Raw genomic sequence first — 72,089 nt, 5'->3', positions numbered from 1 at the left:
AACCCTGCCTGGAACAGTTCCGTCCTCCGTCACAGCGGGACCCACCTCCTCTTCCTCAAAATCACCCTCTCCAAACCTTCCAGGAATTTCTGACTTCCAGCCTTGCATCTCAATCCTTCTTAAAAAACCTTAATCCTACTCCCAACATCACCACTGCTGAAGCCCAGGCTATCCGTGATCTGAAGGCTGACCGATCCATCGTCATTCTTCCGGCGGACAAGGGTTCCACAACCGTGGTACTTGATCATCGGGAGTATGTGGCTGAGGGACTGCGTCACCTTTCAGACAACACCACATACAAAGTTTGCCGAGGTAACCCCATTCCCGATGTCCAGGCGGAGCTTCAAGGAATCCTCAGAACCTTAGGCCCCTGCAAAACCTTTCACCTGACTCCATCAATCTCCTGACCCCACCGACACCCCGCACCCCTACCTTCTACCTTCTTCCTAAAATCCACAAACCCAATCATCCCGGCCGCCACATTGTAGCTGGTTACCAAGCCCCCACAGAATGTATCTCTGCCTACGTAGATCAACACCTTCAACCCATTACATGCAGTCTCCCATCCTTTATCAAAGACACCAACCACTTTCTCAAACGCCTGGAATCCTTATCCAATCTGTTACCCCCGGAAACCATCCTTGTAACCATTGATGCCACTTCCTTATACACAAATATTCCACATGTCCAGGGCCTCGCTGCGATGGAGCACTTCCTTTCACGCTGATCACCTGCCACCCTACCTAAAACCTCTTTCCTCATCACCTTAGCCAGCTTCATCCTGACCCACAACTTCTTCACTTTTGAAGGCCAGACATACCAACAATTAAAGGGAACAGCCATGGGTACCAGGATGGCCCCCTCGTACGCCAACCTATTCATGGGTCGCTTAGAGGAAGCCTTCTTGGTTACCCAGGCCTGCCAACCCAAAGTTTGGTACAGATTTATTGATGACATCCTCATGATCTGGACTCACAGTGAAGAAGAACTTCAGAATTTCCTCTCCAACCTCAACTCCTTTGGTTCCATCAGATTCACCTGGTCCTATTCCAAATCCCATGCCACTTTCCTTGACGTTGACCTCCACCTGTCCAATGGCCAGCTTCACACGTCCGTCCACATCAAACCCACCAACAAGCAACAGTACCTCCATTATGACAGCTGCCACCCATTCCACATCAAACGGTCCCTTCCCTACAGCCTAGGTCTTTGTGGCAAACGAATCTGCTCCAGTCCGGAATCCCTGAACCATTACACCAACAACCTGACAACAGCTTTCGCATCTCGCAACTACCCTCCCGACCTGGTACAGAAGCAAATAACCAGAGCCACTTCCTCATCCCCTCGAACCCAGAATCCCCCACAGAAGAACCACAAAAGTGCCCCACTTGTGACAGGATACTTTCCGGGACTGGACCAGACCCTGAATGTGGCTCTCCAGCAGGGATACGACTTCCTCAAATCCTGCCCTGAAATGAGATCCATCCTTCATGAAATCCTCCCCACTCCACCAAGAGTGTCTTTCCGCCATCCACCTAACCTTCGTAACCTGTTAGTTCATCCCTATGAAATCCCCAAACCACCTTCCCTACCCTCTGGCCCCTATCCTTGTAACCACCCCCCGGTGTAAAACCTGTCCCATGCACCCTCCCACCACCACCTACTCCAGTCCTGTAACCAGGAAGGTGTACACGATCAAAGGCAGAGCCACGTGTGAGAGCACCCACGTGATCTACCAACTGACCTGCCTACACTGTGACGCAACAGGGAAAGGAAAATAGGGAGGGTAGCAAGGATGGAGGCATGGTTCTCAGAGCTCTGACAACCATGCCTCCATCCTTGCTACCCTCCCTATTTTCCTTTCCCTGTTGCTTCATAACCTGGGTTGTGAGTAACTGAATCTCCTTTCCCTTCTTCCCTTTCTTTCCCCTCTCTCCTCCCCAATGAAGGAACATTTGTTCTGAAAGCTAGGAACGTAAATTTTCGGTTCTGTTTTATGTGTTTTATGTGTATCTATCGGCTGTACTGAGCTGAGGTAAGTACTGGCCAGCCCCTCTATCTCTTTGTTAGTATTTGTTTCACATCTCATATGAGATTTTCCATTAATCATCTAACTTCATTTATATACATACGTACAATCAGCAGGTATGTTAATGATTACAATTGCAATTCTCTGTGAAAGGTTGAATGGCTACCTGAGTGCATTAGTATTGTTTATGTTTAGTGTTGGTATTAAGCCTGGTAGAGGATGTAAGAGGAATGAATAGTGTCACATGGGTGCTCCCTATGAAAAACTCATTGCTGCTGCATACTTGTGTCAGACAGCGTGATTGGTACGTGATGGAGTTTGAAAGGAGCAGTGTTGTGGGACTCAATTTGGGTGGCTTGTTAAATTGTCCAGTATCCCAATTTGTGAGGCATTCAGATGTGACAGTGGCCCAATTTATTTATTTATTTATTGTTCCATGGGACCACATTAAAGAGAAGTCTCCATGGTCATGGAACGAGTCAATAGATGAAATTATAACACGATTGTAGAAACAGATAAAATGAAATATAAGAAACATATTCAGTTGTAGATTGTAGAAACAGATAAAATGAAATATAAGAAACATATTCAGGTGACACGTCGTTAGTTTAAATAAAGAAAATCAAGAATGTAACACTGGAATTTGCTTAATTTTTTAGCTCTTCCAGGAGCTCCTCGACAGAATAGAAGGAGTGAGCCATGAGGAAACTCTTCAGTTTAGACTTAAAAGCGTTTGGGCTACTGCTAAGATTTTTGAGTTCTTGTGGTAGCTTTATTGAAAATGGATGCAGCAGAATACTGCACTCCTTTCTGCACAAGAGTCAAGGAAGTGCATTCCACATGCAGATTTGATTTCTGCCTAGTATTAACTGAGTGAAAGCTGCTAACTCTTGGGAATAAGCTAATATTGCTAACAACAAAAGACATTAAAGAAAATATATACTGTGAGGGCAATGTCAAAATTCCCAGACTATTGAATAGGGGTCGACAAGAGGTTTTCGAACTTACACCACACATAGCTCGAACAGCCCGTTTTTGAGCCAAAAATACCCTTTTTGAATCAGAAGAATTACCCCAAAAAATAATACCATATGACATAAGCGTATGAAAATATGCGAAGTAGACTACTTTCCGTGTTGAAATCTCACTTATTTCAGATACTGTTCTAATGGTAAATAAAGCGGCATTTAGTTTCTGAACAAGATCCTGAACATGAGCTTTCCACAACAGCTTACTATCTATCCGTACACCTAGGAACTTGAACTGTTCCGTTTCGCTTATAACATGCCCATTCTGTCTGATTAAAATATTAGTTCTTGTTGAATTGTGAGTTAGAAACTGTAAAAACTGAGTCTTATTGTGATTTAGCATCAAATTATTTTCCACAAGCCACGAACTTATTTCATGAACTACATTATTTGATAATGTTTCAATATTACACACAAGATCCTTCACTACCAAGCTGGTGTCATTAGCAAACAGAAATATTTTTTACTCACCTGTAATACTAGAAGGCATATCATTTATATAAATAAGAAACAGCAGTGGCCCCAGCACCGATCCTTGGGGAACACCCCATTTAACAGTGCCCCATTCGGACTGAACATCATTACTACTCTCAATATTGTGGAGAATTAAATTCTGCTTTCTGTTATTAAAGTAAGAGGCGAACCAATTGTAAGCTACTCCCCTTACTCCATAATGTTCCAACTTCTGCAGTAATATTTTGTGGTCAACACAGTCAAAAGGCTTTGTTAAATCAAAGAAAACACCTATCGTTCGCAACCTTTTATTTAACAGGATGTTGGACTGCATGGGAATGTGAAGTCAGGTGTAGTTGTCATCAAGGTTCCGCTCAACCACATCTGACCATGACAATGGAGGATCACCATATTGTAACTCCTTCATGTCTGTGCCTGTCGTTTGAGAATGACTGACTGACTCCCAGAAAGATTTTGTGCCATCCCGCACTATTGATCAAAGACTAGCAGCAGATGGATTAGGGAATTGCCATCCCATGTGTACACCATGGTTAGCACCAGAACAAAAACAGCTGCTTTTGGATTGATTTTATGACTGGGAAGCATGGACTGCTGATGAATGGAGTCACATTGCATTCAGTAATGAACTGTGGTTCTGCACTAGTCTAGATGGGCACCGTCAGTGAATTTGGCAGCAATCTGGGGAGAGGTGGAATTCTTACAATGATTTAGAGAGCCACTCTAGTGTTACTCCTAGCATCATAGTGTGTGGATTCATCAAGTATGACTTATGTGGCACTGATTAAGTTACCTCTCATCCAACATCCTGCATCCTCATGTGTTACCTCTTGAGCAACAATGGAGTTGTGCAAATTTTCAGCAGGATAGCAGGATAACAGTTGTCCACATGACATGTCTCTTTATAAACTGTCTGCATGATGTTGAGGTACTTCTGTAGCCAGCGTGATTCCCAGATGTATCCCCTATAGAAAATTTGTGGGGAAACCTTAGATGTCAACTACATCTCAGTGCCAGTATCTAGGATATCAAGATCAGTTGAACAGTTGCAGGCCAGCTTACCTCAGCAGACAATACAACAGCTTTATGACACCCCTCCCCTATATGGAGTTGGCGCTAGAAACAGCACAACTTAAACCTAAACACTTCTTCTATTACATTGATGACACATTCATTGTGTAGGAACATGGAAGAGAAGCCCTGAATGAATTCCATGAACATTTTAACAGCATTCACAAAAACACACAGTTCACAATGGAGTTAGAATAAGATGGATGTCTTCCATTTTTGGATATTCTTATAAGGAGAAAAGCAGGCGGCATGCTAGGACATGCAGTATACAGAAAGGAGACCCACACGTACCTATATCTCCATGCTTCGAGCTGCCATCCCCCAGCACAGCATCACACCATTCTAATGATGCTGGTTCACATAGCAAGAGCCATCTGTGACAAAGACAGCCTTCCAGGTGAGATGCAGCACTTTAAGGATGTGTTTCATCAGAATGGTTACAGCATAGCACACATTAGATGTGCATTGAGGAAGAAAAAGAGTGACACAGCCATTCACAAAGAAGAGGAAAAGAAACTCGCCTTTATCCCCTACATTGGTGCCCCCGTTAGTCAAAATTGCAAGAATAATGGGGGGAAAACAACATCAAAGCAACGTTTTGACCACCTCCAAAAATGAAAGAGTTACTGGGCTCGGTGAAGGACAAATTGCAGCTACAAGTTCCCGGTATATATAGTATACCATGCGCTTGTGGGCTCCAGTACATTGCTCAAACACAATGCTGCAACTGGCAATGCTGCCAGGAACACATTAGATATGCAAGGCTGGGGCACAAGGGCAAATCGGCCTTGGCAGAACACAGCCTTGATGAGGCACACAGCTTCCAATTTGAAGAAACAAAAATGCATTGCTGAGCCAGTGGCTTCTGGGAGAGTGTCATAAAGGAATCAGTCGAAATAAGATTACATGACAATCTCATCGACAGGGATGAGGGCTACTATTTAAGTTTGCCATGGAACCCTGCAATAGCAGCTATACACTGGGACAGTGCTCAGCTGGAAATGCTCCTTGATTCTAAGCTAGACTAATGCGGCAGGCAGCTGGTGTTGCCCGGCCCTGTGTGGGTGTGCCCCCCCCCCCCCCCCCCCCCCACCGCCACCACCAACACTGGCGGAGCGCTGGTAGGAGTGGTGGGAAGGGACAGCCGCCACATGCCGCTCACCAGTTCAGTTATATATACAGGATGGCTACAGCCCATCGACACTTTGCCAGGTGATGATGAGAATAACACTCATCAAGCCTTGAGCAGCCGCTGGTGAAGTATCAGTGCAGCAGCAGTGCAGTAGCGAGTAGCATATTTAGCTTTCATATTTGTTTTGTAGTTTGATTCTTAATTTCTTTCTGAGTGTTTGTGCACTTGCATTTTTAATTACACAAAAACCTTGTGTATTCTCATGTTTGAGAGGAGTAATAGTGCTTATTGATAGCTATAGAGTATAAATTCGTGGAGTCGTTAGATATTGGCAGTAGGATGGATAGGGTGCGTGTATGCTGTGTGCAGGCGCAGGAGGAACTGGCCACAGTTCACGAGCAGCTGAGCGTGCTGTTGGCCATGGTCAGTTGCATTCAGGCTGCTGCCTCGAGGGTCTGGCGTGTCGCTTGAGACACCCCAGGTGTTGCTTGCTGCGTCCGCTGACTCAGCCACCGAGGCACCTTCTAGTGTACCCAGTGTGTTGGGGCCGCCCTCACCTCAGGGTGAGTAGCGGGCTGCAATGCGCTCACGTCGCTCAAGGCGGAGGGCCAATGTGAAGGCTGGCTGGCTGGCCTCACCTGTCCATCCTGTCAGTGGGCAGGTGGCCGCTCCTTCAGCAGGGCCCAAGCAGGCACACCATGGGGGCAAAGGCTTGCTGGTTATTGGGAGCTCCAACATTAGGCAGGTGATGGAGCCCCTTAGGGAAATAGCGTACAGGGCTGGAAAGAAATCCAATGTGCACTTGGTTTCTCTGCTGGGGGGCCTCATCCAAGATGTGGAGGTGGCCTGGCCTGCAGCTATTGAGCGTAAGGGGTGCAGTCATCGGCAAGTAGTTGCTCACGTTGGCACCAATGATGCCTGTCGCTTGGGTTCTGAGGCGATCCTCAGTTCTTACGGGCGGCTGGCAGATTTGGTGAAGGCCGCTGGCCTCGCAAGCTCTCTATTTGTAGCATCGTTCCCAGAGTGGCTCGGGGTCCTTTGGTTTGGAGCCGAGTGGAGGTTCTCAACCAGAGGCTTCGTCGACTCTGTGACGGTCTTGGTTGCAGATTTCTAGACTTGCGCTGTTGGGTGGCGAATTGTAGGATGCCTCTAGATAGGTCAGGGGTGCACTACACAAAGGAAGCGGCTACTCGGGTAGCAGAGTACTTGTGGGTTTTCTAGGCTAGGCAGTAGTGCGAGGTTGGTTCAAATGGCTCTGAGCACTATGGGACTTAACTTCTGAGGTCATAAGTCCCCTAGAACTTAGAACTACTTAAACCTAACTAACCTAAGGACATCACACACATCCATGCCCGAGGCAGGATTCGAACCCACGACAGGAGCGGTCGCGCGGTTCCAGACTGTAGCGCCTAGAACCGCTCGGCCACCCTGGCCGGCCATAGCGCGAGGTGTCCTGATGAGCACTCACCAGTCGACGTGCAGGCAGGGAAATCAGGACACGCTCAGTGTAAAGACACTTCAGCTATCAAGATATTAGCAGTAAATTTTCAGAGTGCTTGGAATAAACTTCCTGAATTTACTGCCCTCCAGGAAGCATGTGGCATGCAAATTATTCTCGGGACTGAGACCTGGCTGAACCCTGAGATAGGAAGTACTGAAATATTTAGTGAGGGTTGGAACATGTATCAGAAAGACAGATTAGACACCATAGGAGGTGGTGTCTTCATTGCAGTTGACAAAAATATTGTGTCTACTGAGGCCGAAGTAGAGTGTGATTGTGAAGTTATCTGGACACGTTTAACAGGGCTAGGGGAAATAAAGTTAATTGTGGGGTGTTATTATCGACCACCAGGTTCCACCGTGGCAGTTCTAGAATCATTCAAAGGGAGTCTACATTCTGTATTGCAGGAGTACCCGGATCATGCTATATTTGTCGGAGGCAACTTCAACCTACCTAGTATAGACTGGGATGTCTATGGATTCATTACAGATGGTACAGACAAGCTGTCGTCTGAATTACTTTTGAACACATTATCCGAAAACTGTCTTGAGCAGCTAAATCGACAGCCAATGCGTAATGGAAATATTTTAGATCTGGTAGCCACAAACAGACCAGACCTCATCGACGGTGTCCTTGTTGAGACAGCGATTAGTGATAATGATGTTGTCATTACGACTATGGTTACAAAAGTTAAAAAGTTGGTCAAGATGGCTAGGAGAGTATTCTTACTAGAAAGAGCAGATAAGCAGTTGTTAGCATCCCACTTAGTAAACGAATCAACTTCATTTACTTCTGGTACGATGGATGAGGAAGAATTATGGGCAAATTTTAAACACATTGTAAGTCATCCGTTGGACAAGTATGTGCCAAAAAAGTTGGTTACGGACAGAAAACACCCACCATGGTTTAACAGCGCAATTCGGAGAATGCTCAGGAAGAAAAGGCAGTTGCACTTGCGGTGCAAGAAAGATTGGGAGAGTGAGGACAGACAAAAGTTAGTAGAGATTCATGCTACTGTAAAAAGAGTGATGTGCAAAGCATTCAACCACTACCACCATCATACCTTAGCAAAAAATCAGGTCGGATTGAGGGAGGACATAGAAGCAATTCAGAGGCGGGCTGCTAGATTTGTTACTGGTAGGTTCAATCATCATGCGAGTGTTACAGAAATGCTTCAGGAACTCAGGTGGGAGTCTCTAAAGGAAAGGAGGCACTACTGAATCACTACTGAGGAAATTTAGAGAACCAGCATTTGAGGCTGACTGCAGCACAGTTTTACTGCCGCCAACTTACATTTCGCAGACACAAAGACCACAAAGATAAGATAAGAGAGATTAGGGCTTGTACAGAGGCATATAAGCAGTCATTTTTCCCTCGTTCTGTTTGGGAGTGGAACAGGGAGAGAAGATGCTAGTTGTGGTATGAGGTACCCTCCGCCACGCACCGTATGGTGGATTGGGGAGTATGTAGTAGATGTAGATGGATTTTTGACGCAGCTACCCAGATGGAAGCCCGAGAAGATTTCATTACAAGTCTCATTTTGTTTCCTGCTTCCCAATCGTGGTGCTCCACTTTTTTGTCATGCAGTATGTCAGAAGTGAAATATTGGAACCCAACATATCATACTTTGAAACTTTCATAATGACTCGCATATATGGCTGATGAGAAAGTAACACCAGTGTTAAATTACAGTGAAGCAGTGACGCTGGTCAATACTTTCCTTCTTTAGACAAAATTCTAAGGAGTGTCAATACAGAGAGAGGGAAAAGGACTATTTCTAGCTTTCTGAACTTTCATGTCTATTCTTCAGGGAGGAAAGTAGGCTTAGCTACTGAAGGTTGGAAAGGAGTAGCAAGTCATTCTGATTCCAGGATGAGGACACACCACATAACCTAACAGTTATTGCAATCTAATTATGCAGACTAACAGAACTGTATGCTTTCATTGCGATACAATGTTTTGATTATATTGATGGAAGGATTTGCAGTTTATTAACTTAATTCATTGAACCAATTCTAACTTTCAGCAATGCCTATGTGCAAAACAGGAGGTCAATCTGTAGTAAAAAGTTGAAACTACCTTACCCCAGCATAGTAAAACCTTCAAGTTCATTATTAAGAAAAGTGAAACACCTGTACTATGCTCAAATCATAAAGTGCTCCAAGAATAAGACAACAACTATTTGAAGCATCATTAATAAGGACCAAACTAAAAACAGTGTCCCAAATGAAAGTGAGCCCTCAGAAAGTAGCTCTGGCAAAAGTGATACTTAAATCATTGGCCACATAATTCAAGGATTACTTCCTACCAATGGCAGCAAACATTTCACCCCTTATAAACAACCAGATATGGTTGCATTAGTTTTGCTTGTTCAGACAAAACCAAAAGACAACTAATGAGAATACAAAATTCATCAGGTGGTTAAAAAGCTGAAATTCTGCTGACTGTGTGCATGATGACATGATAGGACAACCCCAAACACATTAACAATTATTGTGGCTGAGATAAGTGTACACATTCAAAGGTGCATTATTTAGTCTAACTTTGCAGCTGTAGAATAGGAGTGTGCACAGGCAACAAAGTGTTGGAGAACAGATTTTTTTGGCTGCAGTTTTTTTTCTTGTACACAATTGTTTGTGATATACATTCTTGGAAGTGGTAGCTAATTAATCAACACTGGGACCTTCTGACACTAAAAAGAATAGGAAGAATGAAAAATTTGCTGATGATCAGTTACTGAACATATTGGAAGGTATTGATTGTGTGTTGAGAGATAACTAATTGGAGGAGAATGGCTAGAATCTAAAACACACAGAAACTTGCCTCAGTGATGATAGTGTGGAACAGAACTTCCAAATATTTTCTGTGATGCTGAAGAATCAAAAGATAAGGGTAGTGAGGGTAACAAAAGCAATAGTGATGAAGAATCACATAACATTCAGTATCTTACATTTACAAAACAAGAATGTTCATTATACTAGTAATACACCAATGGATTTACTTAGGTTTAATACTTACAGATGTCATACTTCAGTTTGTAGTTGGTTAAAAGAATGATAATGCTGTGAATATATATTTGACTGAAAATACGAAGGATAGGCCTAGGATTAGTAAGTATGCTTGTGTTTTTGAAAGTTACATTACATACAGATAATATGATATCCATCTGATAACAAGACTATTTATTTATTTATTTATTTATTCATCTGTAGACAACTTGTGTTGTATGGATGTCGTCAACTGTATACATGGAATGAGTGTATACATAATAGTACTTCTGGTAGTACATATTTCAATGGTGCAACTTAATCGTTTGTACACAAAACAAATACACTCCAATCTTAGTTACAAATAAATATAAATTTACAAATGTATTCTTGCATGGATTACACAAAACAAATACACACCAATCTTAATTACAGATAAATATAAATTTACAAAGGTACTCTTGCATGAATTGAGGTGAACACATGTCATTTACAGTATTCTTTGACGGTATAGTAAGATTTATCTGCTAAATAATTTTTTGCAGCTTTCCTAAAGGCATGTATTCCAGTTTCAGCTTTGATTTCCTCTGGAAGTCTATTATACCTTTTTAATCCATTAAATAATAAACTATTTTGGGTTTTTGTTTTGTTTTTTCGTATGAGATGCAAATGGTGGCAGGATCTAGTCCAGTGTTGGTGTATAGATCTGTTTTGTGTGTACTGGTCAATGTGTTTTTTTATATATATCACAGTCTGAAACATGTATTCACATGGTACTGTCAAGATTCCCATGGTTTTGAATAAATCAGTACAGTGAGCTCTCTTGCTGCTTTTTGTTATTATTCGTACTGCCCTCTTTTGCAGCTTGAAAATTGCTTGTATGTTCTGCACATTTGTATCCCAGAAGGTTATGCCATAACTAATTATTGAATGCACATATGCAAAGTATGTAGTCTTAGCACATGAACTATTACATACTGACATAATTATCCGGAGTGCATAGCAAGCAGTAGCAATTTTCTTTTCTAGTGCTGCAATATGGTCGGTCCAGTTAAGCTGTGAGTCAACATGCATTCCTAGGAATTTTGTGTTTGTGACACAACCTATAAGTTCATCTTTAACTTTTAGGCCTATGCTATTATGTTTTTTATTTATGTGGAAATTAATACTGGTTTTTTTTTTTAATATTGAGGGTTAATTTGTTGCTTACTACTCACTTGCATACATGATCAAGAGTTTCTTCAGCTTTGTCTCTCAATTTGTCTGGTGACTCATCACTGATAAGGATGCTGCTATCATCTGCAAATAGTATTGCTTCTCCATATTTGACACTCTGGGGAAAATCATTGATATATATTAGGAAGAGTATTGGCCCTAACACACTTCCCTGAGGGACTCCTATGTTAATATGTTCTGGTTTGGAAATGTGTTTTGTCAATCTGCTGAACTTCGTTTGTGAGATCTCTACACACCGTACCCTATTTTCCAAGTACGATTGAAACCAATTATTTACTGTTCCCCTTATTCCTAGTGCCTCCATTTTGTTTAGTAGTATTTTGTGGTCTACCGTGTCAAATGCTTTGCTAAGGTTGAGGAATATGCCTGTTACATGTTCACCCTCGTCAAGTGCTTCTAAGACAAAATTTGTGAAGTGAGCTACTGCTGAACCTGTGCTTCTTCCTGGCCTGAAACCAAATTGTTCTTTACACAGCAGGTTGTACTTGTTTAGGAAATCCATTAGTCTCTTTTTCATTATATTTTCTATTACCTTGGAAAAGGATGGGAGTAATGAGATGGGCCTATAGTTTTCTATATTTTCTGGATCGCCTTTCTTAAATAGAGGCAGGACTTTCGCACATTTTAACTATTCTGGGAAGCAGCCTGCAGTGAAAGATTCATTTATGATGTGTGCCAAAGGATGTTGTATGCTGTCAATGCAGTCCTTCAGTAAGCACACTAGCACTTCATCTAAACCTGCTGATGTTTTATTCTTTAGATTCTTTACAACCATCCTCACTTCTTCTGTAGAAGTTGGTAACAGTAACATTGAGTTATCCATATAGTTCAATTTTTGTTCAGGCTGCTTTTTGCCAAACTTTTGCTGTAGCTTGGTAGCAACACTGCTGAAGTACTCATTTACAGTATTTACTAGTGCATTTGGGTTATGTATAATAGCACCATTATGTTTAATCTGAATGTTTACTGTTTTTAATTTATTACTTTTTGTTTCCTGTTTGGTAACAGTCCAGGCTGCTTTAATTTTATTTTCTGCCTTTTCTATAATACTGTCATTGTGGGCTTTTTTTGCATCTCGTAATACTCTTCTGTATATTCTTTTGTATGTGTGATAGTAATTTAGGAAACCAGGATCACTATGGTAGTTTTTTAACCTGTTCAGTTGTTTGAGTGTTGCAGAGGATTTCCTTATTCCTTTGGTCACCCAGGTATTTCTTTTGTGTGAGTGTACTGCAGTTTGCACCTTTGGGAATGCTTCATCAAATCTGAGTTTAAATAGTGACATGAATTTAGAAAATTTCTTATTTACACTAGTTTCAGCATACACTTCTTCCCAAGTTATACTGTTTATTTGCTTGGCAAATTCTGATCTGTTTGGTTTGGAGAAAATCCTTCTGTATGTGTATGTTTTAGTTGTATTGTCTATATTTATGTTTAATTTTAGGATTTGACAGGAGTGCTCAGAAAGGCCAAGGTTATCTACAATAATTTCACAACTTTCTTTATCTATGTCTGTGATGATGTGATCAATTGTTGATGATGAGTTTTTGGCTATCCTCGTGGCTCTGTTAACTAATGGTGATAACTTATAACAGCACAATATATTCAAGAATGAGTTACAGAATCTATCTGGGTTTTGTGTGTTTATATTTAAGTCTCCACAAATGAGAACCTTCCCTTTAGGATTCGAAGCCATGTCTAGAATCTGGATTAGTTTTGCAGCGAAAGTATCTATATCACCACTGGGTGAATGGTAAATACATATTATAGTTAACCTTTGTGCCTCATCTGTCTTGCTTATCTCTATGGCTGATATTTCTATGTGTTTTTCCTCACTTACAGAATTAATATCATTTCTAATTTTATAGGCAATTCCTTGCTTAACATATATACATGATCCACCACCTCTAATGGTGGTTCTACTCTAATGACAAGCTAGTATATATGAGCTTAAATTTATTAATGTTATTTCAGTTCCTCTACACCAATGTTCAGTAATGCATGTGACTGAACTGTTTAAAGTTTGTAGTTCCACTTCTAATTGTTGCACTTTGTTTCTGACAGATTGTATATTTTGATGAAAGACTGAGAAACAAGCACAGCTTACCTTGCCTGTATCTTTTGTTTGCATTTTGTTGACAGTGACTGATGCTTTGCGTCGGTTTGTCCCAGTTTTTTTCTCCTCTTGGTGCTGAACCATAAAAAATCCTCCTTTGGAGTGATGTACTTTCTTGTCCTCTGGCTCCTTCTGACAGGGTGTGGTTTAGCTGGTGGCTTCTCCATTGGTACTGTCGTTTCTGGTGCTACTGCTGTTGTTGGCTTTGCTGTTGTCTGTCCCATTGTTGCTGTGTCTCCTGTTCTTATTGTTGGTGGTGGTGGTGAAGGTTCTGCTGATGTCAGTTCTGCTGCTGACGAGATGACTGCCTTTGTTGATTTTTCTTGTACTGTGGAATGTTCTATTACTGATAGTGGTATAACAGTTGTTTTTGTGTTGAAGGTGTTTTGAAGTAGTTTTAATTCCTTCATTATCATGTTTGCCAGATATTCTTTCCCAATACTGTTTAAGTGTAGTCCATGTTGTGTATGGAATCTACGACCTATATTATTTATATTAACACATTTAACATTTTTAAAACTTCCACAAATTTTGGCAAACTGATAGTTGGCTTTTTGTATTTCTGTATTTACACATGATTGGTTATCCAGATCGTGCCGATGTGGTGTATTCACGATTATCACTTTTGTATGCGTGAGGTTCTTCAGACACTGTTTAAGATAACGTGTAGCATTTGCAGTTTCATTTTTATATACATCGTTTGAACCTCCAATGAGTATTACACAGTCTTTATCATGTAGATTTTTAACCTCTCTAGATTCAGTCGTTTTTATTATTTCCGCTAGTGGGGCTCCCGGTTTTACTATGCTACACAAACTTCTATTAGTTTTCTCTTTAATTTTCTTTGCGAGTCCACGGCCATGACTATCTGAAAGGATGAGTATTTTATTATGCGAGTTATCTGTTACAATGTTTTTCGTTTGAGTGTCTGTTTGTATCGGTATTTTGTGACGTACTTCAAGGTCATTTTGTACCAGTATTGTCTCATGAAGTTCATACGACACTTTATCGCTGTTTTGAGATTTTTTGATGTATTTAGACTGTTCACTGGTGGTTTTAGGCCTACTATCTTGAATGTTTTTCTTCCCAAGTGACTCGTAACGGCTCGTTTTACCCTCGCTGTCTACAATTGCGAGAACTTCAAACAAGTTTTCATGCACGAAATTAACGTTGCGGTCATTGTTCACACAATTTAACACTTCTTGTTTGTTGTTTTTAAACGTAGCTTGGTTGTTTTTAAACGTAGCTTTGTTCCAGTTTTTGGAAGCAGGCGAAACGTTTTGCACCGAGTCCCGCGTGTAGTACGTACCTTGTTTTGATCGGAGATCATAATTTTCTTTCTTGAGCCATGAAATTTCTTTACGAAGCACTTCGACAATTTTCTGTAGGCTGATAATACGTTCATTTAATTTTGTTGTAACACCATTATCATTCACATAATGACTGTTTTTCACTACGGAGCTGTAATTTTCGCGCACAGGAATATTACGAACACTTGAATATGTCGCCACTACTGCAAGGAAGATCTCTAGCCTCAAAACAGAGCAGTAGTGTTGAGTGTGTGCAGATATGGCTTTATAATCATGATACACTTATTATACTTTGCTAAAAAATCCACAGCCAAGACACCCAAATAACTGATTTTGCAATACTAAGTAGGACCTATACCAAATTATTTTAACAGCAAATTATGTCAAGTGTATTACTCATGAAGAGATACTGTTAAATGAATTGATGATTCTATTGAGATGGGGATTGCCATTTATATGATACATACCAAATAAAATGTGTAAATATGGTATCAGAATGTACATGTTGAAGAATCTGGATGGTTTTGCAAGTAAGTGATCTGTGTACAAGGGGACGCTTGACAGTATAGTTGGAAAAGTCATGCTGGAAAGCTCATTTCACCTTTTTTTAAGTAGCCATATGTTGGCAATCACACACATTTACATGGATAGGCCTAATTATTAGGAAAGCCATACATTATCTAAAACCATTTTGCTTATAAAAAAAAACACTAAGCTTAAATAGGAGGAGCATCCTTAAAGAAGTATCTGCCAAACTGAGTTAAGGAAATACAATTGTTCTGTACTCGCAAAGTGTAATGATAAAAAATGGGGGATGAGATACTATATTTCCACAGAATTAACACCAGAAAATGACCTCAAAACTTCCACCAACTGTCAAATAAAATGCAAATATGCCTCACATTGATAGGCAGTATCAGATGCTTTCATACTATTCATGTGAATGTAAGGCTATATACCAGCTTAAGATAACTATTCTTTCATATAACAGAAATGCTCCTTTCCATATAGCTGAGATACCGAGTCACAGAAAGGCACAAGAAAAAGACTGTCAGACAATCAGCTTTTGGCCAACAAGGCATTTTTCAGAATTAGGCAAAACATGCGTGTACACACACACACACGCACAAATGACCACAATCTCTGGCAGCTGGAGCCAGACAGCGAGCAGCAGTGCATTATGGAAGAGGCAACCAGATGGTGGTAAGGAGGAGGCTGGCACGGGAAGGGGGAGGGATAGCAGGGTAGTGATGCTGGGAGTGCACAGGGACAAGGTGGAGAGTGGAGCAGCTAGGTGCAGTCAGGAGGTTAGATGGAGGTTGGGGGTAGAGAGAGGGTTAGAGGAAAAGGAGAGAAGTAATAAGACTGGGTACTGGGTGTGTTGGTGGAATAGAGGGCTGTGTACTGCTGGAATGGAAACAGGGAAGGGGCTAGATGGGTAAGGACAACGACTAATAAAGGTTGAGGCCAAAAGGGTTACGGGAATGTAGGATGTATTGGAAGGAGAGTTTCTACCTGTGCAATTCAGAAAAGTTGGTGTTGGTGGGAATGCTCCAAATGGCAAAGGCTGTAAAGCAGTCATTGAAATAAAGGATGTCATGTTGGGCAGCGTGCTCAGCAACAGGTTGGTCCAGTTTTTTCTTAGATTGTTGGTCGCCATTTGTGCAGACAGACAGCTTGTTGGTTGTCATGCAGATGTAGAATGCAGCACAGTGTTTGCAGCTTAGCTTGTAATCACATGACTGGTTTTACAGATAGCCCTTCCTTTGATGGGATAGGAGACAGGGCTGGAGGGATATGAGTGATGAGGCAAGGGGTTAGGAGCGGGGGTTGTGTAGGGATGAACAAGGATATTATGTCAGTTTGATGAGTGGCAGAATACCATTGTGGGAGGAGATGGGAGGATAGTGGGCAGGACATTTCTCAGTGAGACTCTCAGTATATTTAAAGAGAGACCCTTCATCTCTACAGATGCAACAGCCATTGGTGGCTAGGCTGTATGGAAGGAACTTGTTGGTATTGAATGGGTGGCAGCTGTCAAAGTGGAAGTATTGCTGGTGGTTGGTAGGTTTGATATAGACAGAGGTACTGATATAGTCATCTTTGAGGTGGACGTCAACATTGAGAGAATTGGCTTGGTGGGTTGACTAGGGCGAGGGGAAGTGAATGGGGGAGAAAGTGTCGAGTTTCTGGAGGAATGTGGATGGGGTGCCCTTGCCCTCGATCCCGATGATGAAGATGAGGAGTTTGGGATTCTGGGTGTTTAGGAAGGATTCCTCTAGATGGGCCATGAAAAGGTTAGTATAGGATGGTGCCATGTGGGTGCCCATAGACATACTCCAGATTTGTTTGTAGGTAATGCCTTCAAAGGAGAAGTAGTTGTGGGTGAGGATATAGTTGGTCATGACAACTAGGAAGGAGGTGGTTGGTTTGGAATTCATCAGGTGTTGAGAAAGGTATTGTTCAATAGTGGTAAGGCCATGGGCATCAGGGCTGTTAGTATAAAGGGAGGTGAATCAGTAGTGATGGGCAGGGTGCTGTGGTAACAGGACAGGAACTGTAGAGAGTTGGTGTAGGAAATGATTGGTATGTTTCATGCACGAGGATAGGTTGCTGGTAATAGGCTGTAGGTGTTGATGGTAGGGGTCAGAGAGAGATGGACATTGGGGAGAGGTTCTGGGACGGGCCTAAGGATTTGAGTAGAGACTGGAGATCCTGCTGGATTTCTGAAATGAGGTCACTGTGGCAGGTTTGTAGGTGGATGAATCCGACAGCTGGTCGAGTCCATCTGCCAAGTAATCCTTGCTGCTCAAAACAACAGTAGTGGAGCCTTTGTCAGCACGTAGGATTATAAGGTTGGGGTCATCCTGGATTTTCCTTTGTTTGAGAAATGCTACTTTTCAATTCACTTTACCTGTACAAAGAATACTCAGTGAGTAAAATGGAGCTGTATGAATGTAGAATAAAAAATGATATGGGAACTATTTCCCCCAATGAAAATTCGAAGAAATGTGAGAAAGATTGTCCATTAGAAAACATTTATTCTGAAAGAGTGGGAACCAAAATGCCGCCATAATGAAGACAAGCAGAAATTACCCTGGTCAGGTCATGCATAAAGATTCAACAAATGTCCAATAAATCCTAGATTCTGTTTTGAACTGCTGCATGATTAGACATAATTAGAGAATATTTTGTTTGAGACTGGGAATTCTTAATATTAGAAAAGAAGAGCTGTTTCTTCCTGTGCATGATATTTGAATGTTTTAATCACTGTTTTGTAAATGCTAGTTCAAAACAAAATGTTTATTTTTCACCAAATATAAACACTTGTTTATTGTTTGAATAGTATTTTGTTTGCATTGGTATGGATGTACCATTAAGCTTGTCTGAAATAATGCATACAATACTTATGTGTTGATAGCATGAAGGCTTTATCAGACTATTCCACTACAGCTGCCAGTAATGTGGTTTGCACCTAGCACCCTCTCATGTGCAGACATTACTTTAGCTGTCAATATTATGCGAGTATAGAACAAAAACTTCAAGGTCTTGCTTGAGTATGTTTTCAGCTTGTAGCTCATTCACACTCACAAGTTTCTGTATGTTGGTTAGTAGTTCATGCTGCTGCCCATGTCAAAATATGGTAAGAGTTAATATTTCACTGTGGCTCCTACTAGAGTCCTCTCTGCTTTCATCACTGAAGACTACAGCATGTCATGCCATCTTCGAGTGATCCTCAGACAGCACCAGTCAAGCTATGCATGTCGATGCTGTGGCATGAGTCGAAGAAGGACTAGAGGTGTGTGCGCCCATAGTTCCACTGCCACCGGCGGTGGCCGTGTGGTTCTAGGCGCTGCAGTCCGGAACCGCGGGACTGCTATGGTCACAGGTTCAAATCCTGCCTCGGGCATGGATGTGTGTAACGTCCTTAGTTTAGTTAGGTTTAAGTAGTTCTAAGTTCTAGGGGACTGATGACCTGAGATGTTAAGTCCCATAGTGCTCAGAGCCATTTGAACCAAGTTCCACTGCCAATAACCAGTTCACAACAGTTTGTGTCAACATGTCTGGGTTCACAAGCCCTCTTATCTGTGCTGTGATAGCTGTACAATCTGCCATTGCTGCCCTCACAACACAATCATCCTGGTGGGCATCTGTGCTGCATAGGCATCCAAATTATCATCTATGGGTGTGAGAACATTCATGTGCTACTGGTACCAGCATCATTGCACATCTAACACAGCATGTCCGAATTGTGTGGCAATTCTTTGAAAGGACCATCTTATCACTCAGAAGGCCACAGTTTAATCCCTTTCAAACTTGTGCAGTTGGCTGAAGGGAACATGAGTGCATCTCCATGACATGTTTGCCTGATTGCTTCAGACGTGTGCACCACACTGAGTTTTCTGGCTGTGAGCATTCCCTATTAAAGAGTAGACACAGGCTCACTGGTAGCTATGCCACTACACTATCTGTGGGTGGATGATGTTCAAATCATTATCAGTACATCTACTATCCCCCCAGGTAGCATATGCCATAATCAGACCAGAATCAACGTTGCCTTTCTAGGTGTACTAATTTCTTTTTCTGCCTCTGTATGGGGGCTACTCAGAAAGTAAGGTCCGATCGATCACAAAATGGAGGTGGCAGTAAAGATTTGATGATGCTTTGCATAAATGTAGTGGACAGTGCCTCTAGTATGCCTATCAATTGTGCCACATAGGCTTGAAAGTAATGTCAGAATGTGAGAACATAATTCATGAAATGCTGCAAGGATCAGTACTGGTCTCCCTCTTGTTTAATTTACATAAATGATCTTTCAGTGACTCTGAATTGCAGTGCAGAAGCTATAATGTTTGATGATAACACAAGCATAAATCCAAACTCAAACTCAGCAGAAACAGACCAGATACCATCTGAACACCCCTACAAGTTGTTCACAGCTAACAGTTTAAGTCTCACAAAGACTTACGTTACACAATTTAAAATGAACAATAATGATCTGTTGTGCCATAAGTAGACATTAATGGCCACACACTAAATGAAGCACATTTTATCTTTTGTGAATATATATCCTGACTTGTTCTATATCCCTGAAGGTTCTCTTTATGTATGGGATCTATGGAACGGTGTGAGTAAATGACTGAATATCAACCAGAAATGGAAAGTAAACAACCAGCTACTAACTGAATTACGAAGTCAAAGCAAAAACAATTTTAAAAAACTTATTTATTTGTTTGTTAATCATAAAATACAAAAGTAATTGGAAACAAAAAGTGTTATTAGTGACAAGAATACAGGATTTTCTTAGAGGTATATATATGGTCTTTCAAATTCCAAAAAGTAATCTTATGTTGCTGCTATTTAAAATAAAAATAACAAAGGATTATTTATTTTGTGTTCTTTATACACATATTTCTACCAAGAAAAATTGGTAGAAAGTTAAAAACAGAAAAATAGGCTGTGAGAATTTTGTTGTGGAATGAAACTATATATGAGTGGTATGGAGCACCACTAATAAATATGTTAGTGAATGTTGTGTATCATCAAAATAACAGACAGGTATCGGATTTATGTGTTTCTTGTTATTACTGTGTAACACACAACTGCATTAGCAGCACAACAGGAACCCATATGGTTCATCCACACAACCGAGATTCATTATTGATGGATTGGAGTAAGGCAATTATACACCACCTACAACAGAACTTACTCTAGATAGATTGAGGCAGCTAAGGCAGGCCATCACAAATATGTCCAGAATGAATAAATATATTGAGACGCTACATTTTTTTCAAGTTATAGCAGACAATACAGTGAATTTCCCAATATTCACAAGTAATTTTTATTGACATAACATTCATGGGACATGATCAAACAGTATCAAGATAACTAATGACTCTGAGCACTGTGGGACTTAACATCTGAGGTCATCAGTCCCCTAGAACTTTGAACTACTTTAATCTAACTAAGCTAAGGACATCACACACATCCATGCCCGAGGCAGGATTTGAACCTGCGACCATACCAGTCACGCAGTTCTGGACTGAAGTTCCTAGAACCGCACCATGGATGTGTCTCACCATCAGGGGAAGAGGTTCCATGGATATGATCAAACAGTAACAAGATAACAGCACCATGGACCTGTCTCACCATCAGGGGAGGAGGTTCCATGAATGTCTACCATATTACCCCAAATGTAAGCAAGGACAGAACTCAGGGTATGGTTTATATGTGTATTATCATGGCTATCATACCATGTGCTTAAAATGTTTCCTTGAGCATTGCTGCACACTATGAAGTGATTCTGGTGAAACAGCCTGCACATTGAATTTCATCTGGAATCAATGCGTTACAAGGCATTTCATTTCTTTGGGAGTCATCAGTGTTTTGTAATAAACTTCTTGCATTAAATCTCACCACAGGTAAAGGTGTAGATGTGTTAAGTTAGGTGAGTCTGCAGACCATTTCACATTTCCTGAACAACTGTTCCAATGCTCTCCAAATGTCCCCTTAAGAGGGTCTGTCAACATACGTGTGGAATGAGACGGATATCCATCATGTTGGTACCACACTGACTGCCTTATGTTCAGTGGGATGTTTTCCAATAACTGCAGCAGTAGTATATCTTAGGAACTCACATTACTTGATTGTATTTAGAATTCCATCAATAACACAGAGACCAGTGTTGCAGGTTTTAAAAAGCATGCACCAAATATTGAAAGACCAAGAACATTCTTTGAGTCAGCATGGATTTTCAACTGATGATTAGTGGACTTTGTGAAGACTGACTTGCCTACGGTTTGCAAATGATGCTTCTTCCTTAAACAAAATTTTGCTTAGATATGCCGCCTCACTTTGCACTTTTTGTAGATAACATTGAGAGGGCTGTAATCAAATTTGGATAGCCACTGCCATGAAGCTGTAGATGTAGTGAAATTTGAAGAAGACGAAATATGATGGAATGCAGTGTTCGCAGAACGCACATTTGATTGATACCTCTTGTACTTCCGAACTACCAGTTAGTGACATTTGCATTGTGTGTTACCCCTTTAAAATGTTAGTTTAATATCTTTCATCAGTTGCTCTTCTTTTCCCTTGGCATATTTTACTCTCCACACTACAAGTTTCTAGATCTTTATTTATAACGTTTACAAAGAGAGAGCATGACTGCTTGGCACAATCTGGACACTCTTCAATGTACAACTGCACCGCTTCTGTATCAGTTTCACAATGTTCACCATAAACAATGCTCAGTGCACAATGTGAGTGTCTCAATAGTATTACAAGCAAGTTGTCTGATTGCTACAACAGCAGAACACAGACTGGTGGGCTTCATTCACTCAGGTAAACACAAGAACCATACCTGAGTTTTGTGTTTGCTTACATTTAGTATAACAGGGGAGATGTTGATGGAACCTCTTCTACTGGTGGTGGAACAGTGGTTTGCAGTGCTGTTATTCTGATAATATTTGACCAAGTCCCACACATGCTCTGTCATTGAAGTTCTCTTAGAAGCTTCTTTCAAGTGCCACAGAAAAAAAGTATATACTTCCATTAGAACAGAAAAAAGTAAGTGTCATAATTTGGAGACTATAAATGATGAAAATTGCTTGTGAATATCAGGGAACTTGCATTATAGTCCACTATAACTAGGCAAAAACTGCACTCACACAAAAGTTATACCTGCTCTGTTTTACAGCAAGGCATGCTTTGGTAAACATATCAGATAAGGCAGGATCAAAGATATGCAAACATATTTTTTCTCAAAGTGAATGGAATTGTAATTATAGAGGTACCTGTAATAAGTTATTAAGGCAGAAAGTAAGAAAGCCACATTAATAAAAACATTGAGAAAGGTGAGATCAAGTTGTGATGGCAAAGTGAGAAACTTTACTTAATATGTGGAAAACTTTTTAGAGAAATAAAAATAGAAGGTACAGTTAGATGCATTACAATTTAAGAACTGAATGGTAAGGTACAACAACATTTATAAGCTTTTTCCAATCCATGATTGTATAATGCAGCAAACCCTGGTAACAATATCTGTTTTTTCATATTTATAAGCATTGATAGTACAAATCCTTACTTGTTTAGTAAATAATGACAATGAAGATGCAGCTGTTTATAATAATTACTATCCAGCATAAAGAAGAGAATTAACTGGTATTACCAATGAAGATTTCTAATTTAAGACAAGGGCTATAAGAACTTTGATAAGGTACATGAGAGAAAATCTTAGTTCACTTCCTTAGATTATTGCTCAGTATCACATGATCATTCATTCAAAATTTCTCTTCTTACATGAGAAATATGCACATGAAACCGATAACAAGGTCAGCAGAAATGGAGCAACTGCTGAAACTGGATGAATAACGAAGAAAATGATGGGTTATTAGAAGGACAGAGAAACACAGCTAAAAATGAATTGAAGTCAACTCAACACACGTACAACATATTTTGACTGCATCTTTAACTCACTCACTTTTATGTGTGTAAAAGTTATTCACACTTGTAATCTATGCTTTGTACATGAAATTCATAAATAACTAAGAAGGAAAACAGCAATGACTGCTTGCAAAAATAGTTACAGTCAGACTAGATATGTAATTTATCAGTGTTGTCAGTTCATTCTTTTCAACCAATCAGAAGCAAAAGCTCATACAAGTGGATTGGAAGAGCTGTGATGAGGTTTGACAACAGAAGTCTATGATGTATTATATGGAGTTTCAGTCTGATTTCCGTTACTCTGTACATTATTCCTATTACATATAGCTGCTCAATGGCACATATTATTTCTTTAAGGTACAGTAAATTTCTGTTGTTCTTGTTATTTATTTTGATTGGCACAATGTTTGAAAGAACAAATTCCATTGTCTATCTGAACATCAGAAAACCTGTTCATTATCTGCTGAGCCTTCAGGCAGCAGAATTACCACTGATGATTTTTCTTGTTCATTTCCTAGCACCCATGCTGGCATAGTATTGAAGTGTTTTTTTATGGGTCTGTTCCTAAGACGTAACAGTTGTAGCACTTCCGGTCTTACATAAATCTCATCATTTGACACACCTGTAAGATAAGTAAATTTTAATAATGAATTTGAGCTTGTGATGTAGCAGATCAAGCAATTAAACAAGTAGAGAACATTTTAACTTTGTCAGAGAGCATATTAACTAGATTTTATACAAAAAAATTTGGAGTTAATTGCTGCTGTGGCTTGAATGTCAATATCTGTATATCAGACTATACTGGCTATTTGAAACTAGATATTGAAACATAGCAAGGTTGAACTTTTAGCAAAGTATGCTGTTGGGAAAAGTGGTCATGTCTGTTGGGCCATGGGCATGATGTCAAAGTGCACCCAGAGTTTCTGTAAACTATTGTTGATTTGAACATGTTACAGTCAGTGTGTAAAGCATATGAAGACAATTGATAAGTATCAGACAATGAAAATGTAACACCAATGCATGTTACTGGGTAAAGAATTAATATTTAACAAAGCTCCCAATCAGGAAATTAAAAATCAGAGAGACCAAATCACACTAGTTAAATAGCTATGAGAATATTCAGTACCAAACAGTGATTAATATGATAGTATATGATAAATAATAACTATAGCCTGCATGTTTATAATGTAAATCGCTGTTATGGGATTCTGTTCCTGACAAAGTACTAATGGTTTTTGAATTCGATGCATTTTAGCATGATTCTTATAACATCACAAAAAGCTGATTAGAAAATACAGTGGTCTCATATGGCACACTGTTGTTATCTGTTTGATTATTATGTTATTTGATACACTGAATTTATACATGTCATTTGAATGCACATTTTAATAATTAATGGATTTCAGTGAACACTGAAATAATCATCTACTGTCTTTATCATCACCACAGTACACACATACATCACATGATCATAAAGCATCTCTTATAATAGAATTTTTTAAATTTATACCTGTCATGTGAATAATAACATCGGACAGTTTAAGAGGAAGGTGGTCTTAGGTACACAAGAATAGTTGCTAGAAGCCCCATGGATGGTTCTGGCCAGGATATTGGATGTAAGAGAAATGTTGAAGCTATCCCAGATCACCAAATAAATTTCCAGCCAGGAGATATGAACATCCATTCCCTCTTTTCAAATAATATCTTGATAACAACTTAGTGAAATTGCTATAAAGAACTTAGTAATTTATTTTCATTTTCCATTGATCATTTGCGCAATAAATCTTAATAGTATGGACTGAGTCATTTTCATTTACACTGCAAATTAATTTGTAAATATGGAAACATGCTGAACATTTTTAAGTTGTTTTATTTTTATTTATTTATTTTTTTATTTTTTATTGCTTATACATATGTGAGTTACTAATTCTCACCAAACACCTTTTACACATTACAGTAACAGAAATTCTTCTATAGAATAAAAGGAGTTGTCAAGGAGAAACTTCTTCAGTTTGTTTAAATATTTTACTTTGCTGTTTGTCAGACATTTTATATCGCTTGGTAATTTGTCAAAAATTTTAGTTGTGGCAATGTGCATCCCTTTTGTGCTACAAATAACATTAATGTTGAGTATGAAAGTAATTTTTTCTTCTGGTATTGCAGTTATGCACATCATGATTCCTTTTGAACTGCAGTGGATTATTTACAACAAACTTTATGAGGGAATAAACATACTGTGAAGCAATAGTCAGGACACCCTACACCTTAAACAGATTTCTACAAATATGTCAGCTTACTGATTTGCCTCTCCCCAAGATTTTCAATGATTCTGAGTGCAAATATGGCTGAACTATGTTGTTTCAGGAGTTCCAAAAGTGCTTTTTCCAGTTTAAATTCACATCAGTGTGGGCACCTAACAATTTTGAATTTTCCACCCTGACTGTTATTTTCTCACCATGAGTTAAACTTATTGGTGCAGTACCGCTAGATATGCAGAACTGAATAGGTTGTGTTTTTTAAAATGGAGGGTGAGACCAATTGTAGAAAACCAGTGAATGATATGTTTAAGAACCTTGTTTACCATTTCTTCTGTTGCTGCATGTATTCTTGGACTGAGTACAATACTAGAGCCATCTGTAAAAAGAACTAATTCTGATTGTTGTACAATAGATGGAAAATAATTTAAATATATGAGGAACAGTAGTAGATGTAAGGCTGAGCCTTGGGAAACTTAGTTTTCTACATATTTGACTCTTGGTCTGTCTATTTTTTGCCTTCACCCTCCCATATCTATCATAAACAATGCACTTAGCTTTTTGCTCTTATTAACTCATGTATGATGTTCTGGCAGTAATATCTGTCTTGCATATTACCCTAACTTCCACCTTGCAGCTCTCAGGTTTTCAGATCTCGTGCAGTACAGTCCCCAACAATCAGTCTTTCCTTCTCATCCCATCCTGCAAGTCTCCCCTGACCTGGGGTTCTGGGTTACTTTTCCAAACTCTACCCCTTTCCTATACCTCACAAGTCCTCTTCCTTCACTCCTTCTCCTTATCTTTCAACCCTTCTGTCAGAAGAAGGAACCACTGGCTCCGAAAGCTTGCATATCTATACCTTATTTACGTCTGTTGCTGCCACTTGGTGAGTACATTTTTTTTTTTTTTTTTTTTTTTATCTGTACAATTACATTAGATGAGAATATTGTGATTCACACAGTCAAATGCCTTAGATAGGCTGCAGGAAATTCCAAATGGCACTATTTTGTTATTTTATTCTCGCAATATTTGGTGATTGAACATGTAAATGGCATTCTCAGAAGAGCAACTCTTCTGAAATCCCAACTGTGATTTGCGGAGGATATCATAATTGCTCAGGTGAGATGCTATTCTAGAATTCATCACCTTCCCAAAAAATTTGGAAAATGATGTCAGTAGTGAAACCATTCAGTAGTTATTGACATCTGTTCTAACACCTTGCTTAAAGAGGGGTTTAACAAGGGCATATTTCAGTCTCTCTGGAAAGATGCCTTGAGTTAGTGATACATTACAGATTTGAGCTAAGACAAGGCTTATTATATGGGAACAAATCTTTAGTCCTCTACTGGGAACACCATCAAATCCAGATGAGCTTTAATTTTTAGAGGATATATGATTTTCTTAATTCCAGAAGGAGAAGTTTGTGTTATATTCATATGACTGAATTTTGTGAAAGTTGCTTTTTCAACATACTGCTGTGATTTTTCTCTTGTACTGTTTGTCCTTATACTTTCTGCTATATTTAAAAAAATGATTATTAAATATATTTGGTACCTGTGACTCACCATTTATAGCCTTTCCATTCAGCTCAATAGTGATGTTATCCTGTTCTGTTACTGATTGCCCTGTTTCTCATATCACTATATTCTATATAGCCTTTCATCTGTTGTTGAAATAATTGATTTCTGACATTTTACAGATGTTCCTTGATTTTTAATAAGTTTTCTTAGTAATTCTGAGACGTTTTTGTAGTGTGCAACTACTACAGGATCTCTTCTTGTTTTCACCAATAGATATACTTCTCATTTCCTTTCACAAGATACTTTACTCACTCTAATGATCCATGGTGTTGTACATTGTGTAATGTCCTCTCTGATTAGCTTATGCAGGAAGCTAATTTCAAATAATAATATGAATTTATCATGGAGTAGATTTAATTTTATGTTGAAATTTGATTCATTATAAATTTTATTCCAGGTTATCTCTTTAAACTATGTTTGAAAATATTTGTCCTGTAGTAATTAATTATTCTGATTTCCACTGAGGAGTATTTATACTGTAAGGCACTGTCTTATTTATCCTGACTGACTTTGCTTTGTGATCAGCGAGATCATGGGTTAACAATTGTTTTCTTACTTTGAGTGTCACCAAAGGAAATACCATCAGTTAGGGTTCTGCTGTCTTTATTCACCTGTATAGGAAAGTTAATTATTGAGATCAAATTATAGAATCCAAATAAGATTTCCACATCATTTTTCCTATCAAAATTCCTTAGTAAATCTACACCGAAGTCACCACAGACTATTAATGCTTGCTACTACCTAACTGACAGTGTAGCAGGGAATGGAGACTCCTCATAAACAGTTCAAAATTTTCCAGTGAGGAACTATATGCAGTTACAATTAAAAGTGATCTATTTTTCAGTATTAATTCACAAGTGTGATGTTGGCACAAAATTTACTTGTGTCAATGTTTTTGAAGTTGTGTTCTGTATGAATATAAATAACTTTCAATGGAGAAATAACAGTGGCAACTGGTGGCAAATATTTTTTTTAATACATGTACCTAGGTTTTGACACTTCTAAGGATGTCTGCATCAGAATGAAAATTTAAAAGCAATGAAGTAACTTTGCGAGAAGGCAATAATCAAAGTTTAGGGCAGACATGCTCAAGTCAAAAATTAAAAATTAAAAACATTCCAGCTTTGGTATGTACATCTATATTTTATGGAAGTAGCTACTTCTGCAGTCACACAGCATCTACCTGGCTTTCATAGGATTGTTGTTTATGAAACCCATGTTGATGTCTACAGAGGAGATGTTTGATCTATAGAAATGTCATAATATGTGAGCATAAAACATATTCCAAAGTTCTACAATAGATCAATGTCAAAGGTATAGGCCCATAATTCCGTGCATCTGTTCAACATCCCTTCTTGAAAAGGGGAATGACCTGAGCTTTTTCCAATCATTAGCAATGCTTCACACCTCTGGAGACCTATGGTTCACTTCTGTTAGGAGTGTAGGAATGAACTGGTATCCAGTCAGGTCCAGTGGCCTTTCCTCTTCTAAGTGATTTCAACTGCTTTTCTATTCCTTGGTCACTTGGTATGATATGTGTCATTTGCACCTATGCAATGATTTAAAGGAGTAACTACCATGTGATCTTCCTCTGTAAAATAGTTTTGTAGAAAGGCTTTTAGTAGTTCAACCTTTTCTGTGGCATCCCCTGTTTCAATGCCATTATGACTACTAACATGGTTGTCCAAGCATGGGTAGTCTTTTTCAGCCCTCACAGTTTTACTCAGCACGTATCTGTCTAAAGCATGTTGTATTATGCTCTTCAAATCCGTCAACTGATGCAGAACACTCAGTGCTGGAAATGAAATTTTTGTGTTTGCTTGTCAGGCAATCTGGAATTTGTCTCTTGTCACCCTTGTTAAACAGAAAGATCTTCCTACCATTCTTTGTATTCCTGTTTACAGCCATATTCAGTGAAACTGTAATGGACTTATGATCACTGATTCCATGTTCTGTGCTGATTCAAAAAGTTCATGTCTTTTTACCACCAGCAGGTATAAGATTTTTTTTCATGAATTGGTTCTCCAATTAACTGTTCATTATAATTTTTGGGGTAAGGTACTTAGAGAAATTTCAAATGATTCTCTGTGACTACTACTAATCCTAATCACTTGACTCTCCTAGACTATAGCAGATAAGTTAAAATCTCCACATGGTCAGGAATATTACATGAAATGTTTTCCAAGTTTCCCCTCAGGTGTTCCTGCTGAGGCAGGGAGTCTATAAAGGCATCCAGGAGCCAAGTTTGTTCTGTGTTTAACACTTATCTGCACTCAAATTTTTTCACATTCTGAATCAGTATTCATCTAATTAGATATTATTGTATTTTTTATTGCTATAAACATACTTTTACCACCAGCATTCATTCAATTTTTATGATATACATTCCAGTTGGAGTCCATATTTCATTGCTGTTGACATGCAGTTTCATCCAACTATTTGTCCCTAGTATTATGTGGGTATTTTTTACTATCTATAAATGAGACTAGTTCCGGAACCTTCCTATAGATGCTCTTGCTATTAGCTACTACAGTATTAACATTTTGTATCTCCAATCTTCTATGATGAATGCTATTCTGTATGCACTTAGAATGTGTCTTGTCAGGTGTGTAGAGGGATTTCTCTATCCTAAGAAATCCACATGTGCCTGCTGCACATACTCCAGTACCCTGGTAGCTGCTTCCTGCATGTAGTGCACACACCTGACCTAGGGGGCTATACATTTCTCCACACAATAGCAGAGGTCACAAAATCCACATCCACGATGATCAAGGAATTGTCTGAGCCTCTGTTTCAAGCTTCCCTATTACCTCCAAACCAGAGGACCATGGCCATTTGTGGGAGCGACGCTGCATAATGTTAGCTATGTTTTCACTCTGTGAGCATGACCCACTGTCTTCACCAAATCAGCCTGCTGCCTGTAGGAACTAAGGACGGTCTGTGAATCCAGGCAGCAGGCATCAGTCGTACTGACAAGAGCAATGATTTGCAGCCGAGTGCACCCAGTGTGCTCAGTCACTGCCAGCAGAGCCTCCTCCACATCTCAGACTAGACCCTCCAGGCAAGCAGACAGAGTGGACACTAGCCTTTTCCAACCTGCTCTGGCCATAACATTGCCCTTGCCATGGGCCCTTACAGAGCACACAGATCAGAGCAAACTGTCTTTGCTGTGTGCGTACCATGAAGTGTATAACATTTTAGGCCATGTATCGTATACTGATATACTGAATTTGGTAGTGTATTTAATAGTACAGCACTGTTTGCCTCATGCTGTGTACAACAACAAGATCAAATACTGGCAAATAACACCCATAAAAAATCATCACCACAGCAGAACACAGTGTCATTACAGTTTTTTTCAAGATAAGAAAGAAACTGAAAAAGGAAACAAAGGACCAAAAATGCAGCTGCAGGAACAGATATAAGTGTTAACTAGACTTAGTGAAAGTTTAACAATCATGAACAGCACATATCTAAATTTATATTAATGTCTTAGGAAGACATTTGGCAACTGCTTCAGACACAAAATGTTTAAGACATTTGAACTTAATTGTTCAGGTTGTTGATCTGAAAGGAAGAGTATGATACATATCACATACCTTCCCCTGATGAAGTGGAAATAGTGTCCTCTGAATTCTTTTCCCTCCAGCTTAACTCCTGTAAAATACATGTGAATTAAACGAACAGTTAGCAAATGAATGTCCTAAGTGCATTGACACTTGTGAAACTGACAGCACTCAAAATTTATGGGATTATATAAATTATATTATTTACGCAAATTACTCAAGGTGTATAGTTCACCACATTTGTTTTGAGTTCAACTCAAAAAATATTTTACTAGGGAGATCAGCTGTAGTTAAAACTGAGATGATTAGAAAGAGGATACTTTTACATTTGTCCTCCAAAGCTCAGTGTTGTTTCTTGGTGCATGGTGGTCACAATTGATAGGTTAATAGTGGAACAATCAAGTTTTACACACTTTCCTTCAGAGATATACAGAATGAGGGAGGAACAGTGTATACCATCCATAGAATAACTCTTAGGCAATCTTAACCAAAAGGGCTGGGAAACATTGTGCTAACATTCTCAGTACAAAAATAAGGATTCTTTACTCAATTTTGATAATTTATACTAAAATAGGTATCGATCATTACTTATCAGATGGGATTTTCAGGAACTGCAAATCACAAAAAATGGTAATCAGTCCATATGTGTTCCAATGTGTCACAGAGTCTACTTATACATCTGTCCCCACATGCACCAGTATAGTTGGCTCGCAATGTCCTTCCTAGTTCCTGATTGACTTAGGCCAGTAGAAGGTGGCAGACTAGAGGCCATGAAAGTTTTATGCCTGTCTACTGCCAACATTAGTGATCTAAAATACAGTACCTATGTGTACTGTAGCCATTATGAAGTGATTGCCTTGTTGTACTGTGCCAACTCAGTAAGCACACGTGAAGTGCCAGAACTTTGTCAGGAAAGTGCAACTTGTTCTCCCTGTACTACCACAGTCCCTGTAGCTGCCAATGTGTTGGGCTCCAGTAGGTGGAGCTTGCTTCCTCCACTCCTCACACCTTCCTGAAATTTCAGTCAGGACATTGTGAACAAACTATAAGTGTGTAGCAGAGGTACACAACCCTCCTCTCCTACCTATTTAATTTGTATATGGTATATAAGAATAATAACTATCTGTGTACAGCCAACTATCTCTCACTGTGATGTGTGCATAAAAGGAGGTAATATATTTGTTCATTAATCCTGGAATACATACTTTCATAATTTTAAGAGTGGACTTGTGTCCTTCACCTGGGGAACATTGGCAACATTTTGAGACTTATTACATAAGTTTATTAATTAAATGTAACCTAGTTTATGACTTGTCACAAATGAAAGTTGAGAGCATTGACTTTGGACCTAGAGTTCTGTCAAAAAACCCCATAAACATGTATACATTCCCATGCACCAAAAGCCGGCCGGTGTGGCGGAGCGGTTCTAAGCGCTACAGTCTGGAACTGTGCGTCTGCTACGGTCGCCGGTTCGAGTCCTGCCTCGGGCATGGATATGTGTGATATTCTTAGGTTAGTTAGGTTTAAGTAGTTCTAAGTTCTAGGGGACTGATGACCTTAGAAGTTAAAGTCCCATAGTGCTCAGAGCCATTTGAACCATTTTTGAACCATGCACCTAAGGCCTAACAAAATTTCCTTGATCCTCATTTTTCATATCAAACTTTGAGTCTCTATGGAAGCTTCACTTCAGGCATTGGAATGATGAAAGACATACATTATTTTTGTACCTCCTCCATAATGTTGCCATTCACTGACATATCATCTGTATTATTTATTAATAATGATTATGTGATTCATCTTCCTGCCAATGCCTGGAGGAATATTGCTGTGGAACTTTATTTTATTTCTCTCTACAGTCATTTGAGATTGGTAACCATGTGCCTCCTTCTTTTACTAAATCCTGAAATGGAAACAAGTACTTTCCCTTGGTGGCCGAACTTCCCAAAATGGGGGACTCCTGGCCCACTATGCCATATGCTCATTTCCATTTCCATGGCAGCACAGCTGCTAGCCAGTGGAGGTTTCCTTTCGTCCTCCTCTGGGAGACCAGGGGTATGTCATTTAGCTTCCCTTTCAAACTTAGTTGGCAGTATCACATCTTAGCAGAAGAACAGAACTTTCACACTGTTCTTAAAATTGTGCCTGCTGGGTAGAATCTTCTCTAAGTCTTCTCTGTTCAGAGAGTAGAGGGCAACAGATACTTGTGTTTTTTCCAACCCTAATTGGGTTAACATCTCATGCTTTATGGTGGGTGTGGGCAACTGGTCAGTTTGCCACTCTATCCATAGAGGACTGATGCTGAGGGTTGTGACAAGTTTAGGGAGAAAAAGATTGTGAGTTGAGAGTCCGCTGAGAGGAGCTTGTGAGTATCGATGCTGTACTGAAATTTGGAGATGTAATTCTAGGTGGACTTGGATTTTATGAGTTAATATCTGTTTAAATGTGTGGCACCTTCAGGCAAAGGGAGTGACTATGTTTATATTAAAACAACTTTTTGCCTGTGAAATATGTTACATCGAGTGAAGCTTGGTGTCAAAAATTCAGTTTATTAGGGGACCTTGTATCTGTTTGTGTAGATCCTTCATGTAGGTATCATTAGGCTTGTACCCATCCTCCCCATTTAAAATCACCAAATTCAATTTCATGTGTGTAGCATTAATTCATTTTATCATAATAATAATGGTGAGTTAGTATTGTATTTCACACCATGTGCAGAGCAGCATGTAGTCTTCAACCAATGTTATTTAGTTGGCAGCCATTTTCCCATTAAATGAATCCTTGCAAAGTTTTACTGTCAGTGGTAGTCACAGTTTCCCACTCTTATGCTTCACTGTTGATCTGACAACCTGAAGGTAGAGTATGATGCAGAAACCTATCCTTAAATAGATTATAAACCTTATGTTTCACTGAGGCTTATCAGTGCTGATTGTCATACAAATTCACTTAATTCCCCTGCCTCATATATACAGGGTTATTACAAATGATTGAAGCGATTTCACAGCTCTACAGTAACTTTATTATTTGAGATATTTTCACAATGCTTTGCACATGCATAAAAAAACTCAAAAAGTATTTTTAGGCATTCACAAATGTTCGATATGTGCCCCTTTAGTGATTCGGCAGACATCAAGCTGATAATCAAGTTCCTCCCACACTCGGTGCAGCATGTCCCCATCAATGAGTTCGAAAGCATCGTTGATGCGAGCTCGCAGTTCTGGCACGTTTCTTGGTAGAGGAGGTTTAAACACTGAATCTTTCACATAACCCCACAGAAAGAAATTGCATGGGGTTAAGTCAGCAGAGCGTGGAGGCCATGACATGAATTGCTGATCATGATCTCCACCACGACCGATCCATTGGTTTTCCAATCTCCTGTTTAAGAAATGCCGAACATCATGATGGAAGTGCGGTGGGTCACCATCCTGTGGTACGTTTAGCTCCCTGCTTGCTTTATTCGTCGACTTCCGCGGGCTACGCATGAAACTTGCCTGCACGCGTTCAACCGTTTCTTCACTCACTGCAGGCCGACCCGTTGATTTCCCCTTACAGAGGCATCCAGAAGCTTTAAACTGCGCATACCATCGCCGAATGGAGTTAGCAGTTGGTGGATCTTTGTTGAAGTTCGTCCTGAAGTGTCGTTGCACTGTTATGACTGACTGATGTGAGTGCATTTCAAGCACGACATACGCTTTCTCGGCTCCTGTCGCCATTTTGTCTCACTGCGCTCTCGAGCGCTCTGGCGGCAGAAACCTGACGTGCAGCTTCAGCCGAACAAAACTTTATGAGTTTTTCTACGTATCTGTAGTGTGTCGTGACCTTATGTCAATGAATGGAGCTACAGTTAATTTCTGAAATCGCTTCAATCATTTGTAATAGCCCTGTAAGTATGGGACTATTGCTATTACAACTTGACAATGAGTTGTCCTGATAGTGTCCTGTTCAGTGCTAAATAATGTCACTAATTAACCGGATTCTTGAATGCTAAATCTCTAGTCCACTAAGATTATTCAGAATCCCATTCTTTTATACACCGAGGTGATAAAAGTCATAGGATACCTCCTAATATAATGCCAGATCCCATTTTGCTCCGTGTAGTGCAGCAGCTCAACACGGCATGGACTTAACAAGTTGCTGGAAGTTCCCTGTAGAAATACTTAGCCACGCTGCCTATATAGCCGTCCTTAATTGCAAAAGTGTTGCTGGTGCACAATCCGTGCACAAACTGACCTCTCGATTATGTCCCATAAATGTTAGTGGAATTCATGTCAGGTGATCTGGGTGGCCTAATAATTCGCTAGAATTGTGCAGAATGTTCTCCAATCCAATTGTGAACAACTTTGGCCCAGTGACATGGCGCAATGTCATAAAAAAAATCCGTCATTGTTTAGGAACATGAAGTCCATGAATGACTGCAAATGGTCTCCAAGCAGCGGAACATAACCATTTCCAGTCAGTGATGGGTTCAGTTGGACCACAAGACTCAGTCCATTCCACGTGAACACAGCCCCCATCAACATGGAAGCACAATTACCTTGCACAGTGCCTTGTTGTCCAATTGGGTCCATGCCTTCATTGGGTATGCACCGCTCTCAAACCCTACCATTAGCTCTTACCAACTGAAATCTAGGGTTTTCTGACCAGGCTACGTTTTTTCTGTCATCTAGGTTCCAGCCGATGTGGTCACAAGCGCTGCAGGAGAATTCATACTGTATGCGAAGACTCTCGCGTCCGTCGTCTGCTGCCGTAGCCAAATTTCGCCGCACTGTCATAACGCACACGTTGGTCGTACGTCAAATATTGATTTGTTCTTTGTTTCAAACAGTGTTGGTTGTCTGTTAGCACTGAAACTCTACACAAACGCCACTGCTCTCGGTAGTTAACTGAAGGCTGTCGGCCACCGTGTTTTCCATGGTGAGTGGTAATACCAGAAATTTGGTTTTCTCGGCACACAATTGCCTTTGTGGGTCTCGGAATACTGAAATCCCTAACCATTTCAGAAACGGAATGTCCTATGTGTCTAACTCCAACTACCATTCCGCGTTCATAGTCTGTTAATTCCCGTCTTCCGTCCATAATCACGTCGGAAACCTTTTCACTTGAATAACCTGACTACAAATGACATCTCCGCCAATGCCCTGCCGTTTTATGCCTTCTGTACGCGATACTACTCTGTGTGCGTGCATATCACTATCCCGTGACTTTTGTCACCACTGTGTATACCAAACACGTTTAAAAATTGTCTTGCTAAGAACGCATGCTGAAGTAACTTCGTTACTACGTGGTCATTCCGGATAGTTTATTTTGTTTGGTTCAGTCTGTTTAAATCATAGGGCTTAAATGTTTCACAATCATGTCAGAATTCAGTACTACCCTGCACGCTTAGTGAACGAGCATTCATAAAATTTTATGTGTACAGACTGAAGCGGCTGCGAAAATTTGTACCCAGTTCAGGAATCGAACCAGGCTCTCCTGCTTACTAGGTAGGCACTAAGCTGCCTTGGCACAGCGATTCACACAACTGCACGGATTACCCTGGTATGGCTCTCTCCTCGATCCAGATTCGCACTGCTGCGCCAGTCTACTTTAAACTCCCCCTTACACACGAACAGAATTGCGTAGGCCCTCCATGTTCTGAAATAGAACCTCAGCATCGAACGTAAATGGGGGATCCGGCCCGAAACCCAGAAGCAGGTACTTATACAAACGAAATGACATAGTTTCAGAGACTTTACTGGTTTCATACAGATATGATTTTATGTATATAGAGTGAAGTGGTGGGTGAAAATTTGTACCAGGGTTGGGTATCAAACCTGGGTCTTCCACTTACTAGGCAGGCGTGTTAGACACTAAGACGCCTTAGTGCAGTGGTGGAGGAACAAGACATGCGAGGGTAAACCGTGCAGTTGTGTGAACCGCTGTGCCATGGTGGTTTAGTGGCTAACACAACTTCCTCGTAAGCAAGAGATCCAGGTTCGAGTTCCGTTCTTGGTACAAATTTTCACTTGCCACTTCAGTCTATATACATAAAATCGTATCTGTATGAGACCAGTAAAGTCTCTGAAACTACGTCATTTCATATGTAACGATAAAATGGCGGATCACGTTACATTTTTGGTCCCAGCAAGCCAGAGTAAATTCCTTAAAGTAGAAAGTTAAGATCCCCATTTCATGCGGTTGGCTCGCAACATAGTGTAGTAATCTGTGCTTAATCTCAGAGTTAAGTATTGCTGCGCTTAATCCGAAATTTGTCTTCAGCATTACAGTGCATCTGCATCTACGTATATGCAATGCAAACCACTGCGAAGTTCATGACAATGGGTACTTAGAATGGTACCACATGTTTAGGGTTTTTTCCCGTTCCATTCACGTATGGAGTGTGGGAAGAATGATTGTTTAAATGCCTCTGTAATTAATCTAATCTTATCCTCATGATCCTTATGCGAGGGGGTTGTCTTATATTCCTAGAGTCAACATTTAGAGCCAGTTCTTGGAGCTTTGTAAGTAGGTTTTGTCTGGGTGCTTTACAACTATCTTCAAGAGTGCCATTTCAGCATATCTGTATCACTCTCACGTACAAACAAACCTGGGGCCATTCGTGTCACCCTTCTGTGTTAGTCCTATTTGGTATGTATGCCACACACTTGAGCAATATTCCAAAATGGGATCAGGTTATTTATAATGAATCTCCATTGTATACTGTCTGCATTTCCCTTGTATTCCGCGAATGCACCAAAGTCTGCCACCTACCTTACCTACGACCGAACCTATTTGATCATTCCATTCTACATCCCTACTAAGTGTTACGCCCAGTTGTTTGTTGGAGTCGAATGTTTCCGCAGCTAACGCATTTACGTTTATGAAGATTTAAAACAAATTGTCAAAATTGTAATCAGTTTGAATAACAGGGCTCCTAGCACAGACCCCTGGGGCTCGTCTGAAGTTACTTTTACTTCTGTCGACGACTTTCCTTCCAAGATAACACGGTGTGCTTGCAGGTACACAACCGACTTTTTTCTATTTTATGCACATTATTTCAGCGACCAACCCAGTACTTCTTTTCATGTGCTGTGAGTTTTGCTGTTATGTGCGTTAGCTGGCTGGACCCCACCGCAGTGGCTGGAGTCTAGACAGCGAGTGCACATCATCATCATCATCATCATCATTTAAGACTGATTATGCCTTTCAGCGTTCAGTCTGGAGCATAGCCTCCCATATAAAATTCCTCCATGATCCCCTTTTCAGTGATAACATTGGTGCCTCTTCTGATGTTAAACCTATTACTTCAAAATCATTCTTAACCGAATCCAGGTACCTTCTCCTTGGTCTGCCCCGGCTCCTCCTACCCTCTACTGCTGAACCCATGAGTCTCTTGGGTAGCCTTGCTTCTCCCATGCATGTCACATGACCCCACCATCTAAGCCTGTTCGCCCTGACTGCTACATCTATAGAGTTCATTCCCAGTTTTTCTTTAATATCCTCATTGTGGACACCATCCTGCCATTGTTCCCATCTACTAGTACCTGCAATCATCCTATCTACTTTCATATCCGTAACCTCAACCTTGTTGATAAGGTAACCTGAATCCACCCAGCTTTCACTCCCATACAACAAAGTTGGTCGAAAGATTGAACGGTGCACAGATAACTTAGTCTTGGTACTGACTTCCTTCTTGCAGAAGAGAGTAGATCGTAGCTGAGCGCTCGCTGCATTAGCTTTGCTACACCTCACTTCCAGTTCTTTCACTATGTTGCCATCCTGTGAGAATATGCATCCTAAGTACTTGAAACCGTCCACCTGTTCTAACTTTGTTCCTCCCATTTGGCACTCAATCCGTTTATATCTCTTTCCCACTGCCATTACTTTCGTTTTGGAGATGTTAATCTTCATGCCATAGTCCTTACATTTCTGATCTAGCTCTGAAATATTACTTTGCAAACTTTCAATCGAATCTGCCATCACAACTAAGTCATCTGCATATGCGAGACTGCTTATTTTGTGTTCACATATCTTAATCTCACCCAGCCAGTTTATTGTTTTCAACATATGATCCATAAATAATATGAACAACAGTGGAGACAGGTTGCAGCGTTGTCTTACGCCTGAAACTACTCTGAACCATGAAGTCAATTTACCGTCAACTCTAACTTCTGCCTGACTATCTATATAAAGACTTTTTGCTTGCAAAAGTTTGCCTCCTATTTCATAATCTCGTAGAACAGACAATAACTTCCTCCTAGGAACCCGGTCATATGCCTTTTCTAGATCTATAAAGCATAGATACAATTCCCTGTTCCACTCATAACACTTCTCCATTATTTGCCGTAAGCTAAAGATCTGGTCCTGACAACCTCTAAGAGGCCTAAACCCACACTGATTTTCATCCAATTGGTCCTCAACTAATACTCGCACTGTCCTTTCAACAATACCTGAGAAGATTTTACCCACAACGCTGATCAAAGAGATACCTCTGTAGTTGTTGCAATCTTTTCTGTTTCCATGTTTAAAGATTGGTGTGATTACTGCTTTCGTCCAGTCTGATGGAACCTGTCCCGACTCCCAGGCCATTTCAATTATCCTGTGTAGCCATTTAAGACCTGACGTTCCACTGTATTTGATGAGTTCTGACTTAATTTCATCCACCCCAGCCGCTTTATTGCACTGCAATCTATTGACCATTTTCTCCACTTCCTCAAATGTGATCCAATTTCCACCATCATTCCTATCCCATTCTACCTCGAAATTTGAAACATTACTGATCGCATTTTCACCTACATTGAGCAACTCTTCAAAATATTCCCTCCATCTGCCCAAGGCATCCACAGGATTCACCAGCAGTTTTCCTGACCTGTCCAAAATATTTGTCATTTCCTTCTTACCTCCCTTTCGAAGACTGCTAATTACACTCCAGAATGGTTTTCCAGCAGCTTGACCCGTCGTCTCCAACCTGTTTCGGAAGTCTTCCCAAGATTTCTTCTTGGATGCTGCAATTATCTGTTTGGCTTTGTTTCTTTCTTCAACATAACTTTCTCTGTCTACCTGAGTTCTAGTATGTAGCCATTTCTGATACGCCTTCTTTTTCCATTTACAGGCTGCCTTGACTGTGTCATCCCACCAAGCTGTTTGCTTCATCCTACCTTTACACACTACTGTTCCAAGACATTCTTCAGCCACTTCTAGTACTGTGTCCCTGTACCTTGTCCATTCCTTTTCCAATGACTGTAATTGACTACATTCAACTAACTGGTACCTTTCTGAGATCGCTGTTATGTACTTGTGCCTGATTTCCTTATCCTGAAGTTTCTCCACTCTTATCCTCCTACATATGGACCTGACCTCCTGCACTTTCGGTCTCACAATCCCAATTTCACTGCAGATTAAATAATGATCAGTGTCATCAAAGAATCCCCTGAATACACGTGTGTCCCTCACAGCCTTCCTGAATTCCTGATTTGTTATTATATAGTCAATGACAGATCTGGTTCCCTTGCCTTCCCAAGTATACCGGTGAGTGTTCTTATGTTTAAAAAAGGAGTTTGTGATTACTAATCCCATACAGGCACAGAAATCCAAGAGTGCACATAACAGCAAAATTCGCGATACCTGAAGATGAAGACTAGGTAGATCGTCGAAATATTGTACGTAAAATGGAAAGAACAACTCGGCTATGTATCCAGAACCACACTTTTAATCAATCACTCCGAGAAAGCCAGAAATCACATAACAAGCTTCGTCCTCCCCACCAAGAAATCCTCAATCCTGTCACAAATTTTGTTTAATACGGTAATCCATATAATAGTACTTTTTTAATAATCGTTGTTTTAATGACATGATCCTGCTGGAAATGGCTCGCTCTTCCTCTGGCCTGCAAACCGATACGTCCAGTCACTTATGCGGGGACACAGAGTTTGGTGTTAAATCTAAACCAAAAGGATGTTTAAACATGGTGTTTTATTGTTGCAGTAGCTGAAAAACAGGCATGGCCAGGCTGTTCATTTTCCAATTATCTTTTAGCAACGAAAACAAAAAATGAACTGTGTTTTTAGTGTAATATCAAAAAATTTCATTTCCTTGTATTTGTGAAAACACCTTTGAAATTACGAAACAAATGTATAAGCACAGTATCCGTATTACACAGTTTCGGTCCACAGGGCGCAGCTGCTTCTCTTCTCTATGACTATTGTTTTCGCCTGCAGCTGTTTGCGCTTCGCACCTGAAAGCTGTCAAAAGTGCAGCCAGGTGTCAGGGATTTCCTTAAGTTGACTCGACTCTGGGAATGTCTTCGTAGTAAAGAATAAATGTCTATAACTTTATGCATGATGCCGCAGTTTTTTACGCATCTCAGAATTTATGACGTCATATCTCCTGAATTATGTGTGGTACCATGAAATAATACTGTAGGTGGATTTAGCGGCATATGTGGATACTGTCTGCGAAATTTATTGCGAATAGATTTTGTAGCAAAGGAGCAATAAATTTAAACATCATGCGTGATGCGGCAGTTTTTCACACATCTCATCGTTTATGATGTCATATCTATTGAACTATAGTCGTCAGGGGGATCTTACCTCCACAGCGATTGTTGACCAATAGTAAGAGATACGTGTACCAAGTTTGGTTGAATTTGCTCCAGTGATTTAGGAGGAGATGTGGAACATACATACATAGATCCATTTCTATAATATGTATGGATGCTACATCTACATCTACATCTACATCCATACTCCGCAAGCCACCTGACGGTGTGTGGCGGAGGGTACCCTGAGTACCTCTATCGGTTCTCCCTTCTATTCCAGTCTCGTATTGTTCGTGGAAAGAAGGATTGTCGGTATGCTTCTGTGTGGGCTCTAATCTCTCTGATTTTATCCTCATGGTCTCTTCGCGAGATATACGTAGGAGGGAGCAATATACTGCTTGACTCTTCGGTGAAGGTATGCTCTCGAAACTTTAACAAAAGCCTGTACCGAGCTACTGAGCGTCTCTCCTGCAGAGTCTTCCACTGGAGTTTATCTATCATCTCCGCAACGCTTTCGTGATTAGTAAATAATCCTGTAACGAAGCGCGCTGCTCTCCGTTGGATCTTGTGTGTCTCTTCTATCATCCCTATCTGGTACGGATCCCACGCTGCTGAGCAGTATTCAAGCTGTGAGCGAATAAGCGCACTGTAACCTACTTCCTTTGTTTTCGGATTGCATTTCCTTAGGATTCTTCCAGTGAATCTCAGTCTGGCATCTGCTTTACCGACGATCAACTTTATATGATCAATCCATTTTAAATCACTCCTAATGCGTACTCCGAGATAATTTATGGAATTAACTGCTTCCAGTTGCTGACCTGCTATTTTGTAGCTAAATGATAAGGGATCTATCTTTCTATGAATTCGCAGCACATTACACTTGTCTACATTGAGATTGAATTGCCATTCCCTGCACCAAGCGTCAATTCGCTGCAGATCTTCCTGCATTTCAGTACAATTTTCCATTGTTACAACCTCTCGATACACCACAGCATCATCCGCAAAAAGCCTCAGTGAACTTCCGATGTCATCCACAAGGTCATTTATGTATATTGTGAATAGCAACGGTCCTATGACACTCCCCTGCGGCACACCTGAAATCACTCTTACTTCGGAAGACTTCTCTCCATTGAGAATGACATGCTGCGTTCTGTTATCTAGGAACTCTTCAATCCAATCACACAATTGGTCTGATAGTCCATATGCTCTTACTTTGTTCATTAAACGACTGTGGGGAACTGTATCGAACGCTTGCGGAAGTCAAGAAACACGGCATCTACCTGTGAACCCGTGTCTATGGCCCTCTGAGTCTCGTGGACGAATAGCGCGAGCTGGGTTTCACACGACCGTCTTTTTCGAAACCCATGATGATTCCTACAGAGTAGATTTCTAGTCTCCAGAAAAGTCATTATACTCGATCATAATACGCGTTCCAAAATTCTACAACTGATCGACGTTAGAGATATAGGTCTATAGTTCTGCACATCTGTTCGACGTCCCTTCTTGAAAACGGGGATGACCTGTGCCCTTTTCCAATCCTTTGGAACGCTACACTCTTCTAGAGACCTACGGTACACCGCTGCAAGAAGGGGGGCAAGTTCCTTCGCGTACTGCGTGTAAAATCGAACTGGTATCCCATCAGGTCCAGCAGCCTTTCCTCTTTTGAGCGATTTTAATTGTTTCTCTATCCCTCTGTCGTCTATTTTGATATCTACCATTTTGTCATCTGTGCGACAATCTAGAGAAGGAACTACAGTGCAGTCTTCCTGTGTGAAACAGCTTTGGAAAAAGACATTTAGTATTTCGGCCTTCAGTCTGTCATCCTCTGTTTCAGTACCATTTTGGTCACAGAGTGTCTGGACATTTTGTTTTGATCCCCCTACCGCTTTGACATAAGACCAAAATTTCTTAGGATTTTCTGCCAAGTCAGTACATAGAACTTTACTTTCGAATTCATTGAACGCCACTCGCATAGCCCTCCTCACACTACATTTCGCTTCGCGTAATTTTTGTTTGTCTGCAAGGCTTTGGCTATGTTTATGTTTGCTGTGAAGTTCCCTTTGCTTCCGCAGCAGTTTTCTAACTCGGTTGTTGTACCAAGGTGGCTCTTTTCCATCTCTTACGATCTTGCTTGGTACATACTTATCTAACGTATATTGTACGATGGTTTTGAACTTTGTCCAATGATCCTCAACACTATCTGTACTTGAGACAAAACTTTTGTGTTGAGCCGTCAGGTACTCTGTAATCTGTTTTTTGTCACTTTTGCTAAACAGAAAATCTTCCTACCTTTTTTAATATTTCTATTTACGGCTGAAATCATCGATGCAGTAACCGCTTTATGATCGCTGATTCCCTGTTCTGCGTTAACTGTTTCAAATAGTTCGGGTCTGTCACCAGAAGGTCTAATATGTTATCGCCGCGAGTCGGTTCTCTGTTTAACTGCTCAAGGTAGTTTTCAGATAAAGCACTTTAAAAAATTCACTGGATTCTTTGTCCCTGCCACCCGTTATGAACGTTTGAGTTTCCCAGTCTATATATGGCAAATTAAAATCTCCACCCAGAACTATAACATGGTGGGGAAATGTACTCGAAATTTTTTCTAAATTATCCTTCAGGTGCTCAGCCACAACAGCTGCTGACCCAGGGAGCCTATAGATACATCCAATTACCATGTTTGAGCCTGCTTTAACCGTGATCTTCACCCAAATTATTTAACATTTCGGATCTCCGTCTATTTCCTTCGATACTATTGCACTTCTTATCGCTACAAACACGCCTCCCCCTTCACTGTCCAGCCTGTCTCTGCGGTATACATTCCAATCTGAGTTTAGGATTTCATTATTGTTTATGTCTGGTTTCAGCCCACTTTCTGTCCCTAGTACTATATGGGCGTTGTGACCCTTTATTAATGAGAGCAGTTCTGGGACCTTTCTATAGACGCTCCTGTAGTTTACTATTAGCACATTAATATTGTTATTCCCTGTTGCATTTTGCCTACTCCTACCTTGCCGCGTCTCAGGGGGCGTCTTGTCGGGCCTAGGGAGGGAATTCTCTAATCTCAAAAAAACCCATGTGCACTCCACACGTACTCCGCTACCCTTGTAGCCGCTTCCGGCGTGTAGTGCACGCCTGACCTACTCAGGGGGACCCTACATCTCTCCACCCGATAGCGGAGGTCGAGAAATTTGCACCCCAGATCACCGCAGAATCGTCTGAGCGTCTGGTTTAAGCCTTCCACTCTTCTCCAAACCAGAGGACCACGATCGGTTCTGGGAACAAGACCACAAATAGTTAGCTCAGATTCTACCCCGCGAGCGAGGCTTTCCGCCTTCACCAATTCCGCCAACCGCCTGTACGAACTGAGGATGATCTCTGAACCCAGACGGCAGGAGTCATTGGTGCCGACATGAGCAACAATTTGCAGTCGGGTGCACCCAGTGCTCTCTATCGCCGCCGGCAGGGCCTCCTCCACATCTCCGATGAGACCCCCCAGCAAGCAGACAGAGTGAACACAGGCCTTCTTCCCCGACCTTTCCGCTATTTCCCTAAAGGGCTCCATCACCCGCCTAACGTTGGAGCTCCCAATAACTAATAAACCCCTCCCCCCGTGTGCCTGCTCGGACCTTGCTGAAGGAGCGGCCACATGTCCACTCACAGGCAGAGCGGGCGATGCTACACGGCCGGCCTCCACATTTACCCACCGCCTCGTGCGCCGCGAACGCCGCTGAACCCGCCACTCCGCTTGGAGAGAGGGTGGCCCAACCGCGCCCGGTACCCGCGAAAATGTCTCGACAGCAGGGACAGTGGGTGAAGCATGTAACACCTGGGGTGTACCATGCGACGCAGCAGACTCCCCACTGCCGCTACACTCCGAGGCAGCAGCCTGAAGACGGCTGACCGCGGCCATCAACACGCTCAGCTGTTCGCGAACAGTGGCCAGTTCCTCCTGCATCCGTACACAACAGTCACACATCCTATCCATCCTAAGAAATCAATTTACTGTAGAGAGTTAATCAACTTTTAACTAGACTGCTATTTCACTAAAGGCGGCTGATTGTTGACTAACCTGTGGTTGCTAGCCACTTCTTGTAGAAAACAAATAAAAGAGCACTACCTGTCTCTGGACTGTATTGAAAACAAACACTAGCACTACTGGCACTATGGCTGACTAAAGGGACTCTCTCTGGCTGTATTCAAAACAAACACGAAATCTATGGAACACTATTACTAGCACTCGACAATTAAAGCTTCCTAAAAGCAAAAACACACGGAAGAAGAAGTGACAAGTAAGAAAAATACTGTTAATACTTAAATTAAGGTAGCTCGCTGTGAGGCAGACGGCAGTTACGACGACACTGTGGAGCCTGCAATGAGTGGATAACCAGGAACAAATGAAATTGGGATTCTCAAGTGATTTCTGGGAGTGTTAGTTGTTATAAAAAAGTGCTGACTTCATATTATTTTGTGATACACTGGAAACCGCTCGTGACAATGCAACGAAGATTGACATACAATGTGCAGTGGGTATTAGACTCTGCGTCCAGTTGTGACTGTTGATCGTTATCGCCATATGATAACACAGTTTTTATGACCACAATTGCAAGAACTGTATGTGGAACGCATGTGGTTCCACCAGGAGAGGGAAAGCACGCCACACTAACGTTGAACATCAAGGTTGCTGAGAATAAGATTGCCTGCTCGTCTCATCTCTCGCAATGGCAATCATAACTGGCCACCGAGTTTGACATCATGACAAATCTCGTGTTTATATGATCAATCCACGAACCATCCCTTAACCCAAGGCGGGAATTGGACGTTCCATTGGCCAAATTCAAGCTAAACTTTGCTCTAGTATAGTCGAAAATTGTGTGGATATCTGCAGACGAAGCGGGGTGGAACACATTTGCCTGTTTCATGTTTAATCTCAGTCTTTGTGTTCCGTATTGGCGGTTGACATAATAACACTAGTGGTTTTCAAATAAAGTATGTGTTTTATTATTAAATTAAATATTGCATTCTTTATGGGACACCCTGTACATAATATGTAAAATTTAATATCTATGAATAAAAAGTTATCATTAACTGGCAAATACTGGTTCAAAATCAATTATGTACCTTAAACGGCCTAGCAAAATTCGTAGTGTCCAATATTTTTTGTTGATAACTATAAAATGGACAATTATTATATTTTTAAATTTTGTGATAAGACGGAGAACACATTTTACGACCTTTTCCAAAAATGTTTCTTCATCATAAGGAATGCCAGTCTTTTGCGGATCGTGAAATTTTTATTTATTTGACCATGAATCCTACAACTGGACGACGACAGTGAATTACTAATTGAAACAAGTTGATAAGATTTGAAAGTGGCAACTTGGTTTAAATGTCCAGAACATGACTACAATATCAGTGATTTGGAATAAGAAATCCTTGACAAATATCTGTGTGTAATACTCTGTGGACATGAAATGAGATAATCATACACGCTCAGTCACAGGTGGAGCAAGTGGAGACTTCGGATCACTGCTAGCTAGTGGGACAATGCTTTCAGCCTACAAAAGATATTGTTTACAAAACACTCCGGCAATCCATTCTAGAATTTGCTCCAGTGTGTAGGACTCATTCAAAATAGGACTGTAGGAGAACGGAATCGCTAACTGTTACAGCTTTGTGTGACCCAGGCGATAGCGCCACGGAACTGTTGAAAAACCTGAAGCTGTTCTGTGAAAGCTTATTAAGTGTTTCAAGCAGCAGTTTAAAAATTTACTACAGCTATCTACGTACCATTCCAGCAACCTTTGGTGACCCGCAGGCCTCATTCACATCAACAACCCCCCCCCCCCCCCCCCCTCGCACACACACACACACACACACACACACACACACACACACACACACACACACACACATACATACACACACACAAACCAATTAAGGAATCACCCAAATGGGACGAAAATCTGTAGATGTGGTACTCATGTACGAGTACAGACAAACAAATGATTACAATTTCAGATGCCTCCATAATTTATTCAAGAGAAAGAACTTCACAAATTGAGCAAATCAATAACGCTTTGGTCCCCTTCTAGTCCTTATGCAAGCAATTATTCGGGTTGGTACTGATTGACAGAGTTGCTGGATATCGTTCTGAGGAATATAGTTTCAAATTCTGCCCAACTGGCGCGTTAGACCGTCAAAATCCCAAGCTGGTTGACAGGCCCTGCCCATAATGCTCCAAACGTTCTCAACTGGAGAGAGATCCGGCAACCTCGCTGGTCAAGTTATGGTGCGGGTGGGCACTATCTTGCTGAAATGTAAACCCAGGATGGCTTGCCATGGAGCGCAACAAAACAGGGTGTAGAATATTCTCAACCTACCGTTGTGCTGTAAGGGTGCAGCGGATGACAACCAAACGTGTCCTGCTACTACGAAACAAATGGCACCCCAGACCATCACGCCTGGTTATCGGGCCGTATGGTGGGTGACAGTCAGGTTGGTATCCACCACTGTCTGGGGCGTCTCCAGACATGCCTTGGCTGGTCACGGATCTCATCATTGAGGACAATTCTGCTCCAGTGAATGAGATTCTAGGTCGAAGACGTTTCTGGAGACCAGCCTGACTGTCACCCACCACACGGCCAGATAGCCAGGCGTGATGGTCTGGGGTGCCATTTATTTCATAGTAGCAGAACCGCCTTAGTTGTCATCCGTGGCGCCCTTACATCACACCGGTACGTCGACAATATTCTACGCCCTGATTTGTTGCCCTTCACGGCAAGCCATCTTGGGCTTATATTTGTAACGTCTCTTAGCAAAAGACATATTATGTAATAAAGAGAAAGCATTATGTGTCATGTTTTGTTCTTGTATAGAATTATGTACTTTTTTTTTTTTATTTAGATAATATCTGTGTCGGCGAGTACTGAAACCGCCACAGACGATACTTATTAAATATCAAACAAAGATGAGAATATGTGACTACTATAAATAGTACAGATCGTACATTAATTTCTCTGTCGTCTTCTTGTAGTTACGTGAGTAGGAAGAGCCTGTGACGTTATACTGTACGCTTGCGTAGCATTCTTTTGTCAAGATTGTGAGAGGGAGGCCATTAGACATAGCTTGGGAAAGGTGTGTAATAACTTGATTTGTTTAAATGTCTTGAATAGAGTTACTTAGTAAACCTTGCATTATGATTTGTAATAAGCTTGCCTGGTATTTTATCCCATCCCTTTAAGAAATTTTCAGTTATTTAAATATTATTCGTGGTGCAGAGCTGCGCTACGAACGAACGAGCCGCTGCCGCGGCGCATTCAAATTGCATTAAATGAAATCAATCATACCGCAAGGAAGCGGGCAGGTAATAGTGAAGTAAAATTATTTCTTTCAACTTTCGGAATTGCAGAGCAGAGCAGCAGATTTTATGATGTATTTTTCAGATTGACGCGGGCTGCTGATAATATATTATTAACAGTGCAAAAAGATAATTTACTTTCATAACATAAAAGAAATCTTGCTGTGCGTAGTTCTGGTCTGGCCAACCTTGTAGTAAAAACATCTTTTTCTGTGACGATAGTCTCATGTTCTCGTGTTAGTCGTGGTACTTATTGGTGTTTTACTATTAACGAAAATCCACTGCAAAATTTTGATGTTGAACAATCATTGCGTACTGTAACATCAGTATTGATAACGAAGTAACTTTCATTAACCTTTTCAGTAACTATACAGTAAGGAAGATATGTTGAACTTTACGGCAAGTTACAGTAACGAAAAAATGTTCCTTCAATAGAAAGCCAGATCCAGAATAATAATAACATAATATATTTTGTTTTGTTGAAAATTAATGGTCCAAAGAAAGTCATAGCACAGCATCACTATAAGGTATTTCGGGGCTCTTTTCGTAGCAACATATTTTATCTCATATATTAGTTGTTACGCGAGTAATAGTAAAACAAAGCAAATAGGGTAAAGAGCCAGCGAAATATTTCACCGAGCTAATGCCAAACTGGTAAAATGCGAACCACAGAATGGCGAATATCCGAAAATGCGTCCGGGCGCGGTGCAACGTGATCTCCTCGATCTGCCACGAATTTCTTCCTCTGGCTGGATGCGGCTCGCGGACTGCCTGTTGCCCGTCCGTGCTGTGGGGAATGTGAAGACATGATTGGAATTAATTACAGCACTCACAGAGACGTTAGGAAACCGTTCTTCCTTGTCCATACGGGAGCGGAACGGGGAGAAACCGTAATACATAGAACGATTAGAAATACCTTCTTCTCCACTGTGGGTTCAGGGTGTGGATATAGATGTAGATGAAAAGGTGGCAGCGTGTAGGCTGCTGCCTAGGTTTTAGGCATTCCTCACTACTCTGTACATCTCGTTTTATCCCACATACTGCCCAAGTTGCACATCCTAAAACAGCAGGTTTATAAAAACTGATCTTTTACTAAGGGGAAAAGATCCTCAACATTGTGTCTGTGGGTTAGTGTGCGGGTGTGTTTGTGTTTTTTCCTGTCGTAATAAGTGGCAGTATGGTTGTCTCTCACATTAACATTGCGATGGTTGTTTAAGAGGCAGACAATTCTTCGCTAGGCGTATCACCGAGAGGAGAAATGAGGAACTAAAAGATGTTCTTGTCGATAATGGCGAAGTATATAAGGCACCAGCTGCGCGTCGTTGATTGTCGATTCACACTTTGAGAGTTAGCTGTAACCGTATTCACGTGTTGTGTTCGCAATAAGCTAAGTCAAACGCTAATACCGCAAATCGGATCATTTTGTATTTTCCCACGTACAGATAAGAACATTTTACAAAACTTTGGTCAAAATGAACCGGGTTGTTGTTTGGTTACTTCTCCAGGTCAAAGTGTGGCTCACAGGGGGAACAAGGTTTCAGAAACGGGCAACTGATTCAGTTCATGATTGGTAGGTCCCTTGTGAATCACCTAAACAGATGAACCCTAAGATATTTTGTCTCACTACCGTCCATTTTTGGTAAAACCACCTCTGAAGTTCATGACGCGCAATCGACTCAGAATTGACAGTATCGATAGATGGTAAAAAAAACTGTGCGACTATGGAGTCGACAAAAGCATATTTTTAGAGAAATCTAGAAAACGAGGTTATGTTCCAAAAAGGTTAACGCCTTTAAGCGTAAGCGTCCCTGGCCGAGCGACCAAGGCACCTACGTGTGAACCGCTCACGTCATATGTTCGATTCCTGCGTGCCTTCTGCAGTTCTTTTTTCATGTGTAGTTTTCTAGGTATCGAAATTGGTTGCAATAGGATGGTAAATAAGATAAATAAATCAATAACGAGTTTTAACAAGGTAGGTAAATGTATGTCTCAAACAACTTCGATTAGTGAAGAATTAAAATTTTAATCCTTGCCTTTCTTGTAGCTCTTTTACTCACTCTTTTGCAAACCCTCACATTCTCCGAAAACGCTAGCTGGATGTATCTTATCATATAAACATTCGAAAGAGGCATATTCACGGCATCAATAATATATCATGAATACACTCTCCGAGAAACTACGGTAGGAAGGGCAGATAAGTGCGAAAACTCTCCCACGATAAGCCCAACGGCTCATATATCCCAGAAGAATATGAAGGAGAATGAAAAAGAAAATTGAGGATTGTTAGATGATCATCAGTTTAGCTTTCTGAAAGGTAACGATACCAGACAGGCAGGTCTGACGTTGCTGTTGACAATCGAAACAAGACTTTCGAGAAATTAAGACACGTTCATAGGTTTTGTCGATCTGGAAAAAGCGTTCGACAGTCTAAAATGGTGCAATATATACGAACTTCTGAGTAAATAAGAGTAAACTATGTAGAGAGGGACGGGTAATATTCAATATGTGCAACAACCGAGAGAGAACAATAAAAATAGAATACCAAGAACGAAGAGTCAGATTAAAAAGGGTGTGAGACAGGGATGTAGACTTCTGACTCTACTGTTCAGTCCATACAGGGTATTCGGAAATTCTCATTACAAACTTGTAGGACTTGTCGAGGGGAGTGAGTACATAATATTTTCACGAGGAACCTATGTCCGGGAACGAACCGTTTCCGTTCTACGACAGTTTCAATTCAGATGTGTAACACGCCTACGTCTGCCGAGGGAAAGAGAAAAGTCTCAGAGTTGCTTGTCCTGGTAGGCAATAGGGTACACAGGATGACGTCAAATGTGGTTTCAGCATGATGGTGCACCACCTCACTTCTCACGTGCGCTTCGGTGAAATCTTACCAGATAATTTGGTGAAAGATGGATAGGGTGAGGTGGTCAAAAGGCGTGGCCGCCGCGACCGCCGAATTTAACTCCTGTAGACTACTTCTTGTGAGGTCGTGTGCAACGTTTAATTTACGGGACTCCTGTAGTGACAGAGGAAGACATGCTGGCACTAGTTCTGGCCGCTGCACTGGAAACTGAAGAGACATCTGGTGGGATGCAGAGCGTGTACCAGAATATGCTTCGTACGTACAATGCCTGTAACAACATTTCCGGCTGCTGCATCGAACTGCTGTTGTATCTTATCAGTACCGTTCTGTACGTACAGTATGCTGGGTTCTCTTTTGGTTTGAAATAACGTAGACACTTAATGGTTAAGTGTTAACAAATACAAATGTGCTTAATTGCTAAATGTGTGTTTAATTGTGTTTCGTTTCTAATTTTTACCTAATAATTTCACTGTGTCACGCCTAATTCATTTTTTCAAGCAGAAGTGTATGAGTCAAACATCTGAACTGAAACTGTCGTAGATCGGAAACGGAACTTTTTAGGATACGAATTCCTATTCAAAATATTATATACTTATCCCACCTCTACAAGTTGTAGAAGTTTGTTACGGGAATTTTCGAACGCTTTGTACATCAAAAAAGGAATTACGGAAAAAAAGAAAGACTCAAGAGTAAGACTGAAACTCAGCGTGAAAAGACATTAATGATAAGACTCACTGATGACTTTGTTTCCCTTTGTGCAAGCGAAGAAAAAATTACAGAAACTGTTGAACGGAATGGATGAGTACAGGATCTGGATTGAGAGTATATTGAAGGAAGACCGAAATAATAAGAAGCAGAAATCAGATTAGCGATAAACTTAACATCAAAATTGTAGACCCCAAAGTAGTATAGGAAGGAATTCTGCTATTTTGGACCAAAATAACACATGACAGACGAAGAAAGAGGACATATAAAGCCGACTAACAGAGACAAAGAGTTCATTCTGGCCAAGAAATGTATGCTAGCAGCAAACATAGGGCATAATCCGAGGAAGAAATTTCCAAGCATATACGTTTTGGAGCACAGCATTGTGTGGTAGTGATTCGTGGACTGTGGGACAACCAAACAGGAAGATCATCGAAGCGTTTGAGATGTTGTGCTACAGAAGGATGTTGAAAATTAGGTAGACCGTTAAGACCAGGAATAAGGAAGTGCTCCACAGAATCGTCCTAGAAAGGAAAACGTGGAAAACAGAGACAAGAAGAAAGAAATAACTTCCATGGTAATAGAAGAAGTCGCAGAGGGTAAAAACTGTAGTCAAAGACATAGATTTGAATACATCCAACATATAATTGAGGACGTAGGCTATTCTGAGTTGAGGTTGGCCCAATGGAGGAATTCGTGGCGTGTCACATCAAACCAGTCCGAAAATTAACAAAAACTCTATTTGGGGGATTAACTTTGGTACTCACCATACATACGATAACCCCGTCGCCTGAGAAGTCTGTGCTGATCATGAATGTTGCTATGGATCGTTACTGACACTGCATGGTTGTGAGTTCCTGCTGGGTTTCCAGAATTTCAACTGCGAAAGCCTCGAAATAGAGTTTTAACTTTGCAGAAATGATAAACATCACATACCTGCCACATGGGCGTGTAGTTTGGCGTTATTACTTTCTATATGCAAGTTGTATGACCGCAGTCGTCTATAAACACGGTATGACGCTATTAGTTCGTCCACTCCAGGAATCCAATATGAGACAAAGCCTGTTATCAGAAATGTATGGTTTTAAAGCGCTCCCACGATGTGTTTTGCAGATTGAATTTGTAAGCTCTCTTTCCTCTAAATTCAAAACCTTCTATTCTCACCTACTTTGACATGAAGGAAGACATTTACGAAAAGAGAAACTGCAGAATGCATCTAGGAGTCGAACGCAGACCCCTGTTCAACAGTTAGGTGCCTCGGTCGCTCGGCCAGCGGAGCTTTCCTTGAAGTGTGTTATCCTTATTGGTAGGGTAGAGTGACCTAACTGTGACACAAAATCACAAAACTGTTAGGAAAAAATTGTAAATGTTAGAGTGAATCAGCAGCTTGAAAGTGACGCAGTATTTAATTACAAATGTAAATTAGAAAAAATAAAAACTGTATATCGTTTTTGGACAGAAATTCTTAAATATTATGCGACTGGCCCAAAGTGTGATACACGTGATATTGTTGTGTACACTGGAAATAGAAGGTCTCGAAAACGTTATATAAATCACACTAAACGACACGTATATGTAAGTGAGATTTCTCTGAGGGGAATATTTCTGGGACATTTATCGCATGAAATGTACTTCAGAATGAACTACAGAAATTTGTTTACTTGTTTTTCCTTTTTTTAGTGCTATAAGGTCAACCAGCAATGGGCGGCACTGTTGACAATTATACTTAATATACTGATAATAATACAAAAGTGAGAGATACACGAAAGAGAGTCACCGTCTTATTGTATTATTTTTCATGAACGTGAAGAGAACTGGGAAATACGAAGCAGATTTCTCGTTTCATACGAGGGCCGTTCAATAACTTACGCGCCACATTTTACTCTGAACATATTTGTTATTAAGAGTCAGAATTTGGTGACAATATACATCAACATGTCTTGTCCATGTTCTATTTTTCTACGTAGTCTCCATCATGTTCTCTGGCCAGATGTCAACGTTGTGTAAGAGCATGTATTCCCTGCTGCTAAAAGTTCTTGTCCTGTAGGTGTAGCCAAGTTTTCACTGCATGGCTGACACTCTCGTCATCATCAAAGTGTGTTCCCCATAGAGAATCTTTAAGCGGCTCAAAGAGATGAAAGCCCCAAGGTGTCATGTCTGGACTGTAGGGTGGACAAGGCAATGATGTTCAGTCCGATCTGGCGATGTGTTCCCGGACTCTCAGACTTGTGTGTGGGCGTGCATCGTGTTGGGGCAAGATTTCTGCTGGATTCTTGTCCGATGGAAAACGTCGGAGACGGTTCTTGAGTTTATTCAGAGTCTTCACGTATGCCTCTGAATTGACGGTTGAACCTATTGGCATCACATCCACACGAATGACGCCATCACAATACCAGAAGACTGTCACCATGACTTTTCCGGCAGAGGAGGTTGTTTTGAATTTCTTCTTTTTTGGTGAATGAGGATGATGCCACTCAATGGACTGCCTTCTTGTTTCCGGCGCAAAGCGGTGCACCCAGCTTTAGTCCCCAGTAACGGTCCTTTACAGAAAGCCCTCTCCGTCGGTCTCAAAACGCACCTACAATTCAGATGAAATGGCCTTTCTTTGAATCTTGTGGTCTGCCTTGAGCTTTCGTGGAACGCTTCGTGAGGACCTCTTTGAATATCCGAGAGTCTCGATCATTGCAGACGCACGTCCAATGCTGACCGACAATTGTAGAGCCAACTGTCGAGTTGTGGTGCGCCAGTCGTCAAGAATAAAGGTATCCGCACGATTCAGCATGTCTGGAGCAGTGGCTGTGGCAGGACGTCCCGAGCGTGGCTGATGGTGGAGCTCTGTTTCTGCATTTCCTGAGGCTGTAACTTTCTTTACCCATCGCCCAGCTGTACTCCTATCACCTGCAGCATCGCCGTACGCCACACACAAACCTTTATGGATGCTCACCACGATTTCTTTTTCTGCACACAAGAATTCCATAACGGCAAGTATCTTGTAACGTCAGTCGTATGTAGACATCATTTTGACGTTGTGCTACAGCTCTGACATCTGCCAGAACGGTTCGAAACTTCACCGGCGCACAGAACAAACATCAAATGTGAAGCACCAACAAGGATGTTTGCCTATGTATATTAATGGCTTTTTTTTAAAAAAAATGTGGGGCATTACTTACTGAACGACCCTCGTATTTCCCACCGCATTAGCAACATAAGGAATTGGCACTGTTCTTGCCACATCAGTAATAAGAGAAATGCCTTTTTCTTTTAATATGAAAACTTGTCCTTGTCCACAGTCTCTAGGGCCATAGCGTCTAGGTCACTTTCCAGTGCTTTTTTGTATGGCGAAGATATCTGTAGCTGTTTGGATTCCTCTTTCCTCGTCTTAATTTAGCCAAAATATAGTATCTTCCACCTACGTTTGCAGGATCGGTCATTACAATAGGATCTGGTGTGGATTCTGCAAATAGAGCGACCTCATCCATGCTGTAGTCAATCTCCAAATAAATGTCGGAATCAGAATCAATCTCCTCCGTTTCCTTTCTATTTACTGTCCTTGCCACAGCTTTGGTCACTGGCATGGCTTTACTTTTTCAGCAGTGAGTTTACTGCTGGAGTGTGGTCTCCCGAGATTGTTTTCCTGGCGTATGGTAGGTGCGGCATCCCGCGCTACACCGCTGTGTGCCTGTTGGTTCGGAAATAGGCGACAGTGTATCACTTTAAGGAATCTGTATAATACAGTATTTTGGAATGGAGCGTATCGTATTCAAGTAATATACTGACTGATTAATAATTATACCTAAATAACAAATGTGTCAATAGTGAATAAGTTAGCAGACAGAGCACTATTTTCTGTGTATCTAACACAAATTTGACTGGCATATAGTCAATACTTGCGTAAATGAGGCAAATGTTCCGGAACTGTGTTTCAGTCTGAAAAGTGAGGTTTCTAATAGAAAAAAAAGGATGACTGACTATTTCCAAACAATGGCAGCATAACTAACAGCAGGAAGATTTGTGATAGGTGTGGTTTTCCTATGGATAGACTGAGGGTATCATCCTTTTGGTAAGTTTTGACTATCAGTTTTAGGACGCCTTACCCTACATCGACTGCAATAATGAAAGTTTCTTTTCTCTATTTCTCGGGCGTTGCAGGTCCCATATACGATGATATTAAAAACTGCTCAGATTTCAATTAGCCATTGTTGCTGCCAGTTATGAATCTATTACGCTTATGAACTTCAGGGCGGTTTCTCAAGAAACTGGGGTAGGGAGTAATAATGCAAAATAAAGTGACGGAAAAAAATCCTAAAACCAAAAAGAAGTTGTGCGACACAAACAAAAATTTGACAGATTATGTCTATTCAAATTTCAAGACCGAGCGAGATGGCTCAGTGGTTAGCGCATTGGACTCTCATTCTGGAGGACGACGGTTCAAACCAGCGTTCGACTATTCTGATTTACGTTTTCCGTGATTTCCCTAAATCGCTGCAGGCAAATGCCGGGATGTTTTCTTTGAAAGAGCATGGCTGTTTTCCTTACCCATCCTTCCCTAAACCGAGCATGTTCTCCCTCGCTAATGACCTCGTTGTCGACGGGACGTTAAACACTAATCCCTCCTCCTCCAAATTTCACGCCAGCTGCATAAGAGTGGCGTTAGTAGTGCCTCTATGCGGATGCAAATCAGGCTTGCTTTAAATGCACACTGTAACGTTCGCGAGCGTTAGTTCCTTTGAGACTGTACGTAGTGAGTTGATGTTAGCCGAGAACGCCTTTAAGGCGACAAAGACGTCATTATCAACACCTCAGTGAGTCTGAACGAGGTCGTGTAATAGGACTACGAGAATCTGGATGTTCCTTTTGTGATACTGCAGAAAGACTTGGGAGGATTGTAACCATTGTACATGACTGCTGACAACGGTGGTCACGAGAATGTACGGTCGCAAGAAGGCCGAGCTCCAGACGGTAACGTACCACTACCGAGCGGGAAGAGCTTCGTGTTAGGCGTATGGCTCTGGCGCGTCGTACTTCACCTGCAGCAGCAATTTGAGCAGCGATTCTCACCAAAATGACACAACGAATTGTTACAAATTGGTTGCTTCAAGGACAGCTCAAAGCCAGACGTCCTGTAGCGTGCATTCCACCGACCCTAAACCATCGCCATTTGCGATGTCAAGCGAGAGCCCGTTGGGAGGCAGGGTGGAGGTCTGTTGTGCTTTCTGATTAAAGTTGTTTCAGCCTCAGTGACAATGATGGCGATTCGACCTGTTGTGCTGCGACTGACGAACAGCATTCCAGGGGGTGTTTTCCAGGAGGATAATGCACGCCCGCATACCGCCGTTGTAATCCAATATGCTCTAAGGAGTATCGATATGTTGCCTTGGCCTTCTCGATTACCAGATCTATCTCCAATCGACAACATATGGGACATTATTGGACGACAACTCCAGCATCATCAATACCAGCGTCAACCGTTCGTTTACTGATTAACCAAATGCAACAGGCGTGGAATTCCATCGCACAAACTGACATCTGGCACCCTTATTACACAATGCATGCACGTTTGCATTCTGGCGTTCAACATTCTGGCGGTTACGCCGGTTATTAATGTACCACCATTTCACATTTGCAATACCTTATCTCGCATTTACATTAAACTGTGATCTTGTAATCACTGAATATGTTATCTAGAGAAATGTGTTCCCGAATTTCATTACTCTACATTAATTATTTTTTGGTGTCGTGATTTTTTTTGCCAGTATATCTTAGAGTCCTTCATTTTAGGTGGTTGCCGCACGGGGTAGCGGCGCGGTCTTTGGCGCCTGGCCACGGTTCGCGCTGTTCCTCCCGTCGGAGGTTCGAGTCCTCCCTCGGGTATGGGTGTGTGTGTTGTCCTTAAAGTTACATTAAATAGTGTGTATGCCTAGGGACCGATGACCTCAGCAGTCTGGTCCAATACGAAATTACCACAAATTTACACAGAAGACCTACTAAACAAGTGCCGAAACGGCTGGCCTTGGACGCCTTCCTCTTATCAGTGATTCCAGAGGTGACTGTGAGTGTTAGTGCTTACCACGAAGACGCCTTTTTTATTACTTTTGCATGTTGTTTCCTAACATGTCGTGGTAATATTGCTTCGTCCACGGATCTAACTTCTAACCAATTTCGTGATGTTCACCACTGTTTCAGTCTCCTTAGTGCCATATTGTGTGGCACGGTGTCTTATGTCGTTTACCTGTATGAAAATTATTGCGTTTTAACACAAGAGATTTCGAATTTATCGTTGAGTAACAAATTTCAAGTCAGCGCGTTTCAGGGCGCCTAACTGTCCCAAAAATTACTTTATATTTTGTACTTAATCATTTCTTTCGTTAAACATCCACACAAGCACCACGGTAAGTTTACAACCAATATGACGTTATTTATTGTGTTTTTTTCATCAGTTCACTGTGTCTAGCAAGGTGCGATCATAGACTTTTTAGCTACAAGTTAAGGAATGTGCTAGACATTTTACCAGTTGTCTTTTCTCAAATGTCAGTACAACTGATTTTTGACATTTATGTAACAGGCTATTCTCTTCAGAAGAATCCACCATTGCTGAACGTTGGCGATAGCAAAGCATCGGGGGAGGTCGGGAGAGGGGGGGGGGGGGGCGGAGTGCTGCTGCATCATGATAAAGATGCGTCAGAGCGTCTTGTAATTCTAATCCTAACCCAGATTTGTATATATGTTTAACTATTTATTTATCTCAAGGAATTTGCTTACGGGGGGTTGGAATACGATAACGAAATGCCTGAAATGCCCGTAAATATATACAGCATCTCAAGAGGTGAGGGCCAATTAAGACAGACGGGGTAAAGAATACGGGACATTTGACTACCACGACACATCTTATACTTCCGTTACGGTTCTAGGTAGAATATGTCCGGCTATCGTGTTTAATTGTACAGACAACATCAAAGAAGTCACAGTCACAACCCTGTGACAAAATTAAGTGCCGGCCGAAGTGGCCGTGCGGTTAAAGGCGCTGCAGTCTGGAGCCGCAAGACCGCTACGGTCGCAGGTTCGAATCCTGCCTCGGGCATGGATGTTTGTGATGTCCTTAGGTTAGTTAGGTTTCACTAGTTCTAAGTTCTAGGGGACTAATGACCTCAGCAGTTGAGTCCCATAGTGCTCAGAGCCAGTTGAACCATTTGAACAAAATTAAGTGGCCTGCAGACAGGGAGAATCTCGCGCAATCGCAACGTCGCATGAACACATTATGTTGTCGGCGGAAAAGGGCATTAAGTTGTCGATACCCATGGTAAATACAAAGAAATATGGCTGATCCGTACGCAGACCTACACCACCACCTACGAGTGCAAATTTGTGCAAAACAGAACAAAAACTTGCGTATTTCTTACCAACAGGAGGGAGAACACAGTCTGTAAATAGGCACGAACATACCGTTACGATCGCGGTACTAAACTGGAGGATATAACGGAATTTTCTAGTGGTACTGTTTACCCTTCGTTTCCGTCGTGGAAAATTTAGATAGGATCATAATCGAGTGCAGTCGTTAGAAATAGCTTCGTGTGAGTGTGGCTGAAGGTCTACGCCAACCAAATCATCATAGGCTGACCTCTGAGATCAGAACAAACAACAAATTTGCGAGGGCGATTCAAATGAAATCCTTAAAAGTGCAATAAAATTCCTAAAAGTTGTACCATTGGTTTGGAAGCGGGCAGAAGTTATCCTTGCATTTCGACGAATGACGAGCAGTTAGCAGCCTGTTGCTGTATCATAGAAAACTGTGTCAGTACAAAGGTCACCAACACCGTATCGACTTGCACCGCTTGCAACAGCAATCTGAGATACGTCCTTGAATAGTGAAGCTCTTAAACATATGGAAATACATCGCAGGATGGAAGTACAGTACGATGATTCATGTTTGTCCCTGCACCGAGTGTACGAGTGGTGTAGAAAGTGTAAAAGAGGAGAAATTAGCACAGTAACGAACGAAAACATTACCGCTGTTGTGAAGGAAAACCGTAAACTAATTTAAACTAATTAGTCGCTGTTTTGGATATTAGTGCTGGTTAGAACATAATTTTGTCTACGAGGTGCTAGCTTCAACACAACGTGCGCAACGGTGACGACACGTCAGTTGACCGCTGAACTGAAAGATCGTTGCATCGGTACCTGTGAGGAATTTTTGCGTCGTTTCCAGGTCGAAAGTAATGGGCTTCTGGACTGAATTGTTACATGAAACCTGGGCACACTATCACCAACCTGAAAAGAAAAGAGCGAGCAGGGACTGGTGCCGTACCTCTTCGCCAAATAAAAGGAATGCGCACTCAACCATTGCTGCTCATCAATTTCAGCGACCGAGTACAACTGAGTGTTGTACGCAGCTGATGGTGCTGTCTGAAGATGGCCTAAGACTAGGCCGAAACCGGCCATTTTAATAAAATAACCGTCGCGATCCAGCCTGTTTTTTTCTCTGATTTTATATGGCTTACAAGATCGCTGTTTCCCAAAAATGTTAGCAAAAATTTTGAATTCTGAAAGTAATTTCTGGAGTATCCGAAAGGAGTGTTATAACGGCGCCGTATTTACCGGGTGATGTAGATAGAGAGGTAAAAATTGACACACATGCTTGGAATGACATGGGGTTTTATTAGAACAAAAAAAAAAAAAAAAAAAAAAAAAAAAAAAAAAAAAAAACCCATATTGCTAGACGCGTGAAAGATCTCTTGCGCGTCGTTTGGTGATGATCGTGTGCTCAGCCGCCACTTTCGTCATGCTTGACCTCCCAGGTCCCCAGACCTCAATCCGTGCGATTATTGGCTTTGGGGTTACCTGAAGTCGCAAGTGTATGGTGATCGACCGACATCTCTAGGGATGCTGAAAGACAACATCCGACGCCAATGCCTCACCATAACTCCGAACATGCTTTACAATGCTGTTCACAACATTATTCCTCGACAACAGCTATTTTTGAGGAATGATGGTGGACATATTGAGCATTTCCTGTAAAGATCATCATCTTTGCTTTGTCTTACTTTGTTATGCTAATTATTACTATTCTGATCAGATGAAGCGGCATCTGTCGGACTTTTTTTGAACGCTTGTATTTTTTTGGTTCTAATAAAACCCCATGTCATCCCAAGCATGTGTGTCAATTTGTACCTCTCGATCTACATTATTCCATGATTTATTCAGTTTTCAAATTTATACTGACTTTTTGATCACCCGGTACATTAGTGAACTAATCGACAACGTCTGAAGCTGCATGGGGCTGTTTCCGATAATGTGGTTGTGTGCAAGAAGGTAAAAATATGAGACGAGATGCAGAGGATTAATGAGTGGGGCAGGGGCTGAACGTGAATGTAACGTACTGTGCGCACATAGTAAAAGAAATCCAGTACTGTACAATTAAAATATTGGCGACAAATCAATGGAAACAGTATCTACCGTAAAATACGTAGGAGTAACCATTTGGAGCGACCTAAAGTGGATGACCAACTAGCATTAATATGATAGTTGGGGAAGATCTAACGGTGAGCCAGGGATGAGGGAAACCGACCTGTTAAAACACATACCGGTATTTTAGTTGTGAGTAACCGGTATTTGTTACGTCTCGGTTATAACGTGTTTCTCTCGGCTATAACGTGTTTCTTTTAATTTTTTACTAATAACTGAGTAAAAAACCGCGATATCAATCAGCCATATCAGCAGTGCTAATTTTTTTTGTTTTTAAATAAACCTTTCCTAAAAGAGGAGTAAGTTTTATTCGTGAAATTCATATTGGTTTGAAATATTCCGTTATTGTAGAAAATGAGGACAGTAACCATTGCTATTTTAGTAATAATGCCGACAGAAACGAGCAAAAAACACAGGGCACAGGAATTGGTACAGCATTGCTGAGACAATAATGTCCGTATTGTCGTGTGTGCTGGCTGTACTTACGCGCGTACATGCAGTGTGCAAGACTTCCCACCATCTGATCTATTCGGTAGTTTCCCGCTGTCGTCGACGGGCATCCGTCGTATTGCACAATGGCACCAACACTAGTGTGGGAATATTTTTACCAAGTTACGTAGCAATGAAGTACAACGCTTCATTTGCTTTAAAAGATGAAAGATTTGTCTGCCATTTCTATGAAATGATAAAAGAGGAAGGAAGTTATAGCAACAATAGTAAATTAAAAACTTAAAAACAATTCATTCGTAGTGTGCAATAAAAATAGAAAGTGGCTGATCTTCTGCCTCTGTGTACATAATATGCCTTATTTGCTTGTTGCCCTTGAAAACGGACAAATTAACATGAACAACACAGGTATCATTTTTTACTCTTTAGCACAGAGTTTTCGTAATGCCCAAATACTGGTATGATCTCCGATTACAAGATGATTTTTGACCTGAGTTTGAAAAAATTAGAATCACTAGGAGAATACTGGTGATTTTTTGTTGTGTTTAACCAGTTTTCACCTTTCCAGAAGAGCAGTGAGCGGTGGACGAGCTATGTTTTCTTTTAAATTGTCTATGTAATGTATCATTCTGAGTCTTTGTATCTTGAAATTAAGAGAGAATTTCTCAATCTATCTTCGATTTCCCCGTTTATTACGGAAAATAATAAGAACAAAAAAAAAAAAAACAAAATTGATTATTTCAGAAGTCGGTTATTTTGAGTCAGGTTAGAATAGCGTGAATTTTTACCTATACAACCGAAAACCGGTTGTTTCAGCGGTAACAGCCATCCCGATGGTGAGCGACGCGTTTCGTCACGCGACGGTTTACTCGGTGAGAGAGCGTTATGGAGATGTTTAATAAACCCCAGACGCTACAAGAGAGACGTTGTGGAGAGAGTAAGTTTCAAGAAGAGTCTGGCGATTTCTTATTTCTCTCACATACTTCTCACGAAATGATGGCGACGAGAATTTTAGAGAAATTAGATGGCATTCGGAGGTTTACCGAAACTCATTCTCCCTCCGGCTTTGGTGATTAGAACAAGAAATGGGGTAGCAGATGATGGTACTATAAGTACCCTCTGCCACACAACGTAAGGTGCTTTGCCGATTACTGTTGTAGATGCAGTTAAACAATCAATAGTAAGGCTCGCAGGACAGTTGCTCAGTACTGCTTCTGCATCTGACTGACGTCTGTATGTTTTATTAATTTGTAGTAAGTTCCTATGGGACCAAACTGCAGTCCCTAGGCTTACACATTGCTTAATCTAATTTACGCTAAGGACGACACAGACACCCATGCCCGAGGGAGGGCTCAAGCCTCCGACGGGGAGAACGCCGAAATGTGGCGAGGCGCCTCGGACCGAGCTGCTCGTGTTGGTTGACCGCAAAATTCCACAATGAAACTTTCACTTTCCAGTAAAGAGCGCACTGATATGAAACTTCGGGGCAGATAAAAGCTGTGTGCTGGATCGAGACTAGAACTCGAGACCTTTGCCTTTCGCAGAAAAGGCCTCTGTCAACTGATCTACACAAACACGACTCACGACTCCTCTCTTTTCGGCTGTACTTCCGCCAGTACCTCGTTTCCTGCATTCCTTGGGTAGGTCAGTTGGTAGAGCGCTGGCCCCCGAAAGTCAAACGCTTCGAGCACCAGTGTCGGTCCGGAACACAGTTTTAAGCTGCCACGAAGTTTCGACCAAAATATTGTTTCACCTTTGAGTGAGCGCGTTTAGGTCCGCTCATTGTGTAAGAGTGTAATCGGCGTTGATAGTATACGCACAACTAACCAGAAGGCATTGACAATGCGATGCGTTTTCCTTAGTTACCCATGTGATTGTTTACTGTCACGTCACTGCGTGTTTTCGATAGCGGCCAAGTGCAATGATATCGTGCTTAAGTAGTACAGTTACGGAACCACCTTGCTGATACAGCTTTCTCAACACAAATACGTGCCGAAGCTTACCCAGCGCTCGGGCTGCGCCTGAACCTGTGACGTCAGCGCGGTCAGCAGTAGACAGATGAGCAGCGCGGCGACCTGCATGGCTGCGACTGGCTGCTGGACTCCGCGGTGAGGGCCGCTATATTGACGCTTCCGCGTGCTTCCCCTCCCGCCTAGCTCGCCCACGCAATCCGTCTAGCGCGCACGTCCTCTACACACACACACACACACACACACACACACACACACAGAGCGTCTTCCATGGCCGTCATTCCGTAACACTCTCACCTCCCCGTGTGCGCCACGTTTGTGGAATAAGATATTGCGGTAGCCATCCCACACGATCACTTGGTCTTTTTTCCCTTCTACTCAGATGTATTTCAGCATGACTGAGCCACCTCTTTTCTTTTAAAATGCCATTGCACTTACCATGTAAAGTAGGGTCCCCCAGGGGGTTTACCCGATATTGGTGCTCTGCGGAAATGTCAGCAATGTTGGCATTTTTCATAGCCAAATGCTGTACGCTATTACCAGTGCCTAACAAAGACCACGCAAATTAGAACGGTGCGTGCGCATGAAAAAGAATAGTGAATGCATCCTGGACAGAGGGAGACCAAGGACAGTATGTGGCACTCATTGTTCGCTCTTTTATTTTTAACCTCTAAGCAGCTGTGACATTAGTAGTGGTAGTAGTTTTATTCACCTTTGAAATACAGTTTAAAATTGCGTCAGGCAAATGCTACTTTTTTAAACCGCTGCAGGCTAATGGCAAGACGGTTCCTCACCGGCCGGAGTGACCGAGCGGTTCTAGGCGCTACAGTCCGGAACCGCGCAGCTTCTACGGTCGCAGGTTCGAATCCTGCCTCAGGCATGGATGTGTGTGATGTCCTTAGGTTAATTAGGTTTAAGTAGTTGTAAGTTCTAGGGGACTGATGATCTCAGATGTTAAGTCACATAGTGCTCAGAGCCATTTGAACCATTTGATGGTTCCTCTGAAATAGAAATTCGTGTATCTGTAGAAAAATCGATGCATAAAGCGTAGGACAAAAAATCGCTAAGTGGGTCCAAGGCTTCTATCTAGTCACTAGTTGACGAGTCTGGCGTGGCAGTAGAAGATAACAAAAGTAAAGCCAAAGTTTTAAATTTGGCGTTTAAGAAATCATTCAAGCAGGAGAATCGTACAAACATACCATAGTTTGACCATCGCATTGACTCCCATATGGAGGACATAGTAATAAGCATCGTTGGTGTAGAGAAACAATTGAAAGAATTGAAAGCAAATAAATCGCCAGGTCCTGATGAAATCCCTTTTCAGTTTTACTATGAGTACTCTACAGCGTTGGACCCTTACTTAACTTGCATTTGTGGCACGTATCTCGCCAAACGGAGAGTCGCAAGCGACTGGAAAAAGACTGCAGTAAAAGAAGGACTTGCAAAATCACAGACCAATATCATTATCATCGAATTTGCTGCAGACTCCTTGAACATATTCTCAGTTCGAATATAATAAATTTCCTTGAGGGGGGGAAAGCTTCTGTCCACAAATCAGCACATTTGTAGGAAGCATTGCTCGTGCGAAACTCAGCTTGCCCTTTGCTCACATGAGATCCTATGGATGAAGGGCAACAGGCGGATTCCACATTCCTAGATTTCCGTAAAGCATTTGATATGGTGCCGCCCCGCTGGCTGTTAATGAAGCTACAAGCGTATGGAATAGGTTCCCAGATATGAGAGTGGCTCGAGCACTTTTTAAGTAACATAACCCAGTATCTTGTCCTCGACGGCGAGTGTTCATCGGAGACAAGAGTATCTTCAAGAATAGCCCAGGGACGTGTGATAATACTGCTGTTATATTACTTATACATACATACATATGTACAGGGCTATTACAAATGATTGAAGCGATTTCATAAATTCACTGTAGCTCCATTCATTGACATATGGTCACGACACACTACAGATACGTAGAAAAACTCATAAAGTTTTGTTCGGCTGAAGCCGCACTTCAGGTTTCTGCCGCCAGAGCGCTCGGGAGCGCAGTGAGACAAAATGGCGACAGGAGCCGAGAAAGCGTATGTCGTGCTTGAAATGCACTCACATCAGTCAGTCATAACAGTGCAACGACACTTCAGGACGAAGTTCAACAAAGATCCACCAAGTGCTAACTCCATTCGGCGATGGTATGCGCAGTTTAAAGCTTCTGGATGACTCTGTAAGGGGAAATCAACGGGTCGGCCTGCAGTGAGCGAAGAAACGGTTGAACGCGTGCGGGCAAGTTTCACGCGTAGCCCGGGGAAGTCGACGAATAAAGCAAGCAGGGAGCAAAATGTACCACGGCCGACGGTTTGGGAAATCTTACGGAAAAGGCTAAAGCAGAAGCCTTACCGTTTACAATTGCTACAAGCCCTGACACCCAATGACAAAGTCAAACGCTTTGAATTTTCGGCGCGGTTGCAACAGCTCATGGAAGAGGATGCGTTCAGTGCGAAACTTGTTTTCAGTGATGAAGCAACATTTTTTCTTAATGGTGAAGTGACAGACACAATGTGCGAATCTGGGCGGTAGAGAATCCTCACGCATTCGTGCAGCAAATTCGCAATTCACCAAAAGTTAACGTGTTTTGTGCAATCTCACGGTTTAAAGTTTACGGCCCCTTTTTCTTCTGCGGAAAACACGTTACAGGACACGTGTATCTAGACATGTTGGAAAATTGGCTCATGCCACAACTGAGGACCGACAGCGCCGACTTCATCTTTCAACAGGATGGTGCTCCACCGCACTTCCATCACGATGTTCGGCATTTCTTAAACAGGAGATTGGAAAACCGATGGATCGGTCGTGGTGGAGATCATGATCAGCAATTCATGTCATGGCCTCCACGCTCTCCCGACGTAACCCCATGCGATTTCTTTCTGTGGGGTTATGTGAAAGATTCAGTGTTTAAACCTCCTCTACCAAGAAACGTGCCAGAACTGCGAGCTCGCATCAACGATGCTTTCGAACTCATTGATGGGGACATGCTGCGCCGAGTGTGGGAGGAACTTGATTATCGGCTTGATGTCTGCCGAATCACTAAAGGGGCACATATCGAACATTTGTGAATGCCTAAAAAAACTTTTTGAGTTTTTGTATGTGTGTGCAAAGCATTGGGAAAATATCTCAAATAATAAAGTTATTGTAGAGCTGTGAAATCGCTTCAATCATTTGTAATAACCCTGTATAATGAGAGCTGCCAGACAGACGATGCTGCAGTGTATGGGAAGGTGTCGTCATTGATGGCCTGTAGAAGGATTCAAGATGACTTAGACATAATTTTTAATTGGTGTGATAAATGGTAGCTATCTAAAAATGCAGAGAAATGTAAGTTAACGCAGATAGATAGGAAAAATCAATCCACAATGCTCGAAAACAGTGCTGCTTCACACAATCACGTCGATTAAATTTCTAGCGTAACGTTGCAAAGCAATATGGAATGGAATGACCATGTAAGCACTGTAGTAGGGAAGGCGAATGGTCGGTTTATTTGGAGACTTTTAGGAAAGTCTGACTCGTCTGTAAGGGAAACAGCGTGTAGGGCACTAGTGTGACTCATTGGTCAGTACCGTTCTAGTATTTTGGATCCGAACTAGGTCGGATTAAAGAAAGATATCGAAGCAATTCAGAGGCGCGTTACTAAATTTGTTACCGGTAGGTTCGAACAACACTCAGGTATTACGGAGATGCTTCGGGAACTCAAATGGGAATCACCGGGGAGAAGGCGACGTTTTTTCGAGGAACACTATTGTGCAAATCTAGAGAACCGGCATCTGAGGCTGGCCACAGAGCGCTTCTACTGCCGCCAACGTAAATTTTTCTTAAGGACCTCGAAGATAAGATAAGAGAAGTTAGAGCTCATGAGGAGGCTTATAGACAGTCGTTTTCGAACGCTCTGTTTGCGAGTGGAACAGGGCAGGGAATGTCTAGTAGTGGAACAGGGTACCCTTCGGCAAACACGGTGCGGTGGCTTGTGGAGTGTGTATGCAGATGTACATGTAGATGCGGATGTAGAAAAGGGCACGATTGAATTCCTTCCTCATCTTCCGTAATCGCAGCCTCTGCTTCTTCTCTATGGACGTCGCTGTCGATGAGGCATTAAACTCTCGTCTTTCTTTTTTCGACTCATTTTTACAAGGATGTTCGACATGTCGTGATATTACAATTTAAGAACAATAAAAATAGCATAATTCATATATGCAGGAATTGATATACTGACAGGACTGGTTTGACAAGGATGGAGCAGGTAGTCGATCGTGGCCTTGTAGTAGGAATCATCCCATCATTTGCCTTAATTTATGGAAACCATGGAAAACCTAATTCAGGAGGGCTGTAATGAATTAGAGTCTTCATACTCCCGAATAAAAGGCCAGTTCTGCTTATAACAGTGCAACATCGTTCGCTTTATTCCTGGTGCAGAATGCTGTTTTGCAAAGAAGACATTTAATAATATAAAAAGCTATTGTTACAGTGTTCATTCATTTTGTACTACCGATTACTATACATAGTACGTACTTATTATTACATAATGTAAAACTACATTTACTATCAGCTGAAATGAGGGCCATTGCGACGATGTTTGTCTTCCATTTTGTGTACCGCAACTTCTCACTCGCTAGCCCGAAAAACTGAGGCACCATCCCTCTGTAATGAGTGGAATGTGTGATTATTATTCACTGCATAACTTTGACAGTAAGGTTTTCCAGAAAGGGAGAAAACAGTGTGAAAGAGTTATGTGAAAAGATAGTTTATTACTATTATTATTATTACTATTTGCTTGAGCTACTTTTTAGCAAACCCCTACTAGTGTTATTTAAATAAGCATTCCCTGTGCAAAGCATATTGCTTAAGAGACACTTTGCTTATAAGTTAGTTTGCTTTAGTAATCACCATGGGCAGTGTATTGTGTTACGTTGTTCATCCACACTGTGTCTCTCCCCCTACACTATTTAATGTAACAAAGAACAGTATACTTGTAGAAAAATCGCTCCTTTGAAAAACAAAAATTATTTGTACGTGTGTTGTATTAAATATCTGCTCACGAATTATTAATGTTGACTGCGACCAGTTGCTGCCATAACGTAATTTTAAAAACTATTATTTTCCTATTTCTCACTTTTATAGCCTCCGAGGATTCAGTATCAGATAGTGGGCGTTTATAGGAACTTCATTTTTGCAGCAAGTGCAACTAGTCCCTGGCTTCGTGACGATGTTATGTAATTCCGTAATTTATAAGCAGTTTAAAAACATCCATTTCACGCAAGTGCCGAAAATACAGCACTTAGACGCGTGTGATTTAAGAACTAGGATACAAACATTGAACTTAAGCTCTTAGCGACATTACAAACCATCCACTAATTTAACTCAATGGCAGTGATCGTCAGCCAGAACGGCTGGAACAAATAAGCTGAAGAGCCAAGAAACTGGTACACCCACCTAATGCCGTGTACGACCCCCGCGAGCACGCACAAGTGCTGCAACACGACGTTGCAGGGACTCGACTCTTCTCTGAAGTAGTGCTGGAGGGAACTGACACCACGAATCCTGTAGGGCTGTCCATAAATCCGTAAGAGTACGAGGTGGTGAAGATCTCTTCTGAACAGCATGTTGCAAGACATTCCACATATGCTCAATAATATTCATGTCTTTGGAGTTTGGTGGTCAGTGGAAGTGTTAGAAGAGTGTTTCTGGAGCCACTCTGCAGCAATTCTGGACGTGTGGGGTGTCGTATTGTCCTGCTGGAAGTGCCCAGTCCGATGGGACGCATAATGGACATGAACGGATGCAGGTGGTCAGACAGGATGCTTACGTACATGTCAGCTGTCAGAGTCGTATCTAGCCATATCAGAGGCCATATATCACTCCAACTGCACACGCCCCACACCATTACAGAGCCTCCACCAGCTTGAACGGTCCCCTGTTGACATGCAGGGTCAATGGATTCATGAGGTTGTCTCCGTACCTGTGCACGTCCATCCGCTCAATACAATTTGAAACGACACTCATCCGACCAGGCAACATATTTCCAGTCATCAAGAGTCCAGTGCTGGTGTTGACGGGCCCAGGCGAGGCACATGCTTTGTGTCGTGCAGTCATCAAGGATGCTCGAGTGAGCCTTCTGCTTCGAAAGCCCATATCGATGACGTTTAATTGAATGGTTCGCACGCTGACACTTGCTGATGGCCGAGTTTTGAAATATGCAGCAATCTGCGGAAGGGTTGCACTTCTGCCACGTTGAACGATTCTCTTCAGCCGTCGTTGGTCTCGTTCTTGCAGGATCTTTTCCCGGCTGCAGCGATGCCGGAGATTTATATTTTACCCGAGTCCTTATATTCACGGTACACTCGTGAAATTCGCTGCGGGAAAGGTCTCACTTTATCGCTACTCGGACACGCTGTGTCCCATCGCTCGTGGCGCCGACTATACCACCACGTTCAGACTCACTTAAATCTTGATAACCTGCCATTTTAGCCGCTGTACCCGATCTAACAACTGCGCCAGACACTTGCGTTATATAGGCGTTGCCGACAGCATCGCCGTATTCTACCTGTTTACATATCCATGTATTTGAATACGCATGCCCAGACCAGTTTCTTTAGTGCTTCAAAGTACATGTCCCGCAGCTTAATATTTACGTCGATACACTGTCAGTTTTAAAAGAAAATAGTTACAAATATGTGAAATAATAAAGACATTTGAAAATTAACTGTTAGGCTAACCACAAACAATGTAGAATCAATAGATACATGCAGTGCTGATTCCTTTTTACAATCATTCTGCCATTGTAATGGTGAAAAACGCAAATAACTAGCATTTCACCTATTGAGTGGTTAGGCCAGAATTTTAACTTTCAAATTCAGCACAGTCATTCAGTATATGGTCCTCCATCTCTGGCGAGAGGAATGAGCGGGGTCTTCCCTTGTTCACCTTTAGGGATGCTAGAGAACCTGTGTGCCAAAGACGTTATAAAAGACGGCTGAACAAATTACTTGGTGGTAGTCTTAGTTATATCCACAACATCTTTCATCCTCCCCTGTAAACAACTGTTCCGGACCTATATTTATTCGGCTTGGATGTCTTGTTTTGATGAGTACTAATATCCCTCGAAATATTCGATACTTTCTTTCACACCCCGTACTTGGCACATACATGCAAACATTTGAAATGCGATTTTTAAGAAGATTTGCAGGTGTAATAATAGTTGAATGATGGGAAACGAAGGTATCAGAACTCTATACACAACCATGAAAAAAGACAAAATACTATTGCAATTACGGAACAACAAATCCCAGTGGTAACAAAGGGGGAAAAACAGACTACTTTGAACGGAACAGGTGTACGACTCAGTCCATGAATAATAATAATCATCACCTTCGGTATTTACGAGCATTACTTTTACACAATATCCACAATGTTATTGCACAGTAATATACGTTTATGTATTGGCTCGAATCGTCAACGTCAACACCATCATTGCGACCACCACTACCATCACCAGCACCATCAGCCCTTTGACATCCATTGCTGGAGACAGGTCTCCTGATGCAACTTTTTTTTGTCATCAGTCGTCTGACTGGTTTGGTGAGGCCCGCCAGGAATTCCTCTCCTGTGCCGACCTTTGCATTACAGGGAAGCACTTGCAGCCGGTTTTTTGTTGGACGTATTCCAATCTCTGCTTACCCTGCAATTTTTACGCTCTACAGCTTCCTCGAGAACCATGGATATTATTACTTGATGTCTTAATAAAAGTCCTATATCCTGCCATTTCTTCCTGTCGACGTTTTCCACAAATTCATCTCCTTTTCGATTCTGTGGAGACCTTATTTCTCATATTATCGGTCCACCAAATTATCTACACCCTTCTATAACACCACACCTCAAACGCTTCTATTCTCTTCTTCTTCGGCTTTCCCTTAGGCCATGATTCACTTCCTTCAGGCTGTGTTTCAAACGAACATTCTCAGAAATTTATTTCTCAAATTAAAGTCGATGTTTAATACTAA

General features: G+C 41.4%; 1 protein-coding gene across 1 annotated transcript; it reads right to left on the bottom strand.

Annotated features, from left to right (window-relative positions):
• Positions 1–20,258: 20,258 nt before the first annotated feature.
• On the bottom strand, positions 20,259–64,177 carry LOC124595263. Its single transcript, XM_047133928.1, has 3 exons — positions 64,078–64,177; positions 30,761–30,818; positions 20,259–23,948 (listed from the first exon to the last, which is right to left on the bottom strand). The coding sequence occupies exons 1-3, from the start codon at positions 64,153–64,155 to the stop codon at positions 23,767–23,769; spliced, it is 318 nt and encodes a 105-aa protein (XP_046989884.1). The 5' UTR covers positions 64,156–64,177; the 3' UTR covers positions 20,259–23,766.
• Positions 64,178–72,089: the final 7,912 nt, after the last annotated feature.

Source organism: Schistocerca americana, chromosome 2, assembly GCF_021461395.2.
Source record: "Schistocerca americana isolate TAMUIC-IGC-003095 chromosome 2, iqSchAmer2.1, whole genome shotgun sequence".
In the NCBI taxonomy this organism is placed as follows: domain Eukaryota; kingdom Metazoa; phylum Arthropoda; class Insecta; order Orthoptera; family Acrididae; genus Schistocerca; species Schistocerca americana.
The sequence above is the reverse complement of the archived record's forward strand: the minus strand, read 5'-3'. Positions and strand labels throughout refer to the sequence as shown.

What these genes read in the sequence shown, in the direction of transcription:
- LOC124595263 (XM_047133928.1), bottom strand. Translation starts at nt 64,155, where the DNA reads ATGCAGGTCGCCGCGCTGCTCATCTGTCTACTGCTGACCGCGCTGACG. An exon ending in AGGCGCAGCCCGAGCGCTGG is followed by an intron (nt 30,819 to 64,077) that starts GTAAGCTTCGGC and finishes TGTATTTTACAG; the next exon opens with GAGTTAAGCTGGAGGGAAAA. An exon ending in TTCCACTTCATCAGGGGAAG is followed by an intron (nt 23,949 to 30,760) that starts GTATGTGATATG and finishes CTTATCTTACAG; the next exon opens with GTGTGTCAAATGATGAGATT.